Source organism: Podarcis erhardii, assembly GCF_964252035.2.
Source record: "Podarcis erhardii genome assembly, chromosome: 3".
Lineage (NCBI taxonomy): Eukaryota > Metazoa > Chordata > Lepidosauria > Squamata > Lacertidae > Podarcis > Podarcis erhardii.
In genome coordinates, this window is record NC_138507.1 from 29,384,110 (window position 1) to 29,441,811 (window position 57,702).

Below are 57,702 nucleotides of genomic sequence, written 5' to 3' on the forward strand. Positions count from 1 at the left end.
TTTAGTTCAGAGAGTTATTAAATAGCAAAGTTCTTGACTTTAACCGCCCGTTTGACAACTCCTTTGACAGCTGTCAAACTCCTTATTCTTTTTCCTCCGGCACATGCACAGGATGCTCCCGGGTTCGGGGGGGGGGTTACACAAAAACTTCCAAAATTCCTCCCTTTCTCTCCAGCACAAAGACTTCTTCTGTCAAATTCATGGAAATATCTTTTATCTAGCACCAAAAAGACAGTAATCTCTCCACCTTAGTTCTCCAATCCTTGCTTTAGATCGTTTGTAGGTAGGGGGGGTGCGGACTTCCCTTTAGCACATCCCCCGGTCGTGCCGAATTCAAAGGTAAAAATTTTAAAGTCCAAATTCCATTCTACTCACGGGTTGTTTGTTTTCCAGTCCAAATTTTGGGAAAAAAGTCAGCGCTCTCCGGCCATGGCTCACGGCTTCGCTCCACTGAAGTAGCGGTCTACTCACAGCACCACGCCGCTCTCCGTACCCTCTCCGTAGCCTTTAAAGAGGCTCTTCGTGGGTCGGGGAAGGCGCTTAAAGGTGCCCGCCGAGTCACCAAGTCTGCAGACTTCCGCGCCTGCGGTTTCTAAGGGTCCCCGCGTCGCCGGCGCGGTAAGACCCGTCTTCAGCAGAGCCGATTCCCTCCGGAGCTCGGAGGGAATCCGCCACTAACCGATCGCGCTAACCCAGAAGTCCCCTGTCCATTAATTTCAATGAGTCTACGCTGAGTAGACTCTACTCTGCAACACTGGCTACAACCCATTAACAATGATTACTTTTATCTCCCATCAAAAGACTGTTGTGGTCACAGAAGCCGACTAGATTGGCACTTGAATTTAATTTCAGTGTTGGCAACGGGACAGCATTCTTTGCCATGCCTGAGGGCAGCAGGCTGACCTGGAGAGCCCAGGAAGGGAACATACATCTTGCCGCCATTCATTCATCACCCTACCTGGGACCTGTTCGCTGCCTACTCAAACCACTCAAAAGAACAATAGATACATGCATGCAATACTTGCTGGAGTGCATAGTTTGGGTTAGCTGTCTCTCGGCCTGTCGATCACATGCCCTCCCCATGACACTGCTTGTTATGTGTTGACAAAATGTGAACTAGGAAAATGCAGTTTTTCAATATTATGAGGAAAAAATTACCTGAAGCATACGGTGCAAGTTGTATACTCACTCAACATGCCCTCTAAAGACCACAGTTATTAATTAGAGCGATTTGATTCCATTTATGGAAACATTTCAGAGGCATTTGTTTTATATGTGCAGTTAAAGCAGCACATTGGTCATCTTTGCCTTCCTGTAGGACTGCTGAGCGATTGCTGCACCACTGTCCTTCTTCTCCCCAAACCAACCAGGAGGATGGCAACCACATTAAAAAACAAGAAACAAGAAATGTGCTCCATTTACAGATTAGTATTTACGACCTGCCTCTAAAGCTCTAATCCCTTCTGATTTTTGACCACTTGGCACTTGTGTGGCTAGCAAGAAGACTCCTTTATCAGAGCACTGTGAATGGGTTTTGTTTAAGGGATCATCAGATGCACTTCAGCCTTTGTCGGTCCTCTGATCTGGTGGCTGAAGCATACAGGCAGACCTGGGAACCACCAGTGGCAACATAACGCCTATCATGCTCAAATTAGTATATGAACTCATTGAGTTCTCAGGAGACAATGGAGGCGTGCGCCATGAACTCAAAATGAGTACATTTTGGTTTGCTTTCAACATGGACTCCCAAGTGCAGCCCAGAACCCATCGCAATGCCACAGGAAAGGAGGGTGTGGGTCACATGCTTAGTTTGTGTGGGACGGTAATCACTTTGCTCCACTTATGGCAGCAAAACAAAACAAAGTACTCTTGAGCTGTCGCTGCTTGTGCTAATGACAGTAATGAGAGTGAGTCTAGGGTGGACAGTACATTCTGCATGGCTAAGTATATGGAAGTCTGTCAGAAGAGATGATAAATCTCTTGCAATAACTTTTTAGTATTCCTGCTGGCTCATATCTGAGTCAAAAACATGAATGTGGGGACTAGAAGAAGAAGAAGAAGAGTTTGGATTTGATATCCCGCCTTTCACTCCCTTTAAGGAGTCTCAAAGCAGCTAACATTCTCCTTTCCCTTCCTCCCACTCTGTGAGGTGAGTGGGGCTGAGAGACTTCAAAGAAGTGTGACTAGCCCAAGGTCACCCAGCAGCTGCATGCGGAGGAGCGGGGAAGCAAACCCGGTTCACCAGATTACAAGACTACCGCTCTTAACCACTACACCACACTAGTTCTCTACTGATTTGCCCAAACATTCTGCCATAGCTCCTAAAAAATTATGGATTTATTTGGCACCTTCAGGGAAAAGTTTAATTCTTTTTCTGCCCCATATGTATAGTGTGAAAAACACTTTTGTTCTTGTAAGGTAGAGCATCCTCTGAAAACTCTTCCGTGCAAACTGCTATTGTTTTGTTCAGTCTTAATTCTAGCCTTTAAAAAAAAAAAAAAAGTTCATACATTTAAATTAATTAACATATGTATTTAAGCAGTAGTTCATTGGATAATGCCACATGTATACTTTGTAATATAATGTCATGTTATTGCAACAATTTTTTTAAAAAAGAACACTACGAGCAGCCAATCTTTTGACCAGTGTTTTGTTTTTCTCTTCATATATTGTAAATGATATTAAAAACCTTGATTATGAAAGAACAATTGTACACATAGTTGCTTTATTATTGTATTGTTCAGTGCTTAAGAATCGTATTTTAAAAAATACAAGCTTTGTAGTATTTTTTAAAAGGTTAACACACCGGTAGTGGGTTTACGCCTGCTGATGTTTTTTGAAATAAGAATTAGAAACTTGTGTTTTAAGCCACCATGCCTGACAAAGGCTAGATTAATGCTTTAATACTACTTTGATAGTTTATTATTTTTAGAATTACCCCAGGGATGCAATTAAAGTACCTTCACTATAAACTAACACATTTACTATAAAACGATATATACTTTGGTGGGTACTGCTGAAATTACAGCAGGACCATCAGCAGCACCACAGGAGACTCATAATCCTGATCCTGTGTCGGTGGACATTCCTGTTCCTGCATTAGAAGCAGAGACAGTTTCATCTAAGGATGTTTATACTCAGCCACATCTGCCAGAAAATATTGACCAAAAAGTTTTTACTGATATTGGTCTGAAACCATGGATGAAACCTTGAAAACTGAACTTGTCAGACGAGGGACAGAGGAACTGCAGAATAAGGATGCATGGTTTCCAAGAGACAGTAATAGCAGGTCATTTTCCAAGGATTGGTTCTACATACATTTGGAGAATGGTGAGACTATGTTACGGACATGGTTGGTGTTTTCTCCTGTAAACAATGCTGCATATTGCTTTCCTTGCATGCTTTTTCAGAAGGCTAAAGGGAAAAGTTCATTTGGAAAGTTAAGTGGATTTAATGCATGGAGAAAGTTAAGCCCTAGATTACTAGAGCATAAGCGCAGATGGTAACTGTGGAAATTTCTTAGAAACTTTCAAGTTATTGTACTTGCCAAATATGACCCAGTTGCCAAACAACATCTTCACAGAGTACAACGCACAGATGGTTACCTTGTGTCCTATCTCTCTCCACAGAGCCAGAATGAGTTTATTAGCCTGCTCGGCGATCACATTCGAACAGTCATCTTTCAAAATGTCATAAAGGCCAAGTATTTTGCTATAATGTTTGATAGCACTCCTGATATTTCACACACTGACCAAATGTCCCAAGTGATTCGATATGTGCATATTGAAGATTCAGGAGTCCATGTAACAGAGTCTTTCATTGACTTTATTCAGTTATATGGGAAATCAGCTGATGTCATTACAAAACAAATTTGTGACAAGTTGCAAGCTGATGGCCTTAAACTAGAGCATTGCTACGGCCAGGGATACGACAATGCTGTGACTATGGCTGGACACATTAGTGGTGTACAAAAACTTATTTTGGATATGAATCCCAAAGCAATGTTTGTGCCATGTAACAATCACTCGCTCAATCTTGCTGGGATGCATGCAGTTGGTGTTGGGACAAAGTCTGTTACTTTCTTTGGCACTGTGGAAAAGGTGTATGCATTTTTCTCAAGCTCCACCCACAGGTGGGATATCCTTAAGAAACATGTACCAATTCGTGTAAAGCGATCGTGTAACACAAAATGGAGTTCAAAGCATGAAGCTGTATGCGTACTTGCTGAACACACTGAGAAAATAATAGACGCTTTGGAAGCGTTGAGAGATGGGCCGGAAGAAACCTCTGAAACCAGGGGTGATGCAGGAAGTCTTTTAGTTTGCATAATGACATATGTTTTTTTCTCTTTCTTGCATTTTTGGAACCCAGTACTAACCGAAGTAAATGATACTCAGATCTACCTGCAGCAAGAAGGACCTGTGCTTGGTCAATGCGTGCAAAAGTTAAAAGCATTGGCTTTATTTTGTCATGAAAAACGTGATAGTCTAGTGTCAAAGGCAACTGAGAAAGCAATGCAGGTATGCAAAACCTATTGCATACCTACAGAGAGAAGAGTTGGAAGACGCAAGAAGATGGATGGTGAGAACAGTTGCGATGCTGGCTTGACCTTAATACAGGAAACAAGCAGAGAACAACTGGAAGCAATTGATCAGCTTCAGGCAGAAATTAAAAAACGTACTACGCAGATGAATACGCTTCACCAGCGATTTGCTTTTTTGCAAATCCAAACATTGTTGGATACTGGAAAAGATGATTTTATTAAGAAACAAATTCTGCACACGTGTGCTCAGTACACAGAATTGAATGCTGCATCTATGCTCACCGAAATAACTCGACTTCGGCACCACATTATCTTGTATAAGGAGGTCAATCCTGATGAGCAGGTTGCAAGCTGGTCAGCTTTAGATTTGCTTCGCTGGGTGTATGAGTGGAAGCTGCAAGAAAGTTTAACTAACTTTGTTGTCACATTAAGAATCTTTCTTACTATCACTGTTTCTACAGCGAGTTGTGAAAGAAGTTTCTCAAAACTTAAACTAATTAAAACATATCAGAGATCTACAATGAGCCAAGAAAGACTGAGTAATCTAGCAATACTGTCCATTGAGAGAGACTTTAATGTAGATTTCAATTCTGTTGTTGAAAAATTTGCGCCAATTAAAAGCAGGCAAATTTAAATTAATTGTATATACAGATTGATTTCTTGCACTTCTATTAAAGAATTACAATTAGAGGTACAGGATTGAGGAAGTTGGCTCCATCTAGCCCAGTCTTGGATCATCTCCAGGGTATGGTTTCATTTTGATGTTTAGTTTTTGTTCTTGATATTTTTTGTCATTTACGATGGTTGTGAGATGACATATAATAGCATGGCCCATGCTAGGTTACTGCATTTGTAGATTTGTATTCATAGACCTGCTGAAAATGTGGAGAATGTGTAATGCATGTTCGCACTCAATAAAGTGTTTGAAAATAAACTTGTATTTAGATGCATTTTACTTTAATTACATCAGTATTTTCATAACAAACAATACACGTGCTTAGGGGGTAAGGGTTTCTTTAACTAATCTAGTGGAAGACACTCGAGTGCTAAAATCCACGGGTTAGGGGGGGCAAATTACTTGCCTTGCCCCGGGTGCTGACAACCCACGCTACGCCACTGTATATAGCAAAGCTTTTGTGTTGTTTGTAGTATACTTCTCTTTGGAAAAGATTTTAACACCAATCGCCGCCAGTGAATACTTTGGTCCGAGGGAGGTCTTCATTCTCCATCTATTTCTCCATCTAAAAGCACAAAGTGGCACCCTTGAGAAAACTTGCCAAGTCTAACGCGGACCAGATGCCGTCGCCTCGCACGGGGAACAGTTGTCCCTGTGTTAAATTTCCTAACAACCACCCAGAAATATAAGCTAAAGCCTACAAGTTAGAGTCTGCTGTGGAAACCGTGGTCCTTTTTCATAACTAGCTGGTGGTGCAGGGATTCTTCTCCAGAAAGCCTTTCTGAGTCCTTCTCCAAAAGCAGGCTCAGTCGGCATCGTGCAAACCTGTGTTGTTTACGCACTTAATTTAAAAGAATAAGGTCTGGGTAAGCGAGGCTAGAATCAGGCACGGGCTGCAGAGGAAAGGCAGTCTGCACGCGCTCAGAGGCTGCAGCTCCCTTCACTCATTATAGCCGCATGGAGGAAGCAGATTCAGGGACTGGGTCCACGCGCAAAGCAAAACACACACAAAAAACCCCCCTGTCTGCTTTTCGCTCAGGGATTTCCTTTTAGCAAAAAAGAGAAGGGGTGGTGGGAGGAGGGGAAACAGAAACCCCGTCGCCGTGCATTTCGAGCCTCCTTGCTGCTGCTTTTTTGCTTTGCTTTTCCCTTGCTAGAGGGGGAAATGTGCGCAAGCGGCATCCCCGGAACGAAAAGGATGGAGGCTTCGTTTCCCGGCCGGCTGCTGTTTCGGTGAGCTCGGCGGCGGCAGGATGGTTGCTACTGCGGCGCAGTGGCGGGGATCGCTCCGCGCGCCATGGAGGAAGAGGACGCGGTGAGGTTGGGGCGCAGAGAGGAAGGGGAAGGGTCCCTGCAGCTGCCCCTGAGAAGGAAACAGAGGGTTGGGATGTGGGGCAGGCAGGAAGCCCTGGGCTTGAGTATCACGAGGGATGCAGACAGGACACAGCCTGTTCGGGGCGAGCTTAGTAATAAGCCCTTTGGGTCAAGTGGGAGTGGTTTAGGGTTCCCATTTCTTTTCCAGCAGGCTGCACAGTTCAACAGGTTAAGCTGCCATCTCCTCCTGCACCAGACTGGGGAAAGCTTCCTCTGTTGAACGACGCCTTCCGTGCAGCTGTTAAAAAAACCAAAACCAAAAGAGGGTCTGGAGGATGTGGGTTGGGGGCAGTGCCGGATTTACGTTTAAGCTAAACAAGCTATAGCTTAGGGCCCCACTCTCTTGGGGGCCCCGAAAAAAATTAAAAAGAAAAAACCACCTGGATGTACATTTCCAAAATATAAGATAAAAAAAAATAAAACCTACATACAGCAACAGTGTTTTGTGTTGTGTAGGCTCCTATGATGTAAGTAATGGGCCCCGCCTGCTTGCCTGCTCCCTAAAATATCACTGGTTTGCTCAATTCAATATATAGGGTGCCCGTAAATTACCATATAGCATACATTCAACACAAAAAACAGCGACAGTTTGTTGTTGACAAAGGACAGCTGGACATATAAAGGGCCCCATTACCTTCAGTAGCTTAGGGCCTCATCAAACCTAAATCGGGCCCTGGTTGGGGGAGATACACAGCCATTTCTTCGAAGGATGAAATACTGTATTTATTCAGGTGTTAAGGTTCCCAGCGTAGTGCTATTTTTCTATACACTCTTCTATTGAGCTTCTGCCAACCTAGCAGTTCGAGAGCACACCAGTGCGACTAGATAAATAGGTACTGTTGCGGCGGGAAGCTAAACGGCATTTCCATGCGCTCTGGTTTCCGTCATGCCAGAAGCGGTTTAGTCACACTGGCCACACGACCTGGAAAGCTGACTGTGGACAAACGCTGGCTCCCATGGCCTGAAAAGCGAGATGAGCGCTGCAACCTCATAGTCGCCTTTGACTGGACTTAACCATCCCAGGGTCCTTTACCTTTTTTATATTGAGTAAAGGGGTAGGTCGTGCAACAGAAGTGTTTAGCTCATGAAGTCCTATTTGTTGAAGTTAAATCAGGTGTCTCAACAGCGCAAACCAAGTCACACTTACATGGAAGTAGGGCCCACTGCATTCACTGAGTTTTAAATGTGCATAGGATTGCAACCTGGGTTACTGTGTACCATCTTCTGCACATTTGCTTAGACTCTAATGAACACAGTGGAGCAAGTAAACATACATAGGGTTGGGCTGTAAATAATATTTAAGAAGATGCAATCTGTTATTCTTCTTCGATGGATAAGATACTTTACTGTGGTATATTGAAATAAATGTTATGGCCATGAAAGGACTGTGTACCTCTTGGAAAGAACAGACTGCTGCTATTTACATTCAATTTTTTCCTCTTTTTTTTGAAATAGAGAGACTACAATGAACCTTGTGTACAGTGTTCTGACATCAATTGGGGACTTACTGAAGAAGGAAAATTTTACTGCAGATCATGCCACAATGTTATAGAAGTAAGTAAGCAATTCTCAGTCTCACTTTTTTTTTTTTTACACTCCCAAATTCCCTTCAGTTTTTAAGTGTAAACCTTCATTAAAAATTAAATATATTCACCTAGTGTGGGACCTGTATTAAATATTGTGGCCTTGGTTCATTTTTTATTATCTGCAACTAATCACACAGCTCTGGAAGTGGATGCATGCCTGTCATCCAAAAATTTATCCATGTAGTCCAGGAATCCAGAAGAGCATTGTGATAGTGTTGTGGATTCTTGTAAGTCTACATCCATGATAGCTTTGCAAATAGAAGCCTGCTCACCCAAAATGATCTCTGTTGTTCCATTGCGATACATGTTTAAAAAGACAAGAAGGCTTCTGGATTTTTTTGTGGTTGTTAACCTTATATGTTTTCAAAACTGTCTTGCAGAGGACTAGAGAAGTTATAACTGGTGATGCTACTACAAACGCCAGGGCACAGTCCATCTCTAGAGGCTTAAAAAAGAAGAAAAAACTTGGTATGTTGGCCAAAAAAAGAAAATGTGCTGTAAAAAAACATGAAACATTTATATTCCCCAACCTTTGGCCTAATATCTTCATGAATGTATAAGCATAAAAAATGCTGTCTGGCAGTATTCGAAACTCCCATTGTTCTAGGCGCATTGCACGACAGGGAATTTCATTAGCGGGAGCAATTTCTGAGCTCTGGGCATAGTACTGCACCTGAGATTTCAGATTAAAACTGCAGAGTGGACCTTTTTCTGCTTCTCCACTTCCAGCTACTCTCTGAAGACTGGAGAAGAGACCCTCTTAAGAATATTAGGGCGTGGGCAGGGGAAGGACTAGACCATGTGAAAAATGAACATAATATTTTAGCTGCAGTTTGTTCATTTTCAGCTTTGGATTCTTGTTATAAAAAAGTGCATAGACATTCTATTGTTGTATCCATAACCTAGGTTTAAGGTGCCGTTTAGCTCCTAGCTTTCATATCTCAGTTTCTTAACACTTTGTTGTTGTTGTTTAGTCGTTTAGTCTTGTCCAACTCTTCGTGACCCCATGGACCAGAGCACGCCAGGCACTAACTTAACACTTAACACTACTGTCTGGCAAAATATGCTAATCAGCTATGACTTCTCCATAGTTTTTGGATATAAATATGTTCCCCCAACATTGCTTCCAGATAGATTACAGCACAAATATCACTTTTAAGTCGACTGTTAACACTTTCTAGTGTACGATATTTGATCAGTAAAATGCTGACACACAGCTGGCACAAAATATTACAGCTAGACTGTAGATGGGGACAGACTATTAATAGTACAGTGGTACCTCTGGATGCGAATGGGATCTGTTCCGGAGCCCCATTCGCATCCTGAGCAGAACGCAACCCGCGTCTGTGCGTGCGCGTGTCACGATTCGTTGCTTCTGCACATGCGCGTGACGTTACTTTGAGCGTCTGCGCATGCGTGAGCTCTGAAACCTTCCAGGTCACCACAGAGCGCAACCCGAAAACACTCAACCTGAAGCAACTTTAACCCGAGGTATGAATGTACATCAAAAAGTTCAATGATCAAATCTTACTCCCTCGTAAGTGTGTTTAGGATCATAGCCTAAAATGCCTTATTGGTATAATTATTACCAAGCTATTAACAAGCTATTAGTCATGACACTCATTTTTCTTTTAGAAAGCAGCTGGGAATGGTATATTTGTGAAGGCTTTCAATTCATTCTCTCGAAGCAAGCCGACGCACTGCAGACTTTAGGAGTTTCTTCACAGTTCAAGGTACATTTAGCCTACTTGGTGCAGTGGTCCCATCTCATGAAAAGCTAATCTATGGCTTAGTGTTAAGATGATAAACCACAGTGAGCCTCTGGCACAGCCACGAGGAGGAATACAGAACTTTGTTGTGATGTCCAAACCATGACAATCTGGTTAATCTATGGTATGTTGAAACCAAACAACTTCAAATTATGAGTTAAGAAGCATCCTTGTTTCAACAAACTACAGTTTAGATTAGCCATAGCTGAGGGTTTAGGCAGCACCAGCAGTATGCTAAACTGTGGTTAAAGCTAAAGCTTCATTGTGGCTCACCATTGTAAACTGTGACTTAAGTGTGATTGCAGCCATTCCAGGGAATGCCTGGCAGTGAATTATGAAATTCAATGGACAGTTATGCAGCTTAGAACCATTGGACATAATCTATGTGCTGCTTAATGAAAATCCACTTGTTTCCCAGAAGGAGGAGGCATGGAAGTAGAGGTGGGAGCTGAGAAAAGGAAGGAGGAGGGAGAAAAAAGTGATGAAGGTGCAAATGGGGTTTGCAAAAGGAGCCACGGGAAGGAAGGTTAGGATGAAAGCAGGTGTACAAAGGGGGCAGCAAAATAGAAAGGAGTAGCGTCATCATAATAGTGTGGAGGGTGAAAAGGCTGCTTAGGAGTTGCAATGTGGGGGGGCAGGGGGAGGAAGGTGCAGGAGGTTACCATAGAGATGCTCTGTGTGCAACGGGAGGATTGCAAAAAAAGCAGGGGAGGAGTAAGCGTGGACATAGGCATGAAAAAGGCTGCAAAATAGGGCTGCAGAATAGAAGAGTGAAATGAGATTGGGAAGCTGAAAAGGGATCTTATTAGGTGCATGGGGTGGGAAGGTGCAGCTCTAGGGGGTTAATGTGGGGGCTTGGTTAGCAGCAAAGTGAGCAGGGACACAGGCCCACATGTTTTGAATGCACATAAACATACACAAACGTGGGTGAATAACTTTTTTTTGTTCTTATCAGGATGATGTTTTGTGGAAGTTCTGGAGAATTTACCTTCAGAAGAGCCCGCAGGCTTATTGTGACAAGCCCCGTCGTGAAGTTGCGCGTGATATCTCGACAGTAAGTGCAAAGTTAGGAAGGGGTGATTAGCTGTCTTTTCCATGCCCATGTGGTCCAAGAGCATTTATGGAAACTTAGGCAACCTATCTTATAACTAAAAACCTACATTATGGCAGTGCTCAAAACCCTTTAAGAGGACCTTGTTTTGCTGGGAGCCAGAATTCCTTAACACAGTGGTTTTCAACCAGCGTGCCGTGGCACCCTGGGGTGCCTTGAATGATGGGCAGGGGTGCCGTGGACAACACTGGCCTATGTCCCTCCTTCCTTTCCTCCCTCCTCTGATGCTCTCTTGTGTCTCTGCCTCCCAAAGGCTTGCACAGCTTTTATTGCAGCAGCCCTGGCTATGAGTGTCACAGGCAAAGGGTGCCTCAGGGAGGCACCTCTCTTTGGGGCGGGGGGGGGCAGCTCAGAGACCAGGGAGTGTGGAGGACTCCCAAGGAGAGGGGAGAGGAGAGGAGAGGCTGAAGGAACACTTCACAAGGGAGGGTGTTTGAAAAAGGGTGAGAAGCTGCCAGCTCTGCAGGCAAGGGGTGACATAACTGGGCTCCTGGGCTCCACAGGGGTGCCGCAGAAAAAAATGTAGTTGGTCAAGGGAACCATGGACTCAAAAAGGTTGAAAACCTCTGTCTTAACACACTGCTTTTCTAGATACGTCTTGCTCTTCACTGACACATGGATGAAGACAGATAAAACATACCTTAATCCTCTGGTGAAAAGTTTATTTTATCCTAACAGTGGGATATATTTAGCATTGAAAAATGTTTACTTCAGATTGCCATTGGTTGTAAATATTTTGCTATTGAATGTGAATGTAAAGCTACTAAGAAGTTCAGTTTTTTTAAAAAAAACTGTCATTGAGAGGGCGATTAAAGCCAGCAGGTGGAACCAAATATACTATGTTTTCAGAAGACATGCTGAAAATGCGAGCAAAGATACAAAATAAATTATACTTAGTGGCTTTGTTTGGATGGTGTTTTCACGCCCATTGCAGGGAGTGTGAGTGAGCTTTGGGATTGTGTGCATGCTGTCTTCCACATGGAAAGTAAGATATGATCCGGCACTGTGCTTGTTTGATCTGAAACCAGATTGTTCTCAACCCCCCCTTTTTTGTAAAGCTTTTTTATTATTTCATTTTATAATTATATAAAACAGAGATAACAATTCTCAAACCCGTCTTTTTACCTAGAATTGGCCCAGGTTGACAGATCTTTAAGGGTAAATTTATTATCAGATCCATCTCAGCGACAGTGGAAGAAGGCATATGTGATATTGAGGCCTGTAACGGGGGGGAAAATGTTATCTGAATCAGGCCAGTGACTTAAGCATATAATTATATGCATATTGCTTATCCTTGTGAATATGGCATGGGCTTAATGTTTCAAGAAAACTGTGGAGATGGCTTACATTGATTGGTTTTGGATCTATTGGTGTGAGCAAGACTTGCTAGGAATGACTTGTGTAACAGATTATTTGCTAGTACAGTCAGCATGCAACTTGCGCACATTTAACTTGCGCTATTGTAGCTGTATGTGGCAGGCAGCTGCGATTGCACAAATTAAATGCACAGAAGGCGGAGAGCTTAAAAGCTTTGGGAGGCTCTTGTGGGGCTATCAGAGAGGTAGGGATGTTCACACAAGGTCTGTTCCAGGATTGTTCTGACTATACACGATTTTGGCTTTACACACAATCCCTGCAAGTTACGAGTTTTAAAAAGAGGAAGGCATTTCTGCCTCCACCCAGTGTAGTTTGTCTGTATGCAATATATATAATTTAAAAAATATTTACACTGTTACATGTACCGTATTTTTCACCCCATAGGATGCACTTTTTCCCCTCCAAAAATGAAGGGGAAATGTGTGTGCGTCCTATGGGGCGAATGCAGGCTTTCGCTGAAGCCTGGAGAGCGAGAGGCGCACCGACCCCTCTCACTCTCCAGGCTTCGCGCAGATCTCTGCAAGCCGCGGAAGCCCGCTTGCAGAGAGTTGCCTGCATGCCGAAGGCTGGGCGCACTGAGCTCAGTGCGCCCCGACTTTGCGCGGCTCTCTGCAAGGCGCTGGAGCGCTGCGCTGGACTCCCGCAGCTTGCAGAGAGTTGCCTTTTCTGGCTGCTGGGGTCAGGGGAAGCTCGGGCTTCCCCCGCCCCAGCCCCGCGCCTGGGGGGAAAGTAATTTCCCCCCCCTTTATTTCCCCCCCAAATAAACTAGGTGCGCCTTATGGGATGGTGCGTCCTATAGGGCGAAAAATGCGGTATTTAAAGATTGCTGTTTTACTTTGCAAATTAACTTATAACCACATATTGATCATTACTGACTGCAGCAGAATATTTTTCTGATAAAACTGTTTTAAGGAAGAGGGAATTCCTTTTGAAAATGTAACTGTGCCATGGTTTAGATCTGTGCTGTTGGGAGTCTTACACCACTGTTTTATTTTGAAAACAGACGTGCGACTCGGATACTGATGTCGACAGGGAGCTAGAAATTACTAGAATTCTTGGCTTGGCTTCCTCTGCAAGTGATACAGATGTGGTATCCGAATCTAGCATGGGAGGTTTTTCTTCTACTAGCAATTTATCAGGTAAGACTAAACGTACCTTGAACAGTTAGTTTAGAAATGAAAACATTTTATCCTCTGGCTACTCTGGTGTGCTTAAAAGCTGTATCTTAATGACTAACATACAGTGGACTAGCAACTTGCGTGCATTTAATTTCCATGATCACAGCTTTATGCTCTGGGCTGCCAGCCAGCTGCAATGGCACAAATTAGATGCATCCAAGGTGGAGAGCTTAAAAGCTCTTTCTACGCCAGGCTTTTGTGGTGAAGAAAGACCTTTTAATCTCTCAAACTTGCTTAGTGGGCTCTGGGAAGATCTCGTGTAGGCTCTGGAGGCCTTCATGAGGTCTTATGGGGTTCTCCAACATCTTACAGGAAGACTTCCAGAGAGTGCCTGATCCATGTGCCGTCTTCAGGGTTATTCTGGCTATACACAATTTTGGATTTACACACTATCCCTGGAACCTAATTTCCACTAGTCCTCTGTATGTAGCCGACTTAGAATGTTTTTATTTTAATCATAGTAATTAAGAAATTCCAGCCTTAGCTTCAGTGAAAAGTCTGAAAATGTTGTAGTGCTTTGTGTCCTCAACAGCATGTCCAGATTTGTAAAGTTAAATTTTCAAGAGTAAGGGGGATCTGGTTTAAGTGGATTACAGTAAGTGGTTGCAGGGCATATGGAAAAGCAGTACAAAGGCTGAATATTTTGTACAGTTCAGATGAGGGGGGTTGGGTCTGTGACTGAACCAGTGCTGAAGATAAGAACTGGGGGAAATTTTAAGGTAAAGGTACCCCTGCCCGTGCGGGCCAGTTGTGTCCGACTCTAGGGTTGTACGCTCATCTCACTTAAGAGGCCGGGAGCCAGCACTGTCTGGAGACACTTCCGGGTCACGTGGCCAGCGTGATGAAGCTGCTCTGGCGAGCGAGCCAGCACCAGCACAGCACACGGAAACGCTGTTTACCTTCCCGCTATAAAGCGGTACCTATTTATCTACTTGCACTTAAGGGTGCTTTCGAACTGCTAGGTGGGCAGGAGCTGGGACCGAAAGACGGGAGCTCACCCCGCCGCGGGGATTCAAACCGCCGACCATACGATCGGCAGGTCCTAGGCACTGAGGTTTTACCCACAGCGCCAACCACGTGGGGAAAATTTTAGAGCGGCATTTTTTGGTTCATGGTGACATCTGGGGGCAAAATGTACACTTTTTTGTGTGTGGAACCAGTGAAAATATGAGTCCTTTAAAGAAAACTGGCTTGCTGTGCTTTTATCATTATTTAGGCTGGTCATTTATAACTAATCCTTAGGATTCACAAATGGAAATTGATGAGGTGACAAACCCGGAAAGTTTTCTATCTTGTAAATCCTAGCAACGTCCCAGTATTGTGTGATCTTGCTTGCTTGTAGAGTGTGCTTTTAAGACATTATTTTAAGAGTATCTATGTTGTGAAATAATTTTTTGTAGGTGAGTAGTAATGGGACGGGAATCAAAAACGGTTCCCTCAAACTCAGGAATGGCATATTTTCACCATATTGCTTAGTGGCTGACAAATGGGAGCTTAAAATCTGTTTCTGTAACAATTAGGCATTATGTGATGCTTGGGGTTTTTAGATGTTTATATCTACTGACTGCCAGGTCATTGTTCTCCAAGCTGGCTGGTTGAAACCCTCCATTTGGTGCAGTATATAGACATTGTTTGGGAAGCCTATTAAATTCGTAGGCTGTTATGACATGTCTTAAATTGTATGTTTAGTTAGGTTTAATGCTGACTGCCTAATATGCCCTGCATAATCCAGAACAAATAAAATGCAAAGCTGCTGTGTTAACAGGATGGCTACGAATAGAACACAAGGATTATTGTAAATCAGACTGAATATGGAATAAGCAGTAGAGTTTCTATCATCAGTGCTCTTGAGACACAGTCTATACATGAAAAAGGCGAAACTGACGACTGAAAGGATTACCTGAGGTTCATGCTTTTTGTGCTGTGACTCACATATACACAATAGACATTCAAAGCAGCTCTTGTGTTTCCTTCTAAGCTTTTAGAAGCCATGCAGCAGAGGGTGTTTTCTTAGTAACTATTTTCATTCGCTTTGTTCAGAGGCAGTAAAGGCAAAATGATACTCAGTGCGGTGGAGCTGCTGTTATTAGCAATTTTAACAAATCACTGTCCATACTGTCTTATAGGAAATGTGAATAGTACATAATCGTTATTTGGGGGGAAACGAGCGCACACAAAAACACTGTTGGGATTGTCACATGCCTGCATGTGGTTTTTCTCTAAAACCTTAATTGCAAGTCATTTATGTGAACAGGCTGCCGCTGGTGTGATACTATTATTGTTATGTTGTTGTTATTCATATTTGGGGTTGGGTAAGCTCTTCAAAAATAGAAAGTTAGCATGGCTTTCTTATTAAGAGTGTTGGATTAAAATTGTGGATTCCCTAGTCAGCCTTAAAGCTCACTGGATCGCCTTCAGCCTTTTAACATTTCTTAGCCCAACCTACCTTGTAGGGTTGTTTTGAAAATAAAAGGGGGAGGATAGTATTCCATGTACCTCCATGTGCTCATATAATAATTTTCAAAAGGGCTTAGAAATAATAAGTCACAAAACTATGAATGCTTTCTTCACCTCTGTTTTTTTCCACATTGGTATTTTATTTTGGAATTACATCTTCCAGTTACTTTGCAAATAAGCATATACTTCACGTTCATTTGTCTTAAAGTGGTGACTAGAGATATTTGATTTCAATGTTTTGTTATAAAATGCCTTCATGAATTTCTGAACTTTGCATTTTCTTATTATGCAGCCTAACTTGTTACATGTTTCTTTGCTGTTTAGATATTCCTTTTTGTTTTCATAAGGAGTTTATACGGCATTATGAGAATGATTCATCGTCCCGAGCTGTATAAAGATACGTGGGTGTATAGAGCTGGGATAGCTCAGTTGGCAGAGCACAAGATTCTTAATTTCAGGGTTGTGGGTTTGAGCCCCACATTGGGTGAAAGATTCCTGCATTGCATGGGATTGGACTTGATGACCCTAATGGCCCCTTCCAACGCTACAGTTCTATGATTCTGTGTGTAAGCTGCATGTAGAATACTGGCCTCCACCTGCCCTATTAGCAGTATAAAATCTGAGTCTCTGGGAATGATAGCTGCTGATTTACATTCTTTTTATGCTTTGTCTCCAAAAGGCAGAAGCAATTAAAGTTTTTTTTCTCTTCCCTTTTTTCATCGTTAAATTGTCATTCAGCAAGCCTGCAATTTACATGCATTTAACTTGTGTGAATTCAGCTTTATGTGTGTAGCAATTTTTTAAAATAAAAATGGGTGAAAAGGGGACAGCCATTGAACCCAATGGGTTTTGACTATACACAATTTTGGCTTTTAGGCACGATCCCTGGAACGTAACCCCTGCATAAGTTGCAGGCTTACAGTATTTCATTGGCTGAATTTTCCTGTATCACTTCTGCACACATTGGTGTGAAGTGATCTTTTTTTGAGGTTTTCCTCTTTGTAAGAAAGCTTATGTCAATTTTTTCTCGTTGGTCCACTTTTCTGCTTTATTTTTAGCGAAGAACAAGGTTTACTTGTATAGAACAGTTGTACTTTAAGTGAAGCTGCCTTTGCACGTAATAATTTGTTTTAAAGCTTTAAAGATTACGTCATTTCCCTTGCTATCCTCCTGGCTATGCTGAGAAGGGAAATCTTTTGTAGAGGTGTAATCTGCCGATGTGCTCGCACACACCTTTTGAGCCAAGCTCTAATTTGTGGTTTTGACAGCTGTCTTTGTTCTTTCATTCTCCATTTCCCATCTGTTTAGTTAGGAAAATGTATTTATTGATGTGAGATGAGATTTGCTCTTAAGATTTGAAAACAACCTGCCCCCCCCCCAATCCAGACACACTATTAAGTTTTCACTTGCATAGGATTTAAAGAGAATTAAAACCCTTCGGCTTCATTGCATAGTTTGGCTCAGTTGCTTGAGCATTGTATATGTCTGTTCTCTGCTTGTGGCAGAATGTTATCAAGCTAACTGAGCAGCCACTTGGTCTTGGAACGAAGTACAGTGGACACTCGGGTTGCGAACGTGACCTGTGCGGGATGCACATTCGCAACCCGCAGTGTTGGCAACCTTCGTCTTCGCACTCGCAGGTTGCGATTTGGCACTTCTGCGCATGCGCAAAGAGCAATTTAGCCCTTCTGCGCATGCACGACCACTGACACCCGGAAGTAACCCGTTCCGGTTCTTCCGGGTTTCGGCGGTCTGTAACCTGAAAAAACACAACCTGAAGTGTTTAACCAGAGGTATGACTGTATGTTATGATAGGTTTTCAGTTCCTTTTTATCAATGAGTTGTACTCAACTATCCATGTCAAACTCAGTGTAGACTCATTGAAGTTAATGGATAGGTTAGTAACAACTAAAGTCCGTTGAGTTCAGTGGGTTTATTTTGGGTATGACTTGGTCAGGTACAACCTCGGCTTTGTATATTGATCCAGTATAGTCTGTAGTTTGGGCTAGCTTCCTTTTACCGTGCTTGAATTATTTCCACAGGAAAATCTTTCTGGTCTGGATCAGTGGATGCTGGCTCATATTTACAGAAAATGAAGAAAGGAGAGATTAGAATGTCAATGCCGATGACCCTGGCTTTCTGCTATTTGGCTTTGCTCTGGCTGAGGGAATCAATTACATTATCACATCTCTTAAGGTAAGAACAGTATCTAATTATTATTATTATTATTATTATTATTAATAATAATAATAATAATAATAAAGTATTTTGTTTTTAAAGCCTGCTTTCCATTCTGCCTTTAACTATAGCTTTTTGTTTTTAGGTAGAATAAAATATGATTAACTAAATAGTTTTATCACTTTTCTAGGTCAGTTGTGAATAAGAAGATTTGCTTTTTTACAGTGCTACTTTCCTAGAAAAAGAGGAACTGGAACTCATGTCCCTTTTTCTCTTAGAATGGCAGTGGCACCCACCTGAGAGGTGCTGGAACTGAGTTCCAGTGAGTTCTGGCTGGAAAAAAGCCCTGCTTTAAAAAAATAAACAAACTCACATTTCACCAGACTAGTCGAATTACCGTTGTTCTCAACCCTTCATTGATGCAGACAGTACAACAATATACCGTATTTTTCGCCCCATAGGACGCACCGGCCCATAGGACGCACCTAGTTTTTTGGGGGGGAAATAAAGAAAAAAAATTATTTCCCCCCCAGGTGCGGGGCGGGGGAAGCTTCTGGGTGCCGGCAAGCTCTCCCACGGCTAGCGGAGCGCTGTGCGAAGCCCGAAGCTTGGGGCGTGCTGAGCTCAGCACGCCCCAAGCTTCTGGGTGCCGGGAAGGTCTCCGCTAGCCGTGGAAGAGCTGCGTCTCCCACGGCTAGTGGATAGCTTCCTGAAGCCTGGAGAGCGAGAGGGGTCGGTGCGCACTGACCCCCCTCGCTCTCCAGGCTTCAGCGAAAGCCTGCATTCGCCCCATAGGACGCACACACATTTCCCCTTCATTTTTAGAGGGGGAAAAGTGCGTCCTATAGGGCGAAAAATACGGTAATTCGACTAGTACAAAAAATTAAAATGAAACCAGCTGAAACCAACTGAAACAGCAGCATTCACTAGTGCCTAAATAGCCATCAGAATAAATAGCCATCAGAATAACAGTGTTTTCACTGCTTACAAAAGGAATCTGGAGAAGTATGCATGTGGAGTTTAGAGGGGGGAGCATGCCACAAGATGGACACTCTTCAACCTTTTCAAGCTGGGACTACCATTAGCCTAACTATGGATTTAGGAACTATGGATTTAGGAACTATGGATTTAGGAACCCACATGTATCTGTCTGTCTGTCTATCTATCTACACACACACACACACACACACACACATATACACACATGCGTATACATATACACACGTGCTGCATTAGGATAGGCCAAATATTGTTGGACTTCCCTGATCGCTGGCTATGCTGGCTGGGACTGATGGGAGTTGGGAGTACAACAACATCTGGAGGGCCAGAGGTTTCCCATCCCTACACAGTGGGCCCTGACCCACAAGTTGAAGACCAGTGGAATAGATTAACTTGGAGGCTGCGACGACGCAACGGCACTTTCCCCCTGGTGCCATTGGGCCGGCCCTCACTTAAATACAGTGTGACTACCTCACAGTACACCAGTGTGTATCTGAAGAAGTGTGAATGCACACAAAAGCTTATACCAAGAACTGACTTAGTTGGTCTTTAAGGTGCTACTGGAAGGAATTTGTTTTGTTTTGACTATGGCAGACCAACACGGCTACCTATCTGTCACAGTACACCAGTTACACAAATCTCTACAAATTGCCCCAGATTATCTAGTGGGGGGACTTGTGTGAGGGAAAACTTAATGATTTGGAGTCTCAGGCAGGATTTGATCAACTAAACAAGACATATTTTATTAAACATAGGAAGTTTATGACACAAAGTGGGTAAAACAAAGGATACTTCAGATTATAATGTTTTTTCAAGTAACCGTTCACCTAATAATATTTATACTAAATCTAACTGATGTTATGGACTCCTAATCAAGCACAGCTTCTTTTAAACTTCAGTTGGCTTATGTTCAGTTACTTTGCTTCAGGTAGATTTTACAGGTTTTTAGACTAAAGGGTAAATGCTCAGCTTATTTCTAGTTATTTCACTTCAGTTCTTTCTCAGTTGTTGCACAGCTGTTGCCGCTTAATACTTTGGTTCTTAAACAAGGTGGTACTTCCTGTCAGTTACACACCCCCTTTGACAAACCTACTCCTGAGGTAACAGACCCAAGGGATCACCACACCCCTCTTAACTGGTTTGGGAGACTTCTCTTTCAGGAAGAAGCATGGCCAAACTTGGCCCTCCAGCTCTTTTAGGACTACAACTCCCATCATCCCTAGCTAACAGGACCAGTGGTCAGAGATGATGGGAATTGTAATCCCAAAAGAGCTGGAGGGCCAAGTTTGGCCATGCCTGTTCTAGAAGAATCTCTCCCCTCCTGCCTGGATTGAGTCCTAAGTAGACTTTATCTTTCCAGCTTCTACTTCTCCTGGCTCAGCCTCAGCCTCCCAGTTAATTCCTGGCCTATTATTATCACAGGACACCACACACTGTCCTTCACACTAAGCTCAGAGACTTCTTTATCTAGCTTTTGATATACAGTGGTACCTCTGGATACGAACGGGATCCATTCTGGAGCCCCATTCACATCCTGAAGTGAACGCAACCCGCATCTGTGGGTCGCAATTTGCCGCTTCCGTGCATGTGCGTGAGTTCATTTTGACCGTCTGTGCATGCGCGAGCGGCGAAACCTGGAAGTAACATGTTCTGTTACTTCTGGGTCGCCGCGGAGTGCAACCCGAAAGCGCTCAAGCTGAAGCAATTTCAACCCGAAGTATGACTGTATTCCTCAGAGTGGATGTTTCTACACAGAACCAACTCTCTCCTCTCACTCCCTATCTCCCAACCTAAAACCTGTCTCTCCAAAAACCTCTCCTTTTCAACTCCCTCCCCTGGAACCCCGGCCAATCAGAAGCTGCCGTTCGCTAACCATTTGCTGGCAGGGAAAAAGAAAAAGAAAACACTAGGTGACCCAAGCCTGCCCAGCAAAACAAACCTTTCCCTCACAGAGGCCATATGCACTTGGCTGGTAACATGGCTTTCAAAGTTGTGGCTGGCTACATTCTGTGATTTTCAACTCCTAACTAGCAGTGGCAATTTTTTTTTTTTTTAAAGTATGAGATCAAAAATTATCTACCCCAATTTTGCAATTTCTTAGGCATTACAAGCTTAGTTGTGGACTTTGGCTTGGCTCGACATTCACCCTTCCTCATGTTTTTACAAGCTAATCAATTTATGAAGATCTCAAAACTCCTTTTTTTAGTTTGGAAAGTGTAGGCTTTTCAAAATTCCTCTTTACTAATTGACTAGAAGAATAGAAGTCTGCAATTGTCAGAGTTAACCAAAGGGCTGTTTCTTCCAAGCATCCCCTTCTTTTTGCACTGATTGATATTTCTGCATAGACGTGCCCACTTCCAATAATTGCTCACCACTGTTTAACAGTGCAATATGGATGGGTTTCTACTTTTGCTCTCATTAATTAAATATATTTTAAATGTAATATTTAGCAGGGATTCGTGATTTCACTCAGCTGTTACGTTTTAGCTTTGTATCTGTGTCTTGTCATGCGTTTTGAACTAAAATCAGTATGTACATCTTGATTTTACTTCTACTCCTTTCATTTAGGCTGGTAATGGATGGCCACATCCCTTACTTGAATGCTTATAAAGATTTCCCAGAGGAGATGAAGGTATATGGGACGGACTGCAAGATCTTCCATGTAAAGGTGACCTTCATTCATCTACCTTCTGTGAAAATGTTTACCCGTTACATACATGTATGGTGGCTCTGATGAATTAAAAGTAGATCTTTCTTACTGATCTTACAATTTCTGGAAATGCTCTTTAGCCTCACTGGTTCCTCCCAGGCATTGTCTAATGTCTGTTATTACTATCTGCTATTCCCCCCAGTGCTCTCACCGTTTATTTAATCTGTGATAGTCAGCTCTTTCTTCTTCTTCTTCTTCTTCTTCTTCTTCTTCTTCTTCTTCTTCTTCTTCTTCTTCTCCTCCTCTCTTTTTTGCATTGCAGCCATGTAAAATGGGGAGCATTTTAAGTTGGAGAGATGGTTTTTCAAAACATTCCTCCTTTGAATGAATACCACCAGCACCGATCAGCTGATTCAGAGGGGCTTTCTCCATTAGTGAGAAGGGTTTTACATTGAAACTTCTGGTTAGAACAGGGTGCTCCCCCCGCCCAGTAGGGAATACCGTATTTTTTGCACCATAACACTCAATTTTTTCCTCCTAGAAAGTAAGGGGAAATGTCTGTGCGTGTTATGGAGGGAATGCCTACGAGTGGCGGAGGGGGGGGATCTGCTGCAGTCGTGAGCAGAGGATCCATGGTTCCCCTTCCTTCCCTCCTCCGTGGCTCGCTTTGGAACAGCAAAGCGGGAGAAGAGCCGCTGAGTGGGGAGGAGAGAGAGACAGAGAGCCTGCTTGCTTTAAAGGAGTAAAGCGGGAGAGGAGAGGAGCTGCTTTCACAAGTGTAAGCAGCTCCTGTCCAGTTGGTTCCTTTAAAGCAAGCAGGCTCTCTGTCCCTCTCTCCTCCCCACTCAGCTCGCTAAAAAGCAGCAAAGTTTTTCAGCTCGCTAAGCCAGGGATGAGTGGGGAGGAGGGAGAAAAGCAGAGCCTGCTTGCTTTAAATGAGCAAAGTGGGAGAGGAGAGGAGCCTTCTCCCCTTGTACCCCTCTTCTTCATTATTGGCAGCATCCTTCTCCACCCACCCCATGCATGCTTCTTCTCCCCTTAAACCCCTCTTCTGCATTATTAGCAGCATCCTTCTCCTTGTCCCTTGAGTGCTTTTCCTTCCTTCCCCACTTAAAACGTGGTTACAAAGCACGGATCCACATGGATCCTCAGGATTTTTGCACTGGGTCACCCCATATTCACCATCAGATCACATAACATGTCCATGGCTACATCTTGCACCAAAAAAATCACACACCCACTGTTGCCTGGGGCCGCAGTGGTGCAAAAACGTGGTTACAAAGCATGGATCCACATGGATCCTCAGGATTTTTGCATTGGGCTACTCCAAACTCACTGTCAGATCACATGTCTGTGGCCACAGCATGAACCACAAAAATCATACATCCACTGTTTCATTTAGAATATTTTTTCTTGTGTTCCTCCTCTAAAAATTATGTGCGTGTTATGGTCGGGTGCATGTTATAGAGCGAAAAATACGGTAAATTTCTTTTCTAGCAAGAGGTTTCGCCACTGCTGTTTTACATCCTGCACCATAGCTCTCCTTAGATAAATCTACTGTTCTGCCATAGCTACTATGCCACTACTCCTACTTAGTTTGCTTAGTTGTGTTTTGGGGCACTGCCGTTCCCAGATTTGTCAGCACCACATTGCATTGTTGTGAATAGTTGTGAACAGCAAGACTGTGTGTTTAAGATGTGCAGAGGTGCCTTTTTCACTCGGGAGATATACAGAGCAGGTGCAAACTTGCAAGAGTGAGTCACCATCGCAGAGAAGACTTGAAGTTGAACCCAAAAAGTTTGCCTGCTAGTTTTGTCAGCTAGCAAAATGGGGGTGCCATGTTGTCCTTAACCTCAGGCAGCAAATTGCCTCTAGCCAATCCCAGCTTCTCTTTCCACCAAGGCTTCTGATTCTGTGGCTTTACTGGGGCAAAAACATATTTTATGATGGCAGGCAGCGTTGCTCAGCCTGTCGGCAGGAATTGGGACACCCCACCCATTCCACCTGGGGGGAAAGTCCTTTGTTTATTGGGAAATATTCCTTTCTGTTCTCCCAACATAACGTGGCCTAGTAAAAATGATTGCTGTACTTATTTTTGTAATTTACATTTGGATTCTAAATTCTGATGGGCGCTTATCTATAAATTCTGCAGCTCTCTGTATGTTCATTGTTTCAAGCTATCTGCAAGTAAGTTCAAGCTAGCTAAATGTTTAGTTCAGTTTTGTGACAACTGCTTGTAGTTAGTGAGATTTGTATACAGTTCTTTTAATATTCTGGAGGCAGCCCATATCCCCTGTGGTGCCCATGAAAGGTCTCAGTAAATATGCCCGCAAAAATCCACAATGTATAAGAGGCTGCTTGCTCTTCCTGGTCAGCTCACATCTGCAGTGACTTGGTCGCTCCTACATTGAGCACGCCTCCTTAAACATGTCCACATTTCACTGGATACCAGGACTGGATTTCCATCCATTCCAAGTGGAGGAGAGGTACAGCCAGCTTTTTCTCTGTGCACAAGTGTGGTTGTTGTTAGTATAAGGGCCTTTTCCCTGTTGATGGGAGAGAACACCTACATCATTTTCTCCTGTTCCTTTTTTGTCTCTTCTGGAAGTGGTGACTATTTCATATTACGCCTTCCCACCCCCACAGCAGCTGTTTCACGACTGGCACATATAGCACATCCTCAAAATGCTATACTGTATATGCCCACTAGCCCCAAAGGGTTGACCACCCCTACCTTACTATATAGATTGTGGGCATATTCTAATCCATTCTAAATGTTTGCATACAAGTAATAAATCTTACCATTCTCATAGGATAATAGCTCTTTCCTTGTTTGGTCCACTGCCATAGAATTTCCATGAATATTTTTCTTCTGCATTAGAATCTTGTAAATACTGTGAGCATAAAGTTTTTAAAAATATTATTATTATTATTATTATTATTTAATCATTTTTCAGATGTTTCCTATACTTCATGTTGCATATCCATCTTAAAGTTCCTGGTGAAACTGTGACTTGAAAAAGATTCCCTTCATCTGTGTTTACGCCTTGAGGTGCTGGAACTGTAGGCTAGAAACTGTGCAGTGAAAGATTAAAAGCATTTGATACTGCTTCCTTAAATGTTCTCCAGGTGTTGTTTGGGAAACGGAGAAGTTGGGGCAGCATGGTAATTAGTAGTCATCTCCTCAGTGTGCCTCACCCTTTCATTTCTGATTACAAATTCTTCCTTGGTGGCATTCAGCACCGGCCACCTCACTGAATAAAAGCTTCCAATGATGCTATTGGAAGGAGCTGGAAGATCTGAAGGCAGCCATTTAATACCAGAGTGAAAAGACTTAGGGTAGAGCCATTCACAAAGCACAAAATTGTGTTTTGCTCTAGTGCTGTGGGTTAGTTAACTGTGTTAGTTCCAAAATTCACTGGGTTCATAAATTTGTGTGTGGCTGTACACTCTCCTTTCCAACTACTACAACCAGCTGCCTGAGGCTTCAGGAGGAAGAAAGGACTTCACTATTGCCCATGGACCTCATTTCTCTGCTACTCCTGGTTCTAGAGAGAAGTTCAGGAGATCCTTCCTCTTTGCCTCTCTCTCCTGAACTTATAGGCAGTCCTCAAAACTATATTCCTTTCCTGTAGTACCCTGCTTCCAGTCCACATTGACGTAACTAGGTCCTTGTTCACAAGGAAGTAAGGCTTTGTTTCCAAGCAGGTTCTTGTTTCACTCTTGGCCATGGAGAGCATTTTGGACCACAGCACCAGTATCCGGGTTGTCTACTGGAAAGACACTTGCCACCTGTCCTTTCCATGGATTGCCTCTGATTCCTACCTGCATTGGACTCAATGACACAACCTGATTTCATGCCAGTTATTCCTTGTAATTGGGCAGAGATGCTTTAGTGAGCCAAGTGAGTAAAGGTGGTGGTTATGGACAGGCAAACAGGATGTTCTGTGTCAGGTAGGGGTGTGTGTGTTCAAATTATGGTTTATTTTTCTCAAATATGCTGCATCTGGCTTTCATTTTACCAGAAGGATAATGAAACTTTGAAGGATGGATATATATATTTTTGATATATGTCCTATTTTACCTGTCGTGCCTATTTGAGACTTACAAGATGAAGCATTTGAGTTCTCAATAAACCCCTCCTTCTTTCGTGCCCAAAATAGCAGCTTCCTCGTCTTTCTGGTTAGGATTTGGGGACCTGAACCTCTTCTATTCAATCTCTCTCTTTCTTTTTGGAGTTAATGAAATTAACAGGTGCCACACATAAGTAGCATTTTATTTTCTCTCTTGAAACAGCTTCAGAAATGACAATAAGCAAGGGTGAGGCTCTTTAAAAAGAACTGAGGAGGAAGTTCATTTCTGACATTTATTGTAATCAGGTGTATCACGGGAATCTGCTGTTGTGTAACAGAAACTCTGGCTTGTCCTTACCTGCTGAAGTATTGCTTAACAGAGAAGGAAGATAGGCTTACTGAATTGTTGGTCAAATTCAAACTAATTTTGCTTTCTGCCATTATCTTTTAATATTTGTGAGTGAGAGAGAAGCTGAATTAGTGTGTCAACGGGTGTGGCTTTATATGATTCCCCATATATACAGGGTGAGTCCTTTAGAAGAGGCCCCGTGGATACAGAGTACACATGTTCCACGGGGCCTCCTTTAAAAGACTCACCCTGTATATGTCAGTTTAATTAATTGTGTTATTCAAGCAGATCTGCCTCACAGGACTATCCAGCAAACGCTCTTTTCTGTCGTGAAGTGTAATCCGTGATGAATAACCCTATGGGATGCGGGTGGCACTGTGGGTTAAACCACAGAGCCTAGGACTTGCCGATCAGAAGGTCGGCGGTTCGAATCCCTGTGACGGGGTGAGCTCCCATTCCTCGGTCCCTGCTCCTGCCAACCCAGCAGTTCGAAAGCATGTCAAAGTGCAAGTAGATAAATAGGTACCGCTCTGGCGGGAAGGTAAACGGTGTTTCCGTGCGCTGCTCTGGTTTACCAGAAGCGGCTTAGTCATGCTGGCCACATGACCCGGAAGCTGTACGCCTGCTCCCTCGGCCAGTAAAGCGAGATGAGCGCCGCAACCCTAGAGTCGGCCACGACTGGACCTAATGGTCAGGGGTCCCTTTACCTTTACCTTTACCTTATCCTCTAACAGCAGAACAGAATTCATATATGATTGTGTGAATGATTTAAACTCGTTTTCTATGTAGATCTCCTTGCTCATGGCCTGAGATGTACGAGTTGATCTGTGGAGACTGTGGTTGGGGTGTGCAAGTGTAAGTGTGCACACCATGAGAGAGAAAGATAAGCCATTCTTACAGTGTGTGAATTGGACTGGTGATTCCATATTCATGCAACATGCTGATCAGGTTGCATCAGCTACTTCAAGATACATTGAAGGTGGATAGGGCAAGGGGAGGGCATAGTCTCAGCGAAATATACGTTGCACAAGTACCCCAATCTAATTTCAAATTTTCTAACTTCTCCCCCAGTCAAATCTGGGCTTACCACCTATAAAGCTGGTGTTTCTTTTCCCACGAGAGCTTAATTTCATTGGTATTGCCAGACATGGCTGTTTCTGGCTCGGCGGGAATCTGCTGCCAGTATCTTATCTCCATAGCTGGGTGTTGCATCTCCTTCACGAATTGTTTATTCCTTAGAGCAAGCCAGGATATTAGGCAGCTCTCTAAGTTAAGCTGTAGGAGGTTCACCCACATATTAGTTCTTTCCTGCCATTTGTTGGCCCTTTAGTAATCCCAAGGCACACCCTCCGTTTGTTACATCACCAGGAGTATGTGCTTCACAGATGTTAGAAGATATGTGTCCACCCTTTGCATCGCTGCTCTCTCTATTTTCTAAACATTCCTTACCTCCTCTGTATTCCCCCCACTGTTTTTGAGAAACTTGAAAATTCAGTTAGTGGGAAAACTGTTAAAAATTAAATTCGTGTTTGCAGTAATGCTAAAAAGGAAAGACACTCCAGTGTCAATAAGCATATTATATTATTGTATTCATATTGGTATGCTACTGTTAGCTACTTTACATTTTCTTTTGGGAGGAAAAGGTACAGAAAAGGAAATGAAAATGAGTCCTAAAATCTGTCTGAGCCTGCGCTTATTGTGGTGAATATATTTTTATTCTTATGCTACCATCTTTTTTCTCCATGAACATTTCGTTGTTCATAATATTATTTCTATAAATGCATATACTGCCTTTTAGGGATAAAACCCTTTCTTATAAGGTAGTGTAGGGTAATATTCAAGCTGTCTTTAAAGACAGCCTCATAGACTGCATTACAGCAGTCAAACCTTCAAAAGTGCATGGGTAATTCTTTTTTTAAAAAAATCAGTCTAATCACACACCTCTCCAGTTTTTAAAACCAGCAAATAATCCCTGTATTCAGTTGGAAATACATGATCATTTCGCACACCCCACTCGAGTTTAAGGTAGTATGGTACAGCTATTGTTGCTCTGGGAGCGCATTCTCATTTCTCTTGACCTACTGCAATTGTTGGTCAATCAGGTGTCTGAAGCACTACGAAAATCTGCCAGACCTGTTTGACTAGAGTCAATAGCAGGATGTGGAAAAATGTATACATACCATTGAACGTATTGCAGTTCTTTTCAGAGATATGAAGGTGCTGTGATAAGACCATTATTGTCCACACTTTATCTTGTCCTGCTTCTTTGGGGGACAAAACACACCAACGAGTAATGGAATTATCAGATATAAAGCTCCCCTTCTTTGTCTGAAAGATAGAAAATCCAAACTTCTGCCCTGTGTTAAATACACTTGTTTCCATTACTCTGCACCAAAAGCTGTGTCTTCATGATAGACAGATTGACCATTGTTATCCATTTAGCTGTAGCAGCAGTAGTTTCTTCTAGTCTTCTTTTCTTTCTTTTTTTAATTTTAAGTTTATTGTGTTGCTACAGCTGTATGTGGTCTGGACACCATTTTCTTTCCCACAATGCTCTGGATGCAGCACTAGTTCCAAACCATTGTTGCAAAGGGTGGAAATGGCAGACACCACAAAAATACAATAGCCTCCATTGGTAGCTGCTATACTCTCCCTCCGTCTGCACCCAGTTCCCCAGTAGGAGCTAGGCCAATGAGAAACAAGCTGTGGTGGTGGTGGTGGTGGTGGTGATACTGCTTGTGGCAACAGCACAATAAAGTTGTTGTTGTTGTTGTTGTTGTTTAAAGCCCTAAAAAAAGCTACTACCAATGGTGAAAATAAATTACCTCCACCCTGAGCCTCGTGATTGCAAATTTGACCTCTTTCCCTTGCTTCTCAAATTAACTAAATGGTTCCCACTTTCTTAATCTAAACGGGGTTGTGAAGTTGGGGCCACTTGGGTTTACTTCTGATGTAGCAATTTTAATCCTTACAATCCTATCTGTTAAAGAAAATTTCCAACAGATGTATGAATTAGGCGAAGGATGTAAACACTAGCAGACTGAAGGAAAATACAAAACAATTAAGGGGGAATAATGAAGAAGAAATCTTAATCTGATTTGTATTTTAGAAATGTCAGTGTAGAAAATAGTGAGTCACTAGGTCATTGTTATTTCACGTACCATTTTGGCTGTAAGTTTTGCATTTGGCAGTCAATGGCAATATTGTTATTACCCTTACATAATTGGCAACTGGTTGCACTGGTGTTGTTGCATCATAAATTTCTGTATCTACAATATTCCAGTATTGTGTGATACTCTTAATTGCATATGCGACATGTTTACTTTTACAAGTGATTTTTGCGGGTGTTTTGTGAAAGAAAGTTGACTGGGTATTGAAATTCACCAGGTAACTCCCACCGAGCTAGAGCTCTGAAATTTGGCACACATGTACCCTAAAAATTGCTTTAAAATTTCTGGAAGTGTTATATTCCTAAAAAAAAGGCTCTCTGGGTGATTTAGCTCCATAAAACTGAATTTGATGCAGATGTAGCTCAAAGTTATTAGAAAAGCCTGAAAATTTGTCACTTTTTTTTTTTTACTGCTAAGCTTAAAAAAAATAATAATTGAGGCCTGAAATTTAACTCATAAGAGAGGCTGCTGGCATTCCACTAACAGGGAGTCCCGCTGCTTTTTTACATACTTGAATTAAGCTTTATTTGTTGTGTGTGTGTGTGTGTGTGTGTGTGTGTGTGTAATACTTGCAGGAGCACATCCTTTTTCCTATCTTGAGGTACTTGTTGTGGGGAGAATTGTGGGAGCAACACACTTTCCAAGCAGTACAGTGCAGGGAGGTTAAACAACAACAGCCCTCCCAACCTTGTGCTGGGCTGTCAATGCAAATGGGAGTTGGAGGACATCCACATCTGGAGGACATCATACTGCCTACCCTTGTGCTATATTGGTGTTCACTAATAGATGTACAGTGAAAATCTCAGTAGTATAGATTTGCCAGAGGAGGCATTGGAGTGGCTTTGGGTGGAGTAAGTTTGCTACTCCCCTGTTTCGGAACGTTCCAGTTCTGTTCTAAATTATAGGCTAAATACATACTTAGGTTGCCTTTTGTATGGGAAAAAATATTCCTTTATAAGGGAAACAGTACAGTAGTACTTGTATTTGCGGGAGTATTTCTCCCCCCCCCCAATGACACTGTCCAAATAGTAGAATTGTAATCCAACACTTAGAATTGTTTCCCATCACCAGATAATTAAAATTAAGCCCTGGGCTGTGACACATTTAACATAACGATCTGTTTCGTTTTAAATAAACATTTTTGAAAACAAGACTAATAGCTCTTTCTTCAAAGTAGTTAAAATGTTTATATGGATGTTTGAGGAAAGAATTCGGATAGAAGCATCATTCCCAGTGCTGTAATTCCCTCATGTTCATCTAGATTAAAGGTAAAGGGACCCCTGACCATTAGGTCCAGTCGTGGCCGACTCTGGGGTTGCGGCTCTCATCTCGCTTTATTGGCCGAGGGAGCAGGCGTACAGCTTCCGGGTCATGTGGGCAGCATAACTAAGCCGCTTCTGGTGAACCAGAGCAGCGCACGGAAACGCCATTTACCTTCCCGCCGGAGTGGTACCTATTTATCTACTTGCACTTTGATGTGCTTTCGAACTGCTAGGTGGGCAGGAGCAGGGACTGAACAACGGGAGCTCACCCCATCACAGGGATTCGAACCGCTGACCTTCTGATCGGCAAGTCCTAGGCTCTGTGGTTTAACCCACAGGGTCTTATAAAATAGTATGCCATGGTGGGATGAAAAGGTTTGGTGGAAGGGGAGGGCTGATGACAAGTCAGATGAGAAGGGGAAATGCCCTTCTGAGAAGGTGTGACAGTCAACCAAATAAGTTTGCCGCGCCACATAGCATGCAAATGCAGGAGGCATGGTATTGCTTGAATATCCATGGGGGATTTCTTGGGCTGGGTTCTGCTTTGCTGGTGGACCCCCAAATATTGGGTTACTTGTGCAGCTGGATTGCTCCTGGAGGTAGAAGAGAGGCTGGCAAAATGCAGAGTTAGACTATTAGTTCTGATGACACATTTCTTGGTCCTAATAATGCAGTGCTCTTTCAGCTTATGTCCTTAGAGGGGACGGGGGGGGGGATGGGACGACTTTGACAGCTTATTCGATTGAGAGAGCTAGTTTAGGATTGCCATAAACCAGAACACCCTGGATTTTCTTTAGGAAAACCCCAAAGTTGTTGAGCTATTTATTTATTTATTTGCAGTGGTACCTCGGGTTACAAATACTTTGGGTTACAGACTCTGCTAACCTGGAAGTAGTACCTTGGGTTAAGAACTTTACCTCAGGATGAGAACAGAAATCGTGCGGCGGCGACAGCGGCAGCAGGAGGCCCCATTAGCTAAAGTGGTACCTCAGGTTAAGAACCATTTCAGGTTAAAAATGCACCTCCGGAACAAATTAAGTTCGTAACCAGAGGTACCACTGTATTTACAAAAACATAACTTTTCAAATTGACTTGCCTCAGATCCAAGACAAAGCACCGCCCTTTGAAAATTCCCCCCAGATGTCAATTCAGCCTTTGAAATCCCGGTAATGTCCGGTAAAATCCTAAAATAATTGGGTGCTCAGTTATATTTGCATCCTGAACAGGGCATATTTTTGACAGTTAATTTTTCTTTATTAAATATTTATAACATTATTCCTATACTTCTTATGTGTTGGACATCAAGGAAAGCATATTCCTTCAAACTCGTAGCTCTCATTATTAAAATGCTGCTTTGACTACCTATCCCGAAATGTCTGAAGACCGACGTAAACCCTGATGTGCAACCGTCCTGTAAAGCATGTATTTCTTGTTTTTCAGGAAAAGTGCTTCAGGCAAAAAGGTTGCTTTTTTTAAAAAAAGCAAACTTGCTGCTCTGAAAGATTGCAAGCATAATACAGCTTGTAGACATTTTACATGCATGAGTAAACTTTTTGCTGGAGTTGTGTATGCCTTGTGCTATTTGTGGACTCCAGGGGAACCTAAGAATGTTTTTATTGTTTGTTTGTTTAATTGGCATTATCATAAATGAAACTTTTGAATGGATGTCTTGTTTTCAGAATGCTAAATGCGTGGAAAGAAAGGAGAATATTTTTTGCTACGCCATTAATAAGCACTTTTCTCTGTAAAACCCATGACATCTCTCCCCTCCTTCTTGTGCTGTCTTCTGTAATACACATATTCACAGAATTTCCATCATGACAGAGCTGTGTTAAGATTATCCCACTGAGACTGAAACATGTACAGTGGTGCCTTGCAAGACGAAAATAATCCGTTCCGCGAGTCTCTTCATCTAGCGGTTTTTTCGTCTTGCGAAGCAAGCCCATTGACGGCTTAGCGGATTAGCGCTATTAGCGGTTTAGCGGCTTTTAGCGGCTTAGCGGATAAGCGGCTTAGCGGCTTAGAAAAGGGGGGGGGAAACCCCGCAGGAACTCGCAAGACATTTTCGTCTTGTGAAGCAAGCCCATAGGAAATTCGTTTTGCGAAGCACCTCCAAAACGGAAAACTCTTTCGTCTAGCGAGTTTTCCGTCTTGCGAGGCATTCGTCTTGCGGGGCACCACTGTATGTGCTACTTATAGGCACCTGTTTGTAAGTGCAAACTTGATGGTTTATGTGATCTTTTTGGACACAGGCAGACTTCCACAAAGTTCTCACCAGAGGCAAGCATCCTTGACTCTGTCGAGAAGAACATAGGTAAAGGTAAAGGGACCCCTGACCATTAGGTCCAGTCGCGGACAACTCTGGAGTTGCGGTGCTCATCTCGCTTTATTGGCCATGGGAGCCGGCGTACAGCTTCCGGGTCATGTGGCCAGCATGACTAATCTGCTTCTGGCGAACCAGAGCAGCGCACGGAAACGCCGTTTACCTTCCCGCCAGAGTGGTACCTATTTATCTACTTGCACTTTGACGTGCTTTTCGAACTGCTAGGTGAGCAGGAGCCGGGACCGAGCAACAGGAGCTCACCCCGTCGCGGGGATTCGAACCACCGAAGAACATAGCAGCACACAAAAGACCCCCTTCTCCCTCAAGGCCACAGCAGATTGAAGGGACAAAAGACTACCTCATCCTCCAAACCTTCCGGCATGTGTCAGAGAAAATTGGGGAGAAGAGGAGGTTGGTGGTAACAAATAATAACTGGCTAGCAATCCAAGCCAATATTTGTGGGCACCCAGGCAATACATTCCCCCCCCCCCAAGCAATGAGAGCCTATATGTTTGGGAACAGAACTCTGCTTGTGGTTGTTAGGATCAAACTCAAAATTTCTGAAGTGTTTGTTTGTTTTAGATTCCAATAGTATTTTTCATGTTTTAAGTTCAGCAAACTGTTCTACGCTTGCAGATTCTCTTTCCTTTTTTGTGGTTTACTGTGGGGTGAAACCCCTTTTCTCTCTCTTATTGAACTGAGGCCAAAATCAAACAATCCAGGTTTACATTTCTATCTTAACGATGCTACCTATAACATACCCTGAAGCTATCAGAAAATAAGTTTGATTGAAATGAAATATTACTCATCCATTTATATTAGAAAAATGGTTATTGCCTTCTCTATTCAAAAAGTAATATGAATCAGTGCATTAAAAACCTAAAGGCACACTTTGAAATAAGTTTTCTAAAGCTTTCTAGAAGTTTTAGGATCGTGTAGGTTTGCTTTAACTTGCTTTTCAGCTAACTGTGGTATGGATGCCTTATCCTTTGGCTTATGTTGTAAATAGGACCTTGTGCCCAAAATATTCTTCAAAGCAGTTAAAAGCAGCAATGCTGTGTATTTACAGGGCTAAAGAGGTTCTAGCTTAACTGATAATAGATCTCTTTTTTGTTTTTCCTGTTGTTGTATTTATGTTTTCATTAGGTGTTTCTCAAAAGAGCGAAGAAAGTTCCAGGCTAAAAGAACAACTCAGCATAATGCTTGGTGCTTTGTGGAGTCACCCAAGAAGCAGCTCAGATTTCTATAGAGGGCAGATGTGCTTTCGGTCAAATGATGACACTTATTTTCGATTTTGTTTTCCAGTCTTGGCCTGCGTATGAAGATGTTCATGAAAAGACACAGGCCCTTGCTGTATACCTGAAGCTACCTTGTTTTCCAGATATAGCAGAGGGCAGCTTCCTTCATCCAAACATTCTGTGCATGAAGTATTTGATGGAAGCCAACTTACCTGGTAAGGGCATGTGGGGGAGGGATGTGTTTTGTAACACCCAATTTAATGTTCACCCTATTTTTCCCAACGAACAAAAGTTATACATTATCAAGTCCTTTTAAATAGCCTTTACTGTGCTAATGTCGAAAGCACATTCCGATTTTAATAATAATAATAATAATAATAATAATAATAATAATAATAATAATAATAATATATTTATACCCCGCCCATCTGTCTGGGTTTCTCTCCAAATGGCAAATTCGGAGTTTTTCATGGACTTCAAGTTGGTAGTGGCATGGAGACTCCTAGGGCTTTATATTTGAAACTCATGGCTGATACTCTAAGATCTGTCAAACCAAAACAATGGCTCAAAATTTATGAGTGAGCCAGTGTGGGACAGCAGCTTGAGCACTGAACTCGCAACTGAGAAATACAGGTTCAGATCCCTGCTCAGTGAAGAAGCACAGAACAGGGTTTCCCAAACTTGGGTCTCCAGCTGCTTTTGGTTTACAACTCCCATCATCCCTAGCTAGCAGAACCAGTGGTCAGGGATGATCAGAATTGTAGTCCCAAAAAACAACTGGGGACCCAAGTTTGGGAAACCCTGGCATAATAGATAACTTGGGAAAGTGACTATCTATTCGCCGAGCCTACCTCACCTGGTTGTTGTGAGCTCAGTAGACAGAATGTATGCCTCGTGGGTGTTCAGTTAAGCTTTCAATTAACCCCTTCCCTGGTACTGTACTAAAATAATTAAAACAGTCACACTCTAAACCTTTTTGGTATATGAAATCCTGTTTCTGAACCCACTGGATATGAAAATAAAACTTGACTAAATATAAGGACGGATCATGTCTGCAAACATGTTACTCTCTTCACTGTCTCTTCTATGTACCTTCATATAGACACACATTCATCTTCTCTTTATTACAAGAAGGAGTTCAAATACTTAATCACTAGGGCGGCAGCAGCAGAATTAAAGGAAAGTACTAAATGTTTTCCAGACACATCTGCTCAAGTTTTAATAACACAGTTGTGATCCTCTTTACTGCTGAGTCATGTTAACAGAACAATTAAAGTCGCTTATAGCTGACCATTTGATTCTACCCAATCACTCCTTGGAGAAAATGAGATTCATGGAAGCAAAATAAGGTGTTCCTCAGTATTGCTGGGTTCCTAATAGTACACACCTATGTACGTTCGCTAAGAAATAAGTCTCATTATGTTCAACATGACTTCCTCTCAGGTAAAAATGTGTATAGGATTGTACATTTCATGTCTTCCCTTTAGATTTCATTACGTTCCCTTTTACTATGTATTTTTAATGAAACAGTCTTAAAACCATGTTTAAGAGAATTGGGACTGCTATGTTATAATGCCAGTCCTGCATGTACCTTTTGAAAATTGCAAAGCACAAATGGATCTGATGGAGGAAGGTTATCCAATCAAAGTTAAACCCTGTTAAGTTCCATTGTCCTTAATGCAGCACAGATTAAAGCAGAAACTTAATGCTCCAACTGAAATTAATAACACTTTGCGTCCTAAATTTGGGTTGGATCACATCTTCACGCACAGCAAAAATAAGGTTTAAGTAGTACTGCTACCACAGATCGATAGGTTGCCTTGTATTTTAACATTTCTTCTTTTAAGAAAATGTGCATTTGTACTTCTTTTTACGCCACTTTAACTGTAGCTACAATCTTCACATTGCTGTACAGGTGTCTTCGAAGACACAAGGAACACAATTTCTTACTTTTCCAGTTTAGCAAGGATGTCATGAATCAGCTACCTCATCAGATTCCAGAGGGGTTGTCAGTATACTCTGAAATACCGCCAGCATTCACCTGCCTAAAATGTTGATTTCCTTCCATAAGCAGAAACAGTTTGTATACCTCACTGGTGACCCCGTTTGAAAGTAAAGCTTTCCCCCGCAAACACAATTGTGCACATGTACACTTAAATGACTAAAACATGCTCAACCAATCTACTAGGAATAGAGCAACACTCACATGTCTATTATGAACAAACAAATATAAATAAGAAAATGTACGATAATAAAAGTTAGGAAATATGATTATGACTGTGATGTGGTTTTATGAAATAATGATATTGGAAACTGCTATATATAATTACTAAGAAATTCAGATGGAAGAGATTTGAGGAAGTCAAATAATATGTTTATGAAGATGGATCTTAACTAATTAATTAAGTGTTAGTGTAGTGATGATTTGTTGTATTTTATGTTCTATATATATTTTTCTTTTTCTTTTTTCTGTTTCATTCTTTTTCCTTTATTATTGTCAACTTTTTCTTTTGTTATGTCTATGTATGGAAAATAATAAATATTATTATGAATATTATGAACAAACAATTTTTTTGTACCTTTAAATACTTTCCAGCCATGGCAAGACCTGGTGAAGCAGTATTGCGAGCCAAATGGGGAGGCCTGGCTAGCCTTATTAGGTCTGGTTCCCCACCATTGGACTGGATAAACCTCCAAGGTTCGTTCCAACTCTAGTTCTTTGTGTTGGACTTCCGTAGCATTTGAAGTTTATCCTCTTCTTAATTCAGATGATATGCACAAGTGGACATGCAGAGTAGTAAAAAAAACTGGTGTTGGTGAAATGGACTTCCTGACACTCCATCCTGAGAATAAATCAGCTCAGAATGTGAAATACGATATTCTTGCCGTAGCTGTGGTGGTGGTGGTGCTGAAAATGCTGTTCTTGCTGGATGACCATTATGAATGGTAAGTGTGCGCTGCCGTTATAACAAACGCAAACTTACCGACTTATTGCAGTCCAGGGCCACAAAAATCCTAGACTGCTATTATTACCACTAAGGACTAGGTCAGTGGTTCTCAAAGGGTGTGGTGCAGCAGGAGAGGATGGCAAGCATGGCCGGAAGATTCGAGGACAAAGAAATGCTTAAACATTTCAGTGCAGTATAGTATCAAAACATGTTTTTGTTTTTTTTTAATTTGGAGAATATGGCTTGATATCTTTTCAAAATGAGAGTATCAAGTGGTACTGAGGACAGTCCTAGGTTGTGATCCAGAATCACTGTTTGAACAGAGTGCTGGAGAATAGCATTGGCTGTCCTTCTGCTGTTCTCCAACTCTGACCAATATGAAAGATCAGAAAAGAGAAAGGCTTCTTTGCGTTGATGAGGAGATGAGAGTTTGTTTGTCTCAAATTAGACCTAATATAAATGACATTACCTGGCAAAAGCAAGCTCACACCTCTCACTGAGTTTGTATACATAAGGTGCATACATAACAGGCTTGTTTATAATTATCTTTTGGGAATGATTCATGTTCTTACGTAGCTGCATTGTTTTATACTTTCTGGCTGTCCTGTGATCTTATTATAAAGTAGTTGTGTTCTGTGGTGTGAATTAAGCACTGTTAGGAGTTGTTTCTTTTTGTTTTCCAATGTATTTCTTATCAATGAAGAAAATGGTGTGAGATGAGTAAACTTTAATTATGGATGTGTGGCCCAGAGAAGAAAAAAGTTTGAGAATCATTGGAATAAACAAATGGAACACTGAATAAGAGAAATATAACATATAGCTTCCTTAATATTCAATTTGTGTATATTCACATAGCATCTAGAATCGGTTTTGCCATTTCCCTCTTGGTGAGGCAGAATAACTCTGCAGCACAGCTCTGAAAAGGTCTGGTCTTATTTGACATAGTGGTGGTTCAAATGTTACTTATCCCAGTCCAATTTGCTTTAAGCTGTTTTTGATGTCGTATTTTAAATTTTTGGAACCCTATGGCTAAGGAAGGGTAGTAAATCATCCTCATCCTTGTAATGTGGAGGCAGAAAAGGGTGTGTTTCAAGCAGCGAGGGTTGTAACACTTGTGTTGATCACATGAGTGTCCATGTCAGTGTCGAAACCCGTCCCCCCCCACCAGATGACAGTGGATTCTTGTATGAAGGTGTTCCATGTAAGTAAAGCCCAATGCAAATGGATGGTGTCATGACCCTGGGGTCTGACTTCCCCTCTGGGGGATGAGGCCAAGGATTTGGAGAAATAATTGGAGGGTAAGGGTCTGTATCCTGCAGAGCTAGCCACTATGGTCCCCAGTTATCCAAGAACTCCAACATAGGAGGAGACCATTCACATGGGATGAGCAAGGTTTGACCCAGCCCTTACAATTTAAAATTTTTAATCTAAGAGATAAGGCCTTTGGATTCATTAGAGTGGCTCAGATTTTAAATACGCTTGAGTAGTTTGAAAAAATGAGGACCATGTTTTCAATTACAAAAAAACCCTCTGAATCTGTTGGATATATTTTCAGGTTACTAGCAGACTATGCCGAAGAGAGGAACAAAAGGAAAGAAGAAGGTACCAAATGCTTTAGAAGAAGCTTAGTATAAGTTTTGCATTGCATATTTTAAGATGCTAGCGTACATGCAAGACAGTTGTGGAAGCTCGTTCAGTAGAGTATGCGAATTGAAAAGGAAGTGTAAGTCATATGAATGTATGAAAGAGCTACATGTGAAAAAGGAGCATTTTACATTTGCATGTGGCTTCCAAGCAATATCTGAATGACTGTAGTCCCTTAATTTTTAGATGCAGAGGTTGCATAGCAAATGATAGAAACTGGCAAAGGCTCAGTTTCCAGAAACTCCAGTGCAGATGTAAGATAGCTCATCCTTCAGTTGCTCTAAAGAGATCAGGAACCGGCTGCAGGATCACATGCTTCCTCTCCTCTGTTCCTCTCTGTCCTCATGCCCGTTGCCCTCACGTTTCCCAGCTGGCTTTAGCCTTCTTTAAACCCAGCTAGTTTTCTGTTAACTTGTGTAGATCATTGCTGTATTCCCAACTATGTAGTAACGATGTGGTCAGCAGTAGATCTAGTCCCTCGAATAAGTCTCGCAAGATGGTGTAGGGCAGATCATCTGCTTTGAATCCCTCCTCCCTTAGAGAACATCCAAAGACGAATTGGGCTCACAGATATCTGTTCATACAAATATGCCCTTAAAGCTGGCTATCCTAGAATGCTGAAAAACGAATGCAGTACTTTTAATCGCAGCTTAACAAGAGTCAGTATAGTGTGGTGTCAGTGTTAGAAACAGAGATATGAAAGCTAAGAGCTAAATGGCACCTTAAACCTAGGCTGTGGGTGCAGCAACCTACTGTTCAGGCACACTTTTTTATAACAAGAATACAAAGCTGAAAGTGAATCAACTGTGTTCACTTTTCACACCGTCTAGTCCTTCCCCTCCCCACCTCTCCTAATATTCTTAAGAGGGTCTCTTTTTCAGTCTTCGGGGAGTATCTGGAAGTGGGGAGGCAGAAAAAGGTCCTCCTTTCCTTCCACTCTGCAGTTTTAATCTGAAATCTTAGGCGCAGTACTGCGCCCAGAGCTCAGGAACCACTTGCGCTAATGAAATTCCCTGCCTCAAAATGCGCCTAGAACAATGGAAGTTTCAAACCCTGCGTGGTGTACGTGGAATTTGATGTGGAGCTTCCTTGGTCTTCTCTTATCCTGCACAGAAATAACGAGGCCATGCTGATTTTAAATTCATTGAAAGAAGGATGGAATAAAATTTAAAACTTAATTCATTCATTTTCACTATAGGCTGTCCAGTGTTTGATATTTGGAAATGGTACCTAGTTGTAAAGAATTCTCTGGATGTGGAGCAGAAGAAATTTAACGAAGGAAGAATCAGGTGTGGTGTTCATAGACTGACAGTCTCTGATTTGGGTTGGAGAAATTAAAGGGGTATGATAGCAATGGGCAGTAGCTGAAGATATGAATTAAAATGGGTAGACCCATCTGTAATGTCTTAGGAAATCTCTCTTTGTAAATGTTTTTGGTGGGTTTTTCTTTTTACTTCTGATACCATTGCTGACATTTATTTATTTATTTTATGTAAAAGGAATGGGAGGAATATTTTGAGGAATGTATGGGGAAGGTTTCTGTAGAAAGTAGCCTTGGTGGAGGGATGATTAAGCTTTGGTGGAAGGGGTTTTAGCACTACACTGCTATTTCCCCTAAGTAGCCGCAGTGGTATTAATGGAAGATATTTCACTATTGGCATTTTTGGGATGAATGGTGAAACCAAACAGCTGATTGTATTCAACTGTTCCATAACAGGTTTAGATCATAGTTAAGGATATGGTTGTTGTGACGATAATCCACTGTGTGTTGTCTTCTCTTTCCTCCATCCCCAAATATTTCTTCTTTTCTTTTCTTTTCTTTTCTTTTCTTTTCTTTTCTTTTCTTTTCTTTTCTTTTCTTTTCTTTTCTTTTCTTTTCTTTTCTTTTCTTTTCTTTTTGCATCTTCAGACATTTATGGAGATGTGAGAAGCCACTATTGTTTTTTGTCCACGAAACATATGCTTTCCTCAAGAAAAGACGTAAGTGATTTGCTCTTCCTTTCCTAAAACATGACTCTTCCCCCCCTCCCAAGGTTGAATTTAGTTCTTAAGAACCTGGACACATTTGATGCATAAGGTGAAAGGGGATTGGGATTCCCAGTCTGACAAGGAAGTAGGAACAGAACTACCGTCTGCCATAAGCCTTCCACGGGCATTGAGCCATTCTCTCAGAAAGCATTTTGGAATATTCTTGAGGCCTTCCTGACTCTGCTTCCTGCGCTGTAAATAGATTGACAGGTACACTCTGGGAAAAGAGAAGAACCTGACAAAGACAATGCTAGAGTTAGAGTAGTCCTTTAAGAAAGAAAGAAAGAAAGAAAGAAAGAAAGAAAGAAAGAAAGAAAGAAAAGCCACACTCCTCTTTTTCCATATGTCAGTTCTTCCCGTGTGATGTGTACAGCTGTTGGAGATTATTTAAATTTTCCATTAAAGTGCCTGTCACGAGACACCCAAATTCTTCAAGAAGATGCTAAGTTCTGATATATTTTTTTACTATCACCAGAATTACTAAGGTTTTTGGAGAATAACTTATATTCAGCATTTGGGTGTGCCTTGTGAAGTTTGCTTCCTTTATAGAAGTCTTCCAGCCTTTATTTCTTTCTGAAACAACCCCTTTAAAATGTTTTGTGGCTCATTGTTACATTTCGCTTTGTACAGAAATGGTAGTGGACCTTCAAAGGCAGTTCCGAACACTGTCTGGTTCTGTGGAACCTACTGAGAAGCGGAGCCCCTCAAGTTTCCAGCTAAATTGGACTGAGGAAATAGATTGTTTCCACGGGCACAGCCTGGTTGGGATTTTGCAACCAAAAGGCGACACATTAACAACTCTGAACAGAAAGTATTGGTTGTGTACGACTGCACTGTGCAAACGGAAGTAAGTGTTTGACATCCCTGTAGAAAATGTGTGCTAAATGTGTTAGCGTTTGTAGAAGAAGAATTGTAGAATGTGTTGACTTGAATATAATAATACTAATACTAATAATTTATTATTTATACCCCGCCCATCTGTTACATTTTCCTGCATTTCAGGTATCCTACATTTTTGCCTTTTTTTAAAATTATTCATCACCAGTTTGGAAGAAAGATACAGTATTATGAACAAGAACATGTGGTAGAGGACATTAAAGTTTGCTTAAGTATATTAATCACAACATCCTTTAATGATAGATTTCTTGTTGAACAATATATGTTATTCTGCCAGCAGACAGTGTGAGGTGGAAGACATGAGAGAGAGAGAGACCTAAAAGATTTGCATACATACTACTTTATTGCTGGAAGGAGAGCAGGATTCATGCATTCAAGTAATGATTCTAGCTGCTGAAAAATTTAATGTGCTGCTTTTTGCCAGTTCTGTAGTGTTAGCGCTTTGAGGCTGTCCTGTGTCAAACCTTTATTGTAAATCAGATTAAAATGGGATCCTGAGTAGCCTTTCCTATGGTCAGTACTAGTATCAATCTTGATTGTGGCTACGTCAGACAGAGAGATTGGTTCAGGGTACAATATAGAGTAAGCACTTACAAAAAAACATTACTGGGTAGTAGACCTAACCACATGAAAAGGCAGTCAGTAGCCTGTGTCTATGTGATAAACCCAAATTACCTAGATCCCTTCTTTCTTCCATTTCTAAGTGGCCCAGGTGTTGGTCACCTCTGTAGTACTCATTTAAAACTACCAACCAGTAAAGCTTTTAACCATCTTCCATGGTTAAGAGATCAGAAGTAGATTTTAGAATTGTGAACCTCATTTTTGGAAGAAGAACCAAGATGTCTTTTTTGCTTAAAAAGGTCAATTATATATTTCTCATATCCTCTTGTAATTTTCCACATAGGTTAGAACCAAGAGAGACACATTTGGACTCTGGAAACGTTTGTCAAGAGAAACTTCCTTCTCCTAATTGACAGAAGCACGTTTTCCTTACTTAGTTCTTAGCACTGGTTTTAGTCTGGTACTGCTCTTAAACTGATGCCCAGTATATTCCAGGGGCTAGAAAGCTGGAGATAGGTGTTTGTTTCATCTTTTGTATCTTGCCGTTCTATCAGCAAGAATCAAAGTTACTTCCAATGGAATAAGACAGCGTAAAATATCATCTAGGAAAGACTTGTGCAACTGAGCTTCCTTTCTCCTCTCTTCTTCCCTGTAGCCTATCATGCACCCTCAAAGTCTGCCCCCAGATGCTTGGGTGGCCCTACGAAGCAGATTTTGGGGTCATGTGGGGAGAGGAGAGGAAGGAAAAGTCCTGCTGTGCAATCAGATCGCTGCTGCGTTGGATACAGCCCCATAGTTCTAATTTAGGCACACAAACAGTAGCACTGTGGCTTCTTAAAACCCAAACAGCTTGGAGTCTGCTGTGCACACACACAGCTGTTTACGTGAAGCAATTTACTACATAAATCTGGGTGCTCATGATGGTTGGAAGAGCGAAACCAGCAAATTTGCACAAGAGTTATTGAGTGCAGCTTGCCATATGTAGCAAACTCCTTGCCGTTTATATTTTGAGCACCTCCCACACCACACATTCCACTGCTTTGTGTGAACAGGGCTTTAGAATGGGCTTCTTTAAAAAGTAAGAATCGGGTTCAAGGTCTTCCGCATTCGTGAATTCTTTGTATGACCGTGCCTAAGTTTCTGTCTCTTTGAGAGTGAGTCGCCTATCTTTAAAGCAGGGATCATGCGGCTCAACAGGGTTGTTCACAAAGCAAGCAGAGCAAACACTTACAAAACACTTTGCAGATTACAAGTGCTGTCTATAAATGCTTAGCTGTAGTGGTACAAGAAGAGCTTGAATAATGATAGGATGCGTACCCGTTTTTCTGGATGTTGTAATTTGGAATAAATTTGTGGGCTGTTTTCTATTTTTTTCCCCCCTTTTCTAGGGCGTGTGGTCATTTGGCATACTTTAAAGAGTCAAATTTTCCTCATTCCTACCAGTTTGTTTTAAATCTGTTCTCCTTCATCCTGCGGGTGAAGCCCTCTCTCATCCATGAAGAAGTCTGCGCGATTGAACATAAACTCTTCTATACAGAACTTCGTAAAAAATCCATACTCTCCAAAGTTTGAAAAGGTGGAAAGCTTTAAAAACCAAAGACTTATCTCAAGAGAGTGAAGACCTTCAGTAAGTGCAATAACCTATATGGAAAATTCATACTCATTAAGTGAGATTTACTGACATCATCACATTAAGACGGATGCAGCTGCTCTGCAATTTGTTCGTATTTCAGATGTCACATTCCTAGTCCAGCTACCACAGTTTGTTGTAGCAGAAACAAATGCCGTGTTGGGCTGCTTCATACAAAAATACTTTAAATCAGTTTCTCGTTTGCATCCAGACTGGGAAGCTTTTATTGCAAACCACATTTATTAGATTGAGAATGCGATGTCTGAATTGGACCTTACAGTTTGTTGCAGGGTGGGTGATAATGTGATCCACTAAACTAAACACTGTTTTCCCCCAGTGATATTGTAAAATTTTCAGGTGTTTTTATACATTTTGAACTTCTTGTTCGCTATTGTAACAACAAAAACATATTGACGTATTTTGAAATAAACCTCTCTTTTTTTCAAACGAAGTTTCCATTTAGCATTCCTAATGCTGTGATCCTACAATCTGGTGGTACCTTACTGGTTTATCAGTGGTGTTGGCTGCTCCATGAGGCAGAGAGCCATCTGCTTCAGGTGGCAAGTTCTGTGTTGCTTAACATTGTATTCCCTCCACACCCCAGTTTAGAATAGGAGGGCCATCCACTTTGATAATTTCTTTTAACCTCAGGTGCTAAAATGTATTGATTGGGCTTGCCCCTTTGTGGAATTCCTTTAGTTCTTTGGAGATTTGTAATGGCATAGGAATGTAGCCTAATAGTAGTGAATAAAACAAATTATTGCGTAAATCTCCAGTCCTGTTACAGTGAGCATCTTACCTTTAATCCAGCCCAATCTTAAGGCCAGCTAAGTGTAGTTACAGCTTTGAAAGCCTATGTTCTTTGCCTGTCTGCATCAGCAGTGTGTTGTCTCTAATGCTTCAAAGAAGTAAGGTTCAGTGCACCAATCCTGTTGACATTTTGACTTCATTGGATGGTTAAAACAGAACGCTTTGGGTTGTTTTGTGTTTTTTTTGTCTTTTTCACAATAAAAAATGTGATAGACTTGAATGAATGAATGAATAATACAAGTAAATGAGTTTTTGTGTAGCGATACTACCTCTGCATTGATTAGGAACCTACTACTAATCTAAGCCGCAATTCACCCCTTGGATCTCTTCCCCCTTGCTGTTGCTTGACCTCCATAATACGTGTTAAGATTGACAGTTGGCAATCAGGTTCCACCTTCCAGAATGTTTTAAGTTGCGCAGAGAGAAGAAAAGCTGTTGGCACACTGCAGCAGCTAAACTGGACACCTTCATCTGCCCCACCTGCAATAAAACATGTCTCTCCCATATCAGTCTCTACAGTCACAGCAGGCGCTGTAAGTCTCTAATAGTTTGACTTTACCCCGGAAGACGCACTTTTCCAGTGTCTCCAGAGAAAGACGGATGTCAACACTCCTCTAAATGCCTAGCACATTTAGGTGCTGTACCTTTAAAGGTGCTGTACCTTTAAAACAGCATTACGCCTAGATGGATCAGTCGGCACTTAGTCACTGTAATCATAGCTAACAGGCTTGTGAAGCAGCACCTGATCTTTACTGAAATGAAGTTGTGCTGAGCCTGGGACACAAATGCTTTGAGTCCACTCACCATTATGCCGAGGTGCAATTGCATTTCTCAAGCAGACAAATGGGGTTGGATAGCCCAAGGGTAGGGTGTGTGTCTCTAAAACAACAGCTTTAACTACCTCGTCTGCTTGTATTTAAGTTGCAGCTCCTCTTCTCTTCAGCAAAAATAAATAAATCAGCATTTTATCTGTAGTCCTTTCCTTTTTTAAAAAAGAAGGGATGTTTTTTCTTTTATTATGCTCCTTAGCCTAAGGACTTCTCAGCTCTACAAAAAATACTAGATCTTCTTTTGAAAGGGATGATTTTCTCCTTTATTATTCTCCCAAGCCCAAGGATTTCTAAGCTCTACAGAAAATACTGGATCACCTTTTTTTGCATCTGAGTATCACACAGAGGCTAAATAACCAGTGATATGTGATCGCATTAGTAGGAATAGACAAACAGAGAACAATTTTGGTTGCCTTAATATTTAGTTTTGGGGTATTTCTGATTCTATTTTATTCTTGATTTGCACTTCTGTGGTACATATCTAAAGCATCAATGATAATACTAATAACTACTGTTTGCTACCAAATGCAACATGGATGCTCAACAAAGTATTAATCTTAAACATTACACAACCACCTTTCCATTGCAGTTATAATGCTGTGAGTGGCGTGCCACCACTTAAAAGAATCCATCAAAAAGGGTTAAACATTCATAAAGGTAAAGGGACCCCTGACCATTAGGTCCAGTTGTTACCGACTCTGGGGTTGCAGCGCTCATCTTGCTTTACTGGCCGAGGAGCCGGCATGCTGCTTCCGGTTCATGTGGCCAGCATAACTAAGCCGCTTCTGGTGAACCAGAGCAGCGCACGGGAACGCCATTTACCTTCCCACCAGAGCGGTACCTATTTATCTACTTGCACTTTGACGTGCTTTCGAACTGCTAGGTTGGCAGGAGCAGGGACTGAGCAACGGGAGCTCACCCTGTCGCAGGGATTCGAACCGCCAACCTGAGTGGCAAGCCCAAGAGGTTCAGTGGTTTAACCCACAGCGCCACCTGCGTAGCATTCATACAGTGCCACAAGAAGAAATGCTGCCATAAAACCTTGAAAGACAAAAACAAGAGCACGGATAAAAACCTAAAAAGCAGGAAGTCAGTCTACTAAAACAACCCAACAGGGCAACCTGCAGCAATAAATCCACCATTAAAAACAACATGCAGTATCCATCTAACTTGTTGCATCGATGTAAGGATTTCTGCTTGTGCAACAGAACTCTCTCCATCCCCATCGCCTGCAGCTGGCACACTAAATCTGTTCTGGGAGTTCCCCCAGCCCCCTGAAGAAAATTCTGGGAGGGCTTGAGAAGGAGAGGCAGGAGTTCTGTTGCAGAAACAGGAATCCTTGCGCTGATGGCACAAGTTAGCCCAGTGCAAATAATCATTCAAATGATTGGCTAATCAGTTTAAACAGCTGTAAAAAGCCTGTCTGCATAAAAGGGTTTTTCAAGAGGCATCAGAAAGTCAAAAGCGAGGGTGCTTGATGAATCTGCTGGAAGAGTGTTCCACGACATGGGACCAATAAACCTAAAGACCATTCAGACCTTTGTTGACATGGGCAGCAACTAACAGCACTCTTCTGGGTGATCTCAGCATACATATCATTGCAGTTTAGTACATGCATTTAGTACAAAGGACAACGGGTTGTAGATTCTTGGAACTGTAGTTCTGGCTTAAAACTACAGTTTTAAAATAATAGTGAATAGTGCTGACAGGTCATCAGGAGTTAACTCCGCCACCAACCATTGGATCTAGCTGAAGCCCTTTCAGCATCCAGATCTCACAGTGGCCCATGAGATACACCCACAAGTACAGCAGAGCTCTCCCTACCCATGATTCCTTGCAACCTGTCACAGCCCACTGCCTCCAACACCAGAGGTAAAGCATAGCCATAGATAGCCTCACCCTAGCCTTGGTGATCATCACTGCCTCTTATGGGAATTCCATAGTTTAACTTTGTGCTTCGTGAATAAGTGCTTTCTTTTGTCCTGAATCTGTCAACATTCTTTGGGTGGCCTTGAGTTCTAATAGTGTAGGAGGAGAACAACTTTCTTCACACCTTATCACCTCTTACTTACCTTTTCTCTAAATTAAAAAGCCCCATATGTTGTAGTCTTCCTTCCCAGGGGAGTTGCTCCATCTTTCAATCACTTTGGTTGCACTTTCCCTGGCTAGGTATGGTACTCTTATTCTAAGTGAAGCCCCACTGGGCCGTGAGTGCAAATCGAGTCTGTCAGGCCACCCAGTTTGCTCCATGTGAGCATCTTTGGCCAGCTGGGCCTCTCTGTCGCTCACCTGATGCCATTAGGTGAGTGAACAGATAATATGACATCAGATGCAGAACAGGAGCTGAGGAATAAACAGGAACTAAAAGTTTTGCCTAACTTCTTATCCCAGGAGTCTTTGCCCAACCATTAGCTGACCTGCTGTTACTCTAGAGCAGGAATAGGGAACCTGTGGGTGTCTGGATGTTGTCAGACTCCAACATCCATCAGCCAACAGTTAGGGTTTATGGGAGTTGTAGGGTATGCTCACATTACCACTTGCTCCAACCTCTGCTAGTTTTTGAAGCCTCATTCACACAACCTGTATTAATCCTATAGTTTGACAAATTCTGCTGTTATAATGCTTCCATCCTCCCAAGCCAGTTTCAGTCCAACTAAGAAACTTAAGCATGTTCACTTCATGCTTATGAATGGTATGTACATTCAAGACAGCCACTGCACGTGTGCAAATGACAGCATCATGAATAGGAGCTGCAGGGAAAGGGAGGTCATGTAGATTGGGTGACCCCCTCTATGATGTGTGCAACACCATGCAAATGTGGCTTAAAGCACGGGGGTTGTGGGGGGGGGGGGGAGAACCACCTTGCTGCGTATTAAGCCACAAACCTGAACATACCCATAGTCCAGCAATATCTGAAAGGCCACACATTCCCCACTCTTGTCCTAGAAATAAAGGTGCGGCAGGCAAAGGGGCCTATGCAAAGAGGAATAAAATAATCAGTGGGCTGAGAAAACAGCAATTTGAAGAAAAGGAGGGGTGGGATAGGAAAGAATGACTGCGGTATGTTGGTCCAGAGGAGTGAGTGGAAACTTTGAAAAAGGAGAAGGCTAGAGGGAGGAAGCTGAATTAAGAAAAGAAAACAGTAGAAGAATGTACTTCAGCTGTATTGGTAAAAGGTTGTGTTCAGTGTGCCCTGATCAAAGGATTTGAAACTGTCATCCAGTTTGATTAGTTGGAATAAAGTCATAAATTAACTACCCAATCTTTTAAGAAAAAGAAACCTCGATTGCTGCTTCTCTAAACTTTGCATGAACTATTGCCCATTTCAAATGATTTGAACCAGCCAGCCAAATCTGTCACTCCAGGTCCCACTCCAGACATTTATATGTCTAAAACAGGCATGTAGGTCTTCAGTTCCAGGAGTGTCGTGGTGTGAACTGATTTTCTCAAGTGCAGTACAGCCAGAGCAGTTTCGAACTGGCTCCTTAGTTGCTGGTGTCCCAATCACACTCTAGCTATGCTTCCCTGGAATCAACTGTGTGAACTCTGTCATTGATGAATCAGTCTAGTCAAAATGTTAGTAATAGGAGCAGCAACTTACTTGGTATTTTTTTAAAAAAAATTTTTTAAGTCAATTAAGAAGAATACTTAGGAAATTATAGGGTTTTAATTTTTGAAGTCAAGTCTAAAAATTGCCTTGTTCTTGCTTGCTTCATTCAATCACATTTCCTTTCTCCCCAGAAATAGGTTCTCTCCAACTCCTCCCACAGCCTTTAAGTTACCTGGAAAATACCTAAATACCTCTGCATGGATAAGCTCTGTTGATTTCGTTTTTGCATTTGAAATGTGAATAGGTATTACATCCCTTCCCCCCCCCCCAAATATTTTATTAAAGGTTTTCTTGTTTTACAGTGTAAGTGTAATGCCTCGTATTTTTTTTTCCATGTAACATTTTTACAAACCCGTTTCATTTGTTGAGGCATTAGGGGGGAGAAGAAAAAAAAAAGAAAAAAAAGAAAGGGGGTGGAGGGAGGGGAGATGGATGGGGGTGGGGTCAGGTAGCAGCGTTTCTATTATACATCCCTTTTAATGGAGAGGCATGGAAATAGGCCTGTGAATAGGTATCAAAGTTGGTAATTAGCTGAAATGGGAAGCAGATATGGATATAGATAATAGTATCAAAGGAGAGCTTCAGGGAGATTTCTTTAGCAACCTCCCATATGTAATGACCTGAATCTTTAGAAAATGGCTAGCTAAACCTTTGAGTGCCCCATTGACCCATGACTAACCTCTCAGGGGTCACATGTAAAAAGTGACCATAGGCAAAGTATAAAAGTGAGTGTGAATATTTTCTAAATGGACAAGACATGGAGGGAGGAATTGAAGGTCACAAAAAAAGGCTTTTGGCATCGATTTTGACCTTCTAAAATCAACCCCTTGAATTTAATAATGAATCATAAATGATAATGGGCTGTACAAAATCCTAGCCCTACTCATAATAGAACGATTGCCATTAATGAACCCAAGTTAGTCATCTCTGTTAATTTCAACGGTTGTACTCGGAGTCAGACTAGCACTGGATACAACCCAATGATTTTAAAACTGCATAGAATAGGTGATGGGAAAGTCTTTTGGAAGGCGGCCCTAAGGACTGTAGTTCTTGCCACTCTCATTTTTAAATGTTGGCCTGCAACCTCTGGAAGACTGACCATGTGTGAATCAGCCCTCAGCCCCAAAAGGTTAGCCACTCCTGGCATCTATCTATCTATCTATCTATCATCTATCTATCTATCTATCTATCTATCTATCTATCTATCTATCTAGTGACGGTCTGTTACACATGAAACTCTCACGCGTCCATACACATTTTTACTGTCTTCATTTCCATGCTGCTTTATATTTTTAAGGGGGAAAATCCCAAAGCAGTTTACAGCCTGCATCAGAACATTAAATAAAACGATTCAGAGTAAAACATTAATGAACGAAGTCAAGTATACATTCAAAGCAAGATAATGAACAGGAAACCGAAATATTATCTTAAAGTTTTCAAAATAAAACATCAGCAAATGCACATATAAAGTAGCATAATTAGGAAGAGAATAAAATATTGTAAGTATAGAATGTATCTGCTGCTGTTGCTGCCAATCCTGCCAATCGTGGTTCATGGCAGCTGTGGAAGCTCAGGCTCGATGGTTCTGTACTAAGAGACAGCCATTCTTGTGCAGATGTGCTTTTGGGGTAGAGATTTCCAGGGGGGCTGGTTTGCACACCACAATAATCCCTAATTTTAAGCAGTGAACAAAACCACAGCCACCCCCCAACAATGAAAACCATGTAGAAAAATGAGGTAGAAAGACAAATGTACATCCGTCTGTAATAAAGATATATGCAGAGATATGTGGTAGCCAATGCAGTGCTGTAACTATAATCATTTCTCCAGACATTTAAATTGGTTAGACAAGATCTGCATAGCAGCCTGTTTCATGCCATGCCAGAAACAATCCAAACTTCAGCTTATTTCTCCTTACCACTTACAGTTTGTTTGAAACAAACCATAATCTGGGTTCATACGACGCAACAAACTTGTTTCTGCCACCTGTATCCCGCAGGGGGGTGAAGCATATTTGCAGCTAAGCCATGGTTTAAAGCAAAAAACCATGCTTTAGCTTGCCTGGCAAACAGGACCAAAGCTCTTAAGCGGAGAGCTTAGGTTCTTCATGATCTTCCACAGCAATACTTTTGGTGACTGTTCATCTGAACGTTCCCCAAACTGCTGTCGAAAGAGATGATTTCCCAGCTGTGGATGAGTCCAACTCAAGTGGCCCAGAAGACACAGCTGCAGGAAATCAGATCATGGCCAGGAGTGACTATCTTTGAGACAGATTCTGCCAGCCTGGCCAACACAACCAACCTAGTGTCCACATTCTTGAAGAGTTCACACTTTGACTTGGAGCTCCCCTTGCCAGTGGTGTAGCGTGGGTTGCCAGTGCCTGGGGCAAGACAAGTATGGCGTCCCCTAACCTGTGACAGCACCGGCATGGCAATTGCAGCCCACCCACCTTCCCAATCGGCCTCTGCCACCCATTTCTCCCTTTCCACATTCAATTCAATGTGGATCGCAGCCACCGGCCAAATAAGAAAAATAATAACTTTTTTTTTTTAAAAAAAACCCCAATATAAACAGCGCAACAAAATATGTGCCTTTCACCTGATGGAAGAAGCAGAGGCTTTGGGAGGGGAAAGAGCATGAGAGCACAATGGAACCAGGATGGGTGGCATGTGATGTGCTCCCTGCCTCTTGAGAAAGGCGCAAACTGAGAGGGGAGGGTGTGCTATTTTTTCTTTTCAGAATTATGTGCCCCTGGTAATTTTGTGCCCAGGGCAACCGCCCCTCTGGCCCCCTCACGCTATGCCACTGCCCCTTGTGCCCCTGCAAGCAGGCGGAGCTGTTGTCTCATCCATTATAAGCCAATAAACAAAATGCTTTTTACCGCCTCCTCCAAAATATAAGAAGTGTGTTTGATGTGTTAGCTGCTCCAAGCTGCTCCTGGGGAAGATTATGAAGCAAGGCATTCTGTGTATGGCAATTGCCAAAGAGCAGCCTATTAACTTCTTCTCCTTCCAAATTATGAAACTTGTAACTGGATCTTATCCATGTTTATTTGAAAGAAAGTCCCACTGATCTCAATGGGGCCTATTCCCATGCCAGCGTGTGGAGGACAGAGCGCATCCCACATTCACCAGTTTATTGGTATAATCATCTGGAAGCAAATAGAGTTGTTGTTAGCAATCATTGTGAATTTCCCAAGAGCAAATCCATGTCTGACTAGGTTATGTGTTTCATACATTCCCTGTCCCCTCCCACCTACATCTATCCATCAATTACCTTTTTGTCCTAAGGGGGTCTTAATTAAAAAGTTCTGATGTGTTGGATCCAAGTTAAATTCACCCTTCAGGTGCATTGAAGTCAATGGGATGCAGCTCATCATGGTAAACTTTTCCCATCGATTTCAATGGGATCTACGTGAGATGGCAATCCTGTCTCTGATTTGGGCAAGGTTGAGCTCTGTTGAAGTCAACAGGACTTCTGATTATAAATGTGTATAGCATTGCACAGTGAGTCTGGACCCAATCCTGCAATTTAAAAGTGATAAAGTCCTACTCCATATGCATTCTCGAATCATCTCCCCCTCTTGGCAGTAGACCAGGCTCTTTATTCCAGAAGTGGGGACCCTGTGGTCACCCAGAGGTTGTTGGACTCCAATTCCCAGCATGGGCAATGGGCAGGCCATGATGGGAGTTGTAGTCAGCAACTTCCGGAGGGATATGGATTACCCATTCCTGCACTGCAGGAAAAGCAGCCTCTTTTAAGAGCAGAGTTCACTCTTTCCTTAAGCATAGTAAGGTAAAGGTACCCCTGCCCGTACGGGCCAGTCGTGTCCGACTCTAGGGTTGTGCGCTCATCTCACTTAAGAGGCCGGGAGCCAGCGCTGTCCGGAGACACTTCCGGGTCACGTGGCCAGCGTGACGAAGCTGCTCTGGCAAGCCAGCACCAGCGCAGCACACGGAAATGCCGTTTACCTTCCCGCTATAAAGCGCTACCTATTTACTGGCACTTAGGGGTGCTTTCAAACAGCTAGGTGGGCAGGAGCTGGGACCGAAAGACGGGAGCTCACCCCGCCACGGGGATTCGAACCGCCGACCATACGATCGGCAAGTCCTAGGCACTGAGGTTTTACCCACAGCGCCACCCGCGTCCCTTCTTCCTTAAGCATACTTGGGAATAAATCTGTTTTATTTTTTCCCTGCTGTTTTATGTCATTGGAATCTCTGGACTACTTTCTAGGGAGGGAGGAAGTGGATTCGAGAATGCATATGGAGTAGGGCTCAGCGGTATCTATTCTTCCTGTTGTTTTTGTGTGGTTTTATACTGCAGCTTTATTGCTTTAGCTTGAATTAGTGATACCTTGCTTTTTCCTTCAGAAAGTATAACCACTTAGATATTTTTGAAATTTTAATGGGTTTATAAATGCTTTTAATGAATTAATTAAATGACCACATGGGGATCCGCTTCCAAGAAAGTATTTGACCATATGCACGGCTGCACAGGATTAAGTGCTAGTGTGATCAGTGGAGCTTATGTTTGAGTAAACAGGCTGCACCACACTTATAAATGTGCCTCACCCTCCATGTTGTTGGACCTCAGCTCCCATGATTCCTGACCAAAGGCTGTGCTGGATTAGGGGCAGATGAAAGTTGGGATTACAACAATATCTGAATGGCCACAGGGCACCTAGCCCTGGCATCAGGACCAGCTCAAGACATTTTGGCACCTGAGGCAAACCACAAAATGGTGTCCTCACCCCCTCCATCCCCACCAAGGAAGGAGTGAGTAAAGATTTATGTCAGGAACAAGGCAAGGGCGAATAAAGCTCCACATCAGGATATGCTGCCCCTGCGGATCCTGCCACCTGAGGCAATTGCCTCACCTTGTCTCATAGGTGGGCTGGCCCTGTGTGGCATAGTGGTCTTGGCATCCTAGCCTCAAGTACTGTACAGCAAGACTTAAAAGCAAGGGAAGGTGTATGTTTTAAAAGCCTTGCTAACTTACTCCTAGTAATTTTGTTTTCAGCTGCCCTATTGCTTAAGAACCCTGAGAGTGAAATATATTTTAGTTACATAAACAGCCATATATCAATTCCAGGCAGGCTTTTGAGGTGACGCCTCATAATGAGTTGGAAAGATTAGGATTGGTTGGTACTATATCATAAGGCAGATACCCAACAGATTAGAAAACTGCTGGAATTAATGGATTGGGGTCAGGCCAAGGAGAAGGTAGCAAACAATGTTCCAAAGGGGTCACTCTGTCCAGAATCAACTGCTTTTCCACTTCTTCATTGGATGACTGGCTTCCAAGATCAGGGAATATGAAAGCTGGAGCAAAAGCTACTTTGCACAAGACTATTTCACTCACAGATATAACTTAAAAAACAAGCACAGTAATGCACAATTAATGCACACATACCTGTTTCATCATGTGCACACACGGTAGGAAATTGTGGTTAACTATCTTGTCCACTTGGCTCAAGGACTTGTTTGACGTGAGCATTACACCAAGTGGTTGATCACACCACACTTTTCTACTCTTACTGTACCCAATACTAAGCACCTTCCAATTCTGCCAATGGTGCCAGTGAGATAGATCACACAGATAGCGAGTGATGGTTCCCCCCCCACATCCATATTCATTGCAAAGCTTAGAGCACCAAGTTTACTTTTTCTTTTGTTTCACAATTTTTATATACTGCTTGATTGTAGCAAAAGAAACGCTTTATCACATTGCATGTTTGTTTGTTTTTGAACTCCCGCAATATTCAACCTTTAAAATAAAAAACCTTTAAAAATAAAATAGGTTTGATGATGTAGAGCAGTGGTTCTCGAAGGGTGTTGCAAGAGGGGATGGCAACTGTGGCAGTAAGATTCAAGGGCAATCATAAAACATTTAAACATTTCAGTATAGTATAGTATAGTATAGTATAGTATAGTATCAAAATATTTTTTTTTTATTTGCAGAATATGGATGGATATATTTTCCAAATGAGAGCAAGAACATCAAGTAATACGGAGGACAATCCTAGTTGTGTTTTCCAATATATTTCTTATCTATTAAAAATTTGGTGTGGTGCGCTTACCACACCACACCACACCAAATTTTTTCTTCTGAAAGCATGACCTAGAGATAAAAGTTTGATACCCACTGTTGTAATAATAATAATAATAATAATAATAATAATAATAATAATATTTATACCCCGCCCATCTGGCTGCATTTCCCCAGCCACTCTGGGCGACTTCCAGAACATATAAAAACATAATAAAATGTCAGATGTTAAAAACTACTTGAAATAATAAAAATTTTGTAGGGTTTAGGTACACTTGTCTGAGAGATGTGAGCTACCTTAAGGAACTTACCATGTGGAAAAGCCAAGGTTTTAAACAAAATGTATAATGGTACACCATGAAGCAAATAAAAGTGTTCAGGATGGATTTAACAAAACGATGTTTTGGGTTGTGGCAGTGGGTGGAGAAACCCACTATGAAATAAATAGCTTTATACCTATACCTGCCCAGCACTGCAAGGGACAAAATTATTATTACCATTTTTTATTAAATTTGTATCCGTAGATCTCAGGGTGGTACATAAAAATACAATATAAAAACACGAAATATATGATAAAAGCAAGAACAAGAAACATAATCCATTAATTAAACCTCCATCCCCCCCAAAAAAAATTAAATTGAAAACTTCATTGTCCCATCCTTTAAGTGGAACTTGGGTGCAGCCAAGGGGGGAAGCTGCCCCCTAAATCAATCAAAACCAATACAAATTTGAGGTTCTGTCCCCCCCCCCTAAGAAAAGCCTGCCCTCCCCTAACAAAAATCCTGGCTACGCCCATGACAGCCACCCAACCTCTCCGCTTGACACTCCTGGACTAAAAGCACAGTGATACTCTCACGGCTGCCGAAGGTGAAGACACCCAACGTTCCATTTGGAACGCTGCGACACCGCTGGCTCCGCCCCCTGCCCTGCCTCCTCCAATCAGGCGCTCCGCTGGGGCGTTTCTCCGCGGGGTTCCGCCCCGCCCCGAGCCAGCCTGCCCCGGCAGCCAATGGGAAGCAGGGCAGGTCCGCGAATTCACCTGCGACTCCCGGGAGCCACCTGAGCGAGCGAGAAAAGCCGACAAAACCCGTTTGTGCGGCGGGCTGTGCGCTCCGTGTCCCCTCTCTCTCCCTCGCGCGCGCTTCCCATCCCCAAGTCGCCCGCGCCGCCGCCAGGATCCCGTCCTAACCAGCCGGGCCAGTTCTGCCACCCGCTGCCTGCCAGACATGACGCAAGAGTACGACAAGTAAGTGATCCAGCTGGGCAGACAGGGAAGGCGAGGGAGAGGGGGTGAGTCCGGGCAGGTCCGACCGGTGCTTCTGCCCCCTGCCCAGACCTCCTCGCAGAGATTCCGCCCCCCCAGCCACGGTTCCAGCTGCTACTGCTGCTACTACTCGTGTACAACTGCTAATAATGGGGATCAGGGGCGGGATGAGGGGGGTTCCCAAAATTTGGCTCCCTGTCGAAGGGGTTGGAAGGACATCGGCGGCACTGCCAGCCCCCCCCCCCCAAGTGACAGGAGGGAAGATGTGCAAGAGGTGGGTGGCTGGGCATTGGGGGGGGTCTCTTTTGGTGCTGGTAAGCTGGGTAGAGAGGAGGGGATGACAGCTTTGCTTCTTTTCCTGTGGGTTTTTTTTAAAGGGGGAAGCAGTCGATTGGATAATAGGATTAAGTTAATTCGGAGTGACTCGCCTTTCTTCAACTGCGATCAAAGCAGCAAGGGTTTTATGGCTCTCCGCCATAAGTTTACACACACACACACACAGGAAAACTTTGTGGGGGTGGGATCGAGACTGGTCAAAAATGGCCCGTGCTAAAGGTCCTCGCTGTGCGTTTTGTTTTGCTTTCAAGAGAATACACTTCGATCAGGTGCTCTTTTCTCCAAAAGCAACAACCTGATCGCTTGTGTCCCCTGCGTGTGTTGGCGAGTTGGATTTCCCCATCAGCTCCCAAATGCCTCCAGGCTCCAGCCCTACTTGCTCTCGCCGGGCGGGGTCCCGCTCCGTAGTCGATACTGATCGTGTGCGTCTTCGTATCTACAGCTGGGTGGCTTCTTACAGCTCAGTCGGTAGAGCCTGAGACTCTTGATCTCGGTGTCGTGGGTTGGAGCCGCCCCACATTGGGCGAAAGCTTCCTGCATGGCAGGGGGTTGCACTAGAACCGGATGACCCCTGGGGTCTCTCCAATTCTACGATTCAAAAATCGAAGTTAGCTTCCCTTTCTCGGGCGCGGGGGAATTGAGATCTTGGTGTGGGGATCTGCATTGAGAGCTCCCTGCGCAGGGATAAGCGGCACGGGAATCTAAAGGGAATCTTCCAAGTAAGCGCGCCAAGGACAGTAGGATTCCTTCGTGAGGTCTTAACTCCCTTGATTTCAGCTG

The 57,702-nt window shown here is 42.5% G+C and overlaps 2 protein-coding genes across 4 annotated transcripts in view; both read left to right on the forward strand.

Moving 5' to 3' along the window:
• Positions 1-6,390: 6,390 nt before the first annotated feature.
• TAF1B (TATA-box binding protein associated factor, RNA polymerase I subunit B) lies at positions 6,391-45,051 on the forward strand. Of its 2 annotated transcripts, none has more exons than XM_081857138.1 (15): positions 6,391-6,534; positions 8,049-8,147; positions 8,560-8,647; positions 9,815-9,912; positions 10,904-11,002; positions 13,440-13,575; positions 18,114-18,267; positions 21,817-21,916; positions 34,381-34,528; positions 37,082-37,259; positions 38,817-38,863; positions 40,104-40,194; positions 40,815-40,885; positions 41,564-41,780; positions 43,780-45,051. In XM_081857138.1, exons 1-15 carry the CDS (start codon positions 6,517-6,519, stop codon positions 43,961-43,963), a joined length of 1,728 nt encoding a protein of 575 aa, XP_081713264.1. In that variant the 5' UTR covers positions 6,391-6,516; the 3' UTR covers positions 43,964-45,051. The 2 variants fall into 2 exon arrangements, with proteins under 2 accessions (XP_081713264.1, XP_081713265.1); XM_081857139.1 differs by lacking the exon at positions 43,780-45,051 and adding an exon at positions 41,936-43,771.
• An 11,356-nt stretch (positions 45,052-56,407) lies between these two features.
• The window catches only part of GRHL1 (grainyhead like transcription factor 1), a 63,775-nt gene continuing 62,480 nt past the window's right edge, over positions 56,408-57,702 (forward strand). For both annotated transcript variants that reach the window (XM_081857083.1, XM_081857084.1), the window contains exon 1: positions 56,408-56,568. In XM_081857083.1, the coding sequence (XP_081713209.1) occupies positions 56,549-56,568 (20 nt within the window). In that variant the 5' untranslated portion in view covers positions 56,408-56,548. The remainder of the gene's footprint in view (positions 56,569-57,702) is intronic.

Excerpts from the sequence above, each read along its gene's own strand:
- TAF1B (XM_081857138.1), top strand. Across the intron at positions 34,529-37,081 it reads GATGGAAGCCAACTTACCTG|ATGATATGCACAAGTGGACA; the intron begins GTAAGGGCATGT and ends TTCTTAATTCAG. Across the intron at positions 38,864-40,103 it reads GAACAAAAGGAAAGAAGAAG|GCTGTCCAGTGTTTGATATT; the intron begins GTACCAAATGCT and ends TTTTCACTATAG.